Raw genomic sequence first — 72,089 nt, 5'->3', positions numbered from 1 at the left:
TAAAAGTTAATACAGTGGTACCTCTACATACAAATCTAATTGATTCCAGGACCTTGTTTGTAAGTTGAAATTGTCGTATGTCGAGCAGGATTTTTCCATATGAATACATTACATTGCCATTAATTCGTTCCACAGCCCCAAAACCTACACTAAATCCTTAATAAATAGTTCTGGTAGTATTGCAAATAGCAATTACGCAGAGCACAACAAATGAATTATGAATAAAAATCTGAATAATAATAATAGTAATAATAATACTAATACCTGTAATATTGTAACGAATCGGGTTCTAATGTGGCAGATGTATTTTTGCGTGGTGTACCTGAACGCACCGTGTGGCTGACGTGTCAAAGTGAGAGAGGACTTTTTACATTCACTTTTCATGTTCTGTTGTAGGGTTCAGCTGCGGCGGACAGTAGGCACATTGTGTTGCACAAGTTCTATAATAAATGATTAAAACCTGACGAAGCTGGCGATTTCTTTGGCGATGTTATTATAATAATAATTGTCATCTTAACTTATAAAGGCTGGCGAATGGAGGAGGATCGCCGAGATCATAGACCGTCTACGGCCACGCTCATATTTTTCTATCAATTCCATCTTTATTTCAATGGTAAGCCTCACCTTTTTTCCTTTTTTTTAACCAACTGCACTAACATTGTTGGAAACTATGTTGATTTCTCTCACAACAAAATCTGCCCTGCGTCTGTCTTGCGGGAAAACAAAGAAACCACGGCGCTGTCATAAACCATCGTATTTCGAGCATGTCGTCGGATGTAGAAATAAATGGCGATTCAAATTTTACGTTGGATGTCGAAAAGATCGTGTGTCGAAGCGATCGCATGTCGAGGTACCACTGTACACTCATGTAAAGCTGTCGGAACATGAAGGGCAAATGAAGAGGAACCTGGGATGCACACATACACTTACATTAGAGGTTCCTCTTAGCCAACCGGATGCCAGGAATGCGAGGCAATAGCCAATGCCAGAGAATATTTCGTTTGGTAAACTCTGAGAGCTGCAAATACCAGTCATACTGTATTTTTGCCTTTCGTATCCTGAAATTACCTGAAATTTCTGTATGTAGAGACGTTCGTGAGAATAGATACCACTGTACACTGCCTGCGTATTAATAATGTCTTGCATGATTCTCCATGAACCAAAAAGTAAATTGCTAAACTAGGGACAAGCAACCACCTCCATGTGTTTGTTGCCCGGAATATTAGTTCATTTTATCATTTTAATTTTTATCCACCTTATTTTAAGTCCTCGTGTGAAACGTGGTTTGCTAACATTCCAGTGAGCATACTGTGCTTTTCTTTGTGCTTCAGCCAGGCTGGGATGCCACGAAAAACACATCTATTGCTATTGCATTATAATTTCCTTAACTGCACCATATAGTTTTTGAACTACAAAAGAAATAAAAATTGTAGAATGTATGTCTGGTAGCATGACTCATCCCAGTGTCAGTGATGGATCATTTATCATAGATTAAAAATGTCAGCATTAAATTATGCCTTCTAAAATGACAGCAACATTAGTCACCAGGGTTAGGCCTAGCTAAACAGAGCCCGCTTAGATGCAGCCTTCTCATTCTCCATATCGATCGCTGTTCCCTCCATTACTAACACGCAGGCTATCTGCATGACACGGGCACACCGCGCATGTTGATGATGGGCTTGTCTGCTGGTATCATGAGGTTGAGAAACAACGTGAGCGAGAGAGTAAGAGCAAGCGAAGGTGGGGAAAAACACAAGAGAAAAGAGGAGATAAAGAGGGACTGTACGTCAAGACTCTCCAGAGAGCGAACGTATAATGAAGTGGTGGATAGGTTTAATACGAACAACAGAAGGGGCCACTGCCGTAGTCAAGTGCTGTTAATATCTCCTCCTTTCCTTAAGCAAATCAAGTTATCTGGCACTGCCTGTGTTTCGATAAGAAGTGGATGAGGTCCGTTGAGAACAGCTTGATTTAGATGTTGTTTAAAGCAAATATCCACATAGCACAAGTGGCTGTATGATGTCAATCTTGTACGTCTGCTTGTTTTTTCACTCAATGGAGTGAACACGAACCGGTGATAAAACCATGTCATCTAGGTAAATCCCTCATCTCTGTGCCCTTGTTTCAAATGCCTATAACATACTGAAAGACAATGCTTGCAATAATGACTGAATGTGCATGGTGGACACAACCTTCACTCAAATTGAAATGCATCAAATCCACTCTTAATTCCACAGTTCGATCTTAGCAAATTGCCCTGTGCTCTGAAAATTTAAACAAAGGCGCCAGCTCTATTTTTAAAGACGTTTTTCCTTTTTCTCTGCCTTGGACGGAATTAGGTGTAATTTTTTATTCCTAGTGATTATACTGGATCATCACAGGAATAAGTAAATGTTTTAAATCATCAAACTTTTAAAAGCTGAAAGCTAACCTCTTCAGGAAATCATTTTGGCATACTATTTTTCATCAAAGGAATCTCATGTTAAAAGGTTGAGACGCTGCATGTGTCACGGTGGCATTCCACTGGCTTCCACTACCATGACAATAGATCCAATCTTCCTGTAAATGATGACAGGCTTTTCTAAAAGGAAGCGGTAATACAATGAACAACCAGTAGGGCATTGAGAAAGTCTATTCAGTGTTGGAACTTTCAATTTGACACTCACGTGACAACGTTCAACGTCAAATCGGCTGCTGTTTCTGGGCCGCCCCGGAAACAACAGCCGAAGCCTGCCGGGGCTCGCCCTGAATGAGGGGATGCCAGGTGGAGCTCCACCGGCAGTTACACAAGGCCAAGAATGATGTGTCAAGGTCATGGAGTCTGAACTTGGGCAGCCGGTATAACTTCACTAGCCGAAGTCATAACACAACATTGGATGACAGCTGCAGTTAGAGTTGGAATCGGGGGCTATTTCCATCCTACTGCTCGACTCACCCTCCACCAGTTGACTACTGCTCGCTCACAGCTTCTCCTTGTCACGATAACCTACCCTCCTTTTTTTTTGTTTTTTTGTTTTTTTTAAACCTGTCCTGTTCAGCTGTTTGGCACGGAGAATGGAATTCTGAGTGCCCGGTTGGTCAGAACAGTTTTAATGTTTAACATTGAGAGTATGGCATACTCCCATTGTGATCATTCAACATACCTCGTTTATTATGACAAAGCAGCGAACAGCAAGGGGTTATGGGGGAACAGAAGAAAAGAAACAAGAGAAAAAGAAAAGAAACACAAACAAACAACAACAAGAAATACATTGAACGTCTACACTAACTACTAACATGTTGGTGCTATCGTCAGCTAGATGTATTTCCGGTTGACACCATGTGGGGGGCCTGTTGACCAGGGAAAGAAGGGGAAGGGGGTGGAGGAGTCTATAAATGAAGTGATTGACAGGGGTAGAGTGTACACAAACCAGCTCTGTTATCTAGAACCCAGTTATCGTGTGAATCCCTCGTGAGTGTAAGCCCGTTGGCGACCGACCCTACGCCCCCCCCCCCCCCACCACCACCAATCCTGGCACCGGGACCCCCCACCCGAGCGCGTCCCATCACATCCAGCTGCACGCAAGCCCCACCAAGCACGCGACAGCCACACAGACGAGTGGAGACCCCATGCGGGCGCCAGGGCCACAGCCCCAACCCAGCCAGCCCGGGGAGGGAGGGCCCTCCTCCCGCAGCCCAGCAAAGGAGCCATCCCCCCGTGATCCAGGGTGGTCCTCCGGGCCACCCGCGCACCCATCAACCGGCCTTCAGGGATGGCAAGAGGGGAGGCACCACCACGTCCCAACTCTCCCCGGAGAAATTAATGAGTATGTAAGTGCAAGGATATTTACATTGCTGAAGTGAGAAGTGTGTGAGTTAAGAGGCAGGCTCCCGTGGGCGTGGCTCCGTCCACCGGAACCACCGGCCGCAAGAGAAGCGCCAGGGCCCAGATCAACCCCCGCCCCAGACCACCCACGGTGCACCCGCAACCGCCCACCCCTCCCCCCGCCGCCCGAGCACCCACCCACCCCGCACCCAGAGCAGAAGCTACGCCAAACACCGGAGACCAGGGGAAATCCACCTCACCGGCATGGGACAGCAAGCCCCACCCAAGGCCCCAAGAGGCCCCGCCGACGACCCCGCCGGCAAGAGGGCAGTGGCAGCCGCCGCGGTCCAGAGAGGCGGACAGGGCCGGAGACAGACTGAGGGGTCGGAGGCGCAACCCCCCCGACCCACACCCGGGCCAGGAGGGGTGCGCGGTATGACACCAAGGGGCACCTCCCAGGCACCCGGTACAAGGAGACGCGGCTCTGGCCAGGCCGACCCGGGAGGGAATTATGGTGGCCGCATACACCACCCAGCCCCCACCCCACTCCACCCCACCCCAGCCGGCCGGGGAAGGCCCCGGCCCAGCACCCGCGCGGCACCCCCACTCGCCCGCGAGACCAGCGCGCGCCCGACTGGATCCATTCACGACCCGACGCAATCAGGCAAGCCCCAGCCAAAAATCCTAGGGCCAGGAACGGCGACGGGACGGGACGGCACAGGGCAGGACGCCAACAAACTCCACCTGTGAAGCTGACAGAAGAAGAGGTTTATCAAACACACTTAGATGTATGCCAAGGACCAGTGAAGTGTATTATTTAGGTATAGTTTCTTAATTGTTCTGAGTCTGGTAATTAATATATAGGGTGTCCCAAAGAAATTGCATACGTTCCCCAGCAGCTGGCAACTGAATTGTCTATGGCTTTCTTTGTATATTAAACCCATTGACAGACTAAACTTTGAAGGAAAAAATATTCTTTATTACATGCTGTTGGGAGTGTATAAAGCAGTTCAGGTTTAAACATGTCTAGTTTTCAGCAGCAAAAGGATGCATACAACTTCCCTGGACACCCCGCATATATCAATTTGTGCATTTTTACTATTTTTGTGGCATTCCTTCGCAGGCAAGAGGGAATCCTTATTCTATGTTCATCATTCTTGTGACTGTTTCCCATTGTTGTTCATATTTGTCCATTTTATTTGTCTGTTTGGCAGATATTTTCTCTAATGTTATATATTCAATGATTAGATTCAGCCATTGGTTCATGCTAATGTTTTGTTTGTTATTCCAATTCAACAATATTGTTTTTTAGCTATCGTTAAACTTGCTCGTACTGGACGGGCTTGATGGTTTGAGATATTCATTGTATTCAGATCGCCGAGTTGGAGACAATGGAATCCTGCAGTTCAATAGGAGAGAGATTTTTGTGACCAAAATTCTTGTACTGGTTTACATTGCCAAAGAGCATGAAAGTATGTGTCTGAAGTATCTTCGTTGCAGCTTGTACATTTATCTGACTGGGAGCACCCCATTTTGTACATTTTAGATTGAGTCATATGCCTTCTGTGCAGTATTTTCAACTGTATAAGTTGAAGGTTCTTATTCTTTGTCATTGTAAATGTATGTTTACAGATGTTGGAACAATAGGTATTATCTAATGTTACCCAAAGTTTGTTGTTCCATTTTTTAATTGGTAGACAAGTAGAGGTGCTACATGAGAAAGCTTTATATATGTAATTTTGAAAGCATTTTTTGTTTTTGTTGCGGATGGATGTTTATTATTTTATTTACAAAAGGGGGTGGGTCTAACGTACCCGCTAGTGATGGGAATTTTATTCTGATGGCTGCCCTGATTTTATTGTATTGAAGGAAATTGACCCCTTTGATAATGATTATGATGCCAAAATGTTAGGTGTTTCCATTATTTTGTTCAACCCATGTAGGAGGTGCTTCGCTGGCCCTTGTCTGGCCCAGCAACAACTTGGTGCCCAATAAGCACCAGTTTTCGGGCCCTTGGGCCAATGCTTGGTTGACAGAAAGAACAAGTGCTTACCCAAGCACTAACCTGGAATGAGCACGAACACCATATGTAACCTAAAAACCAGAGTAACTGATCCTGAAGTTTCTACTTTAAATTCGGAACCAGAAGTCCTTGACAGAGATTAGTCCACCCTCACTGGTGTTTTTCTCAATTTCAGATAGGACATACAGCCCTTTGTACAGTGTTGTGGTTTCCGACGAAGGTGACAACAAGCCAAACTCACGTTTGGCCAAATTGATTATGTGCTCTATGACCTGCCCAAATATTTGTCGAATGTGTGTTAGAAGGTCCTTCCAGGATGCACAGGCCACAAGAATATCAAGAATGGCAATTACCATTTCTGACAGTTTGAAAAAGCTACAAAGGAAGCTCGAGTGCATAATCCTTTCCAGTATCTAAAGGAGTCCCCAGCAGGACCATTGCTCTAGTCGTTATTGAGGTTGTTTTTAGCTGCTATATACTGTATAACACAGTACAGATACCATTGACATTCTTCTCTTCCCTAACCTTTTGCAGTATGGTCACTGTCAGGTTACCATTGTCATTCGACATTACGGTCATAATTGGGTTGCAAATGTGGTAATGTTGTTGTTGACAAGTCAGCAGCAAGTAAAATTTTGAGTCGTATGTTCATAAAAAGTTGGTACAGACTCCATATCTAGAACCAAGAGTTGCAACTATAATAACGTTGAGAGTTTTATGTTATGGGTCACTTTTCAGATTTCACTTAACAGAGCACAGTCGATGAATCCATTCATTGTCTATATTTCGTTGCCACTCTGTTATGATAAAATGGTATGTCAGGAGTATTGTCACTGTGACTTTAGATGGTACATCTAAAAGCATCAGATTGCAGTTTGAAAAGGCCTTTAAAGAGTATTCAGTAAAGGAGGGATATAACTCAAGACGGACTGCACGCATGGGTCAATGTATGGATCCAGTGGCTTGGAGCTCGTAGGAGATCAGATAAGTTTCACTTGGTTGAACACTTTCTCTAAGCTCTTGTCAAATGATGGAGATGGAAAGACAAGAAGCCCTTGAGAGAAAGAAACCTGGTGAAATCATAATTGGATTGTGAATGAGAACGTTCCAGTGTGCTCAAAGGTTGCCATCACCTCCAATGACAGGACGATTATATTGTTTCAATTTTTTTATTTCGATTTAAGTTGTAGTCAGAGGTTATCAAAGAATAAGAAGGTGGCACCATCTGCTTCCCATCCTTTAACTCCTTGCTTTATTACAAATCAGATACATCATTTTTTCTGCTGTGTAGATTTCAAATGCCCCTACCCCCATGTGTATCGACCACGCTCCTCCTGGAGATCAATAATGAGCCTTCAAAGGCAGGATCAAAAACTGTAATTACTCACAATGCAACAAAATCCTTGGCAATAACAACTTATTTCATCCACTACATAAAGTATAGACATACACACAGGAGTAGAAAACTTTGATATTTTACCATAGCCACAAAACAGCAGTTTAAAGGGATTCCCAGTTGCGATACAATTTTACTGAATCGTGTCTTAGTAGCAAAACAACTTTGTATGGTGTTTCCTTCATCTGTATTTGTCCTTCGCGTTTTAACTCACCTTCAACAGAATTGACATCTATATGGAAAAATTAGACAAAGGGCGCTCTGATGACCAAATCCAGTCTGAACCACAATTGGAAAAAATGAATTATTTTCTGGCATGAGACAAAAGGTGAGCTATAAAACTTCTCATGATACATAAGGTGAAAAAGGATAACAAACAAGTGGGTGAGATTTGCTGCCTTTCAGCAACCCTCTTAAGTGGTAATGGGATAACCCTGGACACGTCAAGAGCCTATCAAACTGCCCCTCACATTCGACCCCTGGGTGAGACAGGAAGGGCCTGCTTTGTTTGTAGCAATTGGGTCCTGTGTGCAGGGCCGTAATGAAGTGACCTGAAATAATGGAAAGCCCTGGGCCCCACACAGATGATTTTTGCTGGGATAAGAGCAGGGATCCTGATTCAGAGTCACAGTTCATTTCATTTTTCGCCTCTGATGAGATCTCCTTTGTTATCTGATAAAATTGAACAGCCATTACCGGCAGAGGCTCAGGCTGGCCAAGCGGTAAGGCGCTGCCGACTGCTCCTAACAGAAATCCTATACACTCCACTTTGTCAGCAGTTTTGAATTTATTGGTGCTGGAGGTTGAGCCACATGATGGGAATAATCTTGGCCCAACCAAGATTGACACTTTATTTCAGAAATCAATATTTACAATTTACTTCTTTCAAAGTTCATTCTAGAAGAAGATTCCATATTATCCTTTCTAAATAAGCTGATCATATCTCTCCCTACTCCTGGAATGGCCTTTCCAAAATGTGAATTTTTTGGTTTGGGGAGAAAAAAAAATCAATGTCACTATTGTTGGCTTTAATCTGCCCTTTGATGACAATAAATCTTTATCTTTTTATAGGCAAACGGCTGCGGACCAGTGACACCATTTCCACCCAGAACAAAGCCCCTCGCCCCAAGTGGATGCCAGTAGATACATGGAGTCCTAATGTGGCTGGACACGCCACAGACGGGTCATTAATCAGACACTGTGACAGCCACCTCTTCCCCAACCCAGCCCCAACTTCAGACCCGAGACAAGCCCACTCAACTCCTTCCCCATAGGAGGCCACGCAGTGAGCAGAAAGACAACAGTAGAAGAGGAGTGAATGGGCACTGGGAGAACAGGGTCGAAAGCAATGAGTAGGGACAAAGCCAGGGTATAAAAGGAATCCCGAAGAAAGGATGAGAAGGATTTACTGATGAGATATCTAAGAATCAGTGATGCTATAAGGAAGACTGTAGTGGACTGAATCTGAGCCATACGAGTTGATAACCAGCAGATCATTAATGATGGATACTGTAATTCAAACCATGAGACTATTGCAGTTCAATGAATTAGCAAATCATTTTCCAAAGATGATTTTGGGAAGTTCTGACACTCTTCAAACACCTGCTATTTGCTTTATGTGCAAACAAACACAATAAGTACACTTCTGTTGTGAATTAAGACTGTTTTCCAAACACATGATTTTTTAATGATCTTTTGACTTAGGTGATGTAGGCAACACATTCATATTACTGTGTAATGTGCTAGCATGTTATTGTGAAATTCAACCCAGATGATGATAGATGATATACTGTACATTTTCAGGACTTTTGCCCGATCTCTCTGAGGCCCTCCATGTTCCTGGATATGTCTGTGGGTGTTTCAAGCAATAGCAGATCCAGCATGAGTCAGGTGGAGCAATGACAGGTCCAAGCAATTTCCATTTAGTCACCACTTATACCAGTCTGGAGCACTGCCTTGTTGTCAGATCGTCTCTTTCGACTCAGCTTTCAATTTCACATCTCACATTCCTATCTTCTTGGTCTTGATTTTTATTTATATATTTTTTAACCTTATTTTTGCTTCGAGTGGGCGAGTATGTTGTCTTCCGGGCTGAGGAGGTTGTTGTCGCTTGGGGCTATATAGTGTATTTGGAAATTTGTCTTTACACAGTATAAAATATTGCACCTGTCTTGACCTGCCTGCCGATTGTGGTGCATTTTGAAGCATTCTAAGGGGGTCAAATTGAGCTCAAAGGGGCTACGGAAAAAAGAATAACTATAATAATAATAATAAAAATGGAAAATGAATGAATGAATGAATGAATGAATGAATGAGGAACCACAATAGGTTACCTAAAAAAAATAAACATTGTCACCTGCATGTCCATACTGTTCAGTTATGGATTTGTACTAAGTCAAATAAAATAAAATCAACCTTTATTTGTGTAGACCAAATCACAACAACAGTTATCTCAAGGAGAAAACAAAACATGTTTTAAGGTGCAGTAGCCCTACGCTGGATTTCGACATACTTGAGCATTGTAGCATTTTTTTTTTTTTTTTTTGCCCCCCAGGTAAGACTAATACCCACCCACACCTGGCATCCAGGTAACACCACTGATTCCACCTCAAGTGTGTCATATCAAGATGCTGATTAGACAGCATGACTGGACAGGTGTGCCTTAGGCAGGCCATAATAATTATATGCAAACACATATACATACACATTGTATGGCCCTCATGGAATAACATTTAAATTATGTGGGTTTTTTTTTGCTCTCTCAGTGAAAAAGGTTCCCGACTCCTGATGTAACCTGTGTCTGATGGCAGAGAAAAGAGCCATTCGGTCAGCCCTGAAGCCACTAACTTCGAGTCATATATTTTTCTAGCCTCTCCACTGATGCTGTCAAGATATTTATAAGACATGTTTTGGCAAAAAAAAAAAAAAAACAATGAACAAGAGAGTGTTCTATATATGTAAATCATAATGGACACTGCTGCTTGTTTTCATGTAGCGCAGACCTAGAACATTTTCGTATATTGTATTGCATTTTTCTACAGGATGTTTTTTACACTTGCTTTGCTCTTGAAGTGATATATAAACAGAGTTGAGTTGTGCTGAGTTGAGTTGCATTAGGATGATGCAGACAAAACTCGCTGTAATTGCATTTTAACGGCAATTGTTTAAGGCTAATTTCTTTTCAGTACTTTATTTTTTATACATAAAATCCTTTTTGACCAAAAGATTTTTTTTATATAATTAAAAAAAATAGCCTTTCTGGATTTCACATAACGTGAATAGGGTACTTAATTTGTATTGAAAAAAAAAATAGTAATAAAAAAATAACGTCTGCCTTTAGAGACTTAACATAAATGCATATTTTAAAATATAAAATCAATGCACCCTGTGTGCTTGAGTATATCGGATTGTGTTTCTTCATATTTGATGTGTTATTTTTGAAGGTGGATAACAATAAATCATGATAACAGCCTAAATCTACTTAAGAATGATAAGAACATGCAAACTTTACAGAGGATGTGTGTTTTTCATAATGATTTTGTTTGCTATATCTCTTCTCTAATTTTAAAAAGAACTGTTCAGTTCATAGTTAATAATTTTAAATTTTAAATGAAACTTTGTGGTTAAAAAAATGAACTTTTATTATTATACTTAATAATAATTATATATTTACATATAAACATACTTTTATTAAGCATATAATTTATTGTACACTATATATTAAAGGGGAACTGAAGAGCTTTTCGGATTTCGCTCTTGAGTGTTTTACTCAGTTGAATTGTATTAATGCATCATTCGCTGTCTCAAAAAGTCACATTAAAAAATAATAATAATAATTGACCGCGTAGTTTTTGAGTTATGGCCATAGCAACACCATAACAACGAGGGACGCGCCGTCCTGCCGACCGCTACCTCGTGACGTAACTTCCAGGAAGCCTCGCCACCACTCTGAACACGGAAATATAGCACCACGCTATCCTCGCCATATATTGCAAACATTTTCTGGGTTTTACTCCCGGGATTCGTCATGCCATCTCGATGTGTAGCGATGAATTGCTCACAGGAAGACTCGAGACTCTAGGAGTCGTCCAAAAAAACTTTCTCCTGCAAAAGGTTTGGACCGTTTTTGTGAGCATGCATACAGGTCCCTAATCGGCTCATTGTTTTCATCATTTCAGCCACAACAGCTTTGAAAACCTACAACAATGCAACCTTGGTTTTACAAATACGTAAGTATAGATCCTTAATGGCTTTTATGATTCTAAAACGTAATGCACTTCTGTTGATAAACGAGGGGGACTCCTACTGCCTGTTTGTTTGAAGTGCGACATTTTTTTTTGTTGCTGTTGCCCTGTCATAAGTAGATAGGTTTGCTGACAGGTCTACTCATGTGATTTTATGACTATATCAATAGGTATTATGTAAATTCAAATGTTCCCAGCACCAAATAGGTCCTTGGCTTGTTGTTTTTTGGCCTGTCACAGGGTAAATATAAAGCCTATATATTAAACAATCCTCTGCAGGCCCAAATGCATCAAATACATCTCAATAAAACTGCTTTGTGCTGCTTTGACTGGGGCATTATTATTTGATCACCAAGAAATTATTATTAAATTAAAATTAGGATTCATCCAATATTTTCATGCTGCTGTGATTTTTTTTTTTTCTCCAGGAAGCCAAACATAAAAAATTAAGCGGCGGAAACCCTCAACACGATGAAAAAAGTGTTGCAAGTCAGTCGCCACCCAGTTTCCCAAAATCAAGAGAGAGTGGGTCGAGTCATATGATGACCCAAGTGATGCGGTGTCCAGCGATGACGACTGAAGATATCCTATGAGGCCTGCCAGATCCTGAATTTCTTCCGTCTGCGACATCAGATGATGATGACTTAGGAGAAATAAATGTAGCAAATTTTGATGAGATGAATTTATAAACTAGTCATATATACAGTACACATTTTTAAAAGAAAAATATACCTTCACATTTTAATGATAATGCATTATCTTTGTATAGAGAACACTTAATGCTACAGAAAAGAGTAAATACAAATTTCCCACTGCCACTTTCATTTTTCAATGTTGCGCTAGTCCGTTGCTATCCTAACTTTGTGTTGCTTACTAAATTTATGTTCTTTGATGTGTGCCATTGTGTGTTTGGTATAACTTAGCTTATACAGTTGGGAGAACAAGTATTTGATACACTGCCAATGGGTTCTCCCATTGGCAATGTATCAAATACTTGTTCTCCCCACTGTATGTTGTGTCACAATCTGACAGCGAAAGCTGATGCTGATTCAACATAAATCTGGTATCATTTATTATTGTGGCCTATTGAATTTTTTTCAGAATGTAATATAATTACAATATATACCAATAGAATACATTAAACAGTCAACAAAATGTGTCAATGTTGTTTAAAATGTATGGTTTTATTTTTTAAATGTAATTCATGCCCCTGTCAGTGCTTCAGCCTCCTCAAGTTTGGCTCTCACGTCTGGGATTGCCTGATGACACAGGTATACTCTTGGAAGGGTAATTACTTGACGGTTTACAGCAACACCTGGAAAATAAAATAATTTTGTCATTTATGTGGCCGGGTGAATTGATTGGACCAACACAAGTAATTTTATTTTTTTATGTGGGCTTTATTCCCGACTGCACATCAAGTTAAAATAAATTTGTACAGCATTAATAGGACAAATTGTGAGATTGATTCAACACAAAATAAATAGACAACAACAGTGGCTGGCTGAACAAAAAACAAATACTTCTTTAGTCACTCACCACTCCACTAGAGATCCCCAAAGCTAACAAAAATAGTGCACATCACTTGAACGATTCACCTACCACACTTCTAATGTGCCGCGCTCGCCCGTACGCACACGACAAGCAACAAACTCTCCCCTCTAAACAGCGTGGAACAAAATAATATTGTTTAATTTCCCTTTATGGGTAGAAATACAGTTTTTCATGGTTATGCATTGAACACCACTTACGCTGCACCGCCGTTTCAATTATTGCGTAGCGCGGTCATCCTTGGGCGCATGTCGAACACCATCACTGCGCAAACATCATCAAAATAAAACATCCATAACAACAGATCGTTTCTAACACTTAACAGTTCACTGGTTTACCTGTATTACACTGTATTTTGTTTCAACGCGAGGCTTCTCAGTGTACCGATTGACAACTGTCTTCCAGCACCGCTCCTCTCAACTGCGTGTATTCGCGCTTTCTTTCCTTGTTCCACTTCCGCATTAACTCCAAACCCCGCGCTGCCAACTCCTACGTGACCGCGCAATTCTTAAAGCGGCAGCGCAACATTTTGGGCGCAGGCAACTCCCACTAGTTAACATTACGCAGTTCACCCGGTTACATTCTCCCCTGCTGAAAGTCAACGTCCTCGGTGACTTACTACTTCCCAACTTGACCAGACATAACTGCAGTATCGAGGGCCGCGCTGGCCAGAATCTGGGGTAATAAATCTGGATTACAACACACAGCATTACATGCGGATACAGGTAAATTGAAAGGGTTTCTGTGTTTCCCTGCCGTTTCCCTCTTACTTCTACGTAGAGTAGGAATGCACGTTCCCAAAACCTCAGCCCCCCCACTTTGCGGCTTCGGAGGAGGTGCCGGACTCCGTCCGTGCTCAAGCATGCTGACATCCCAAGTGACGTGGGGGACTGGCGGTGACACAGTTTCAGGTGACTCTGTTGGTCCTGCACATCCATACTCAACTGGAGCACACTTCCCCCACAGAATCTCTCGGCAGCACACCATAATCATGTCTCCGGTTTGGTTGCTCCGTATCAGGCGGACTGCTGACTTCTTTCACCAACACAAAATCAACATCTTCCGCCTCACTCTCTGGCTCAGGAACGGAAACAGGTCTCATGACAGGTCTAGAGCGACCTCTTTTCTGCTCTGGTAATGGGCCTCCCAACGGCCTGAGGTTGGACCTATGGACTCTCTTTACTTGTCCACCATCCAGGGGTTCCACCGTGTAAGTCGTTCCCTGAACATCCATAACTTTATACACCGTGTCTGCCCATGAGTCTTGGATCTTATTTCTTCCCGGAGGCCTAAAGCGGAGGTACACAAACTCCCCCAACTTCACAGGTGGACAATATACCTTCGGTTGCTGGGCTAGCCTTTCTGCAGCTTTGCGCTCAGTCATCTCCCTGGCCCTTGCATGGGCATCCCGAAGCCTCTCCTGGTGTGTATGTAACCAGTCAGGTATGTCGTCCTTAATTTGTTGTTGGCCTAGCAGGGCATCAATGGGAAGGTGAGGGCGAACTCCAAACAGCAAGTAGTAGGGTGAATGCCCCGTTGTCGAGTGGGGGGTTACATTGTAGGCGTACACCAGCTCAGATAGGTGTTCTGGCCAACGACGTTTTTTCTCAGGGGGAAGTGTTCGCAACAGGTCATGTAAGGTTCTATTAAACCTTTCACAGTGCGGGTTACCTTGAGGGTGGTGGGCCGTTGTTCGCGTTTTCTTCACTCCGTACAGCTTGCATAACTCCGCAACGACTGCACTTTCGAAATTCCTGCCCTGGTCTGAATGCAAGCGTTCGGGTACACCATACTTGAGGAACCATTCTTTGAGGATGACTTTTGCAGTGGTATCTGCCTTTTGGTCACGAACTGCGAAAGCTTGACTGAACTTCGTGAATACATCTGTTATAACTAGCACATTCTCACGTCCGTCTGTTGCACGTTCAAGAACTGTAAAATCCACTGCAACCACCTCAAGAGGGCGGGTAGCCAAGAATGGAGTTTGAGGAGCCCGGATCTTTGGCTGTGGCATTTTTGTTAAGACACACCTCTGACAGGTCTTTACCCACTGTTCCACATCTTCATACATGCCTCCCCAGAAACATCTTTGCCTCAGTAGGCCTAGCGTTCGCTCTATGCCCTGATGTCCCATCTGATCATGAACACTTTTGAGCACTGGTTCCTTGAGGCAGGCAGGCAACAACAATTGGTGGCATTTCCCTAGGTTCAGATCATCTATCACTCGGTACAAAAGTCCATCTTCTTCTCTGAGACGTGACCACTGCTTCAAGAGAGAACGCACCGTCTTAGGAAGACCTAATCTCTCATGATATTCAGGTTTCTTCTTTCTGCACCAAAACTTGTGCAATATTTTTAGGTCTGGATCTGCAGCTTGAAACTCTCTGAGTGTTACATTAGAATACCCCGGCAAGGTGGGGGTATTATCAAGCACATTGACTGTCTCACCTGTCTCTGATCCCTGTAACTGTCTGACATTTCCAAGCTCAACCCCAGCAGCAACTAAATCTGGTCCCAAACCTGTCCCAGTCTTTATCAAGCTGCATATCGCTACACAACCATCATATTCCTTGTCCTCACTGTGTGGCTCCGGTTCAGCCGCAGATGGCCGACGGGACAATGCATCAGCCGCATAATTGCATCTGCCGGGACGATACTTTACGTCAAAATCAAACACTGCTAGCTGAGCCACCCACCGCTGTTGAATTGCCCCCAGATCTGCAGTCTGAAGGTGACACAAGGGATTATTATCTGTAATGATAGTGAACTTGGAACCCAACAAGTAACTTCGAAACTTTTCAGTTACCGCCCATTTTAGAGCTAGCAGTTCAAGCTTCATACTGCTGTAATTCTGGTCGTTTTTCTCAGCACCCCTAAGTCTGCGACTTGCATAGGCTATCACCTTTTTCTGCCCTTCCTTTTCCTGATAAAGAACGGCTCCCAGACCTAAATTACTTGCATCTGTCTCAAGGATGAAAGGCAGTGTAAAGTCTGCATAGCCTAGCGTGGGTGCGCTGGTGAGCCTTCTTTTCAGAGCCTCAAAGGCCTGTTGACAATGGGGTGTCCAAGCTGTCCTGAACACATAATTAGCCCTACCCCTGTTATTTTCTTGGGCACACAGGCTAACAGCATCATGAAGGGGTCCAGCAATCTTTGAAAAACCCTCCACAAATCTCCTGTAATAGCTACAGAAGCCTAAGAAAGACCTGAGCTCCTTTACAGTACTCGGAACAGGCCACTGTATCACAGCACTTATTTTGTCTGGATCTGTACTTATGCCTTCGGCGGTCACTTGGTGACCCAGAAATTTGACCTCAGTTTGCAGGAAGTGACATTTCTCAATTTTTACTTTAAGCCCTGTATCCTGCAATCTCTTCAAAACAGTCTCTAGCCTAATCAGGTGATCGGAAAAAGTAGGTGAAAACACCAGTAGGTCATCTAGATAGATCAATACGATCTGAAACACTAAGTCACTCATTGTAGCCTGCATGAGCCGCTGAAAAGTGGCAGGAGCGTTACACAGCCCGAAAGGCATTCTTTGGTATTCATACAGACCAAAAGGTGTAGTGAACGCAGTTTTGTGCTTATCCTTTTCATGCACTGCCACCTGGTGGTATCCACTTGCAAGATCGATTGTGGAAAAGAACTTTGCACCACTCAGGGCATCCAGACTTTCATCTATGCGCGGAAGTGGGAATGCATCCCGTCTTGTCTTTGAGTTCAGCCTCCTGTAATCAACACAAAGTCTCAAGCTACCATCTGACTTTCGGACCAAAACAATCGGCGAGGCATAGGAGCTTGAACTCTCCTGGATCACACCCTTCTTTAATAACTCTGATATGTGTTCCCTGACCTCTTGATACTGGTTAGGTGGTATGCGGCGGTAAGCTTGTTGGATGGGTGTGTCGTCCACCACTGGGATTTCATGTTTAACTCTGTCTGTAAATCCCAGGTCCTCATCATGCACCGCGAACACATCAGCATACTTCTTCAGGAGCACCCCTAACTCTGTTTGTTGTGTCAGCGTGCCACCAATGTGTAGTCGATCCAGTAAGCCCTGGGCATCATTCTCTGGGTTTTGAGCATCTCTTTGACTCATGGTCACTTCCTCATGGTCAGCAGAAATCCTCTGAAATTTCACTTCATAGGGGTCACCTTTCATACACTGACACTGACTGAGAATGCCTAGTCTAGTTTTTGGATTCAGCCAGATGTCTTCCACAGAAAGGTTGATTACTTGAACGGGAAACACCTGATTGTCCGGAGGGATCACAGTTGGTACTATCATCAACCCTCCAGGTAGCGACGTGTTTCCAGACTCGAGCAGCATACTACTATTGCTATTGGATGACTTTCTGAGGCCTCTCGCGTATAAGGTCGCAACTGACAGAGAGGGCACACGCACTTTGCTTCTTCCAGTTATTCGTGCAGTTGAACATTTCCCCACCAATTCTGCTTCTTGAACTCGTTGGAAAGCCTCTCGCCAGACAGAATCCAACTCCTCCCCCGAAGCAGCATCAAATTGTGTCAATGCTAACTGCCTGCATCGCTTGGTGATGTTCATTCCAATAATCCCGGGGAGTGAAAGGTCTGCCTCACCTCTGTTATCATCCTGGATGATAAGAAACCCACACTCGGGGATAGTGATACCCATGGCCTGGACATCTAACTCCACATAGCCTATGTACGGCAAGGGCAACTTGTTTGCTGCAGTAAGTTTAAGCCATTTAGCGGTGTAGTATAAATCTTCATTCCCGCCATTGAGATATTTTCTGAAAAAACTTTCTGTCAATGTGCTAACATTGCTTCCTGAGTCGAGTACACACCTCAAAGGAACACCACCGATTTGTATATCAACCTCAGGGCATTTACCAACTGCCCGCTTCAGGAAGTGTTCTTTTGTCAAAGTGTTCTCTGAGCCGACAGACTTTCCCTTCATCGCCCGGCTCATAGCGACGGAGGGATCCCGTTTCCCTGAGTTACCTGGTTGGGTGCTGTAGGAGGTTGGTACCCAGGTGTGCTTTGCACAGGGCATTGTCGTGCCATATGCCCCACCCCTTCACACCGCAAACATATTGGTTGACCATCACTTGTATACCTGGGTTGAAATTTCGGCCGACCACTTCTAGTAACCCCCCCAGTACCCGGATTCGGCATGCTCAGTCCTCGTACTGCATTAGTTAACTCATTGATGGCCCTTCCCTGCTGGGCTATCGTTTTAACTATTTCCTGCAGGGCCGTATTCAAATCATTAGGCATATTGCTGTTCTGGCCCTTATTTTCTAAGGTTGGGTCTCGATGGTCACCAACTAGGTTTCTGTTTCTCGCGACATTAGTGCTTTTTGGGGGGTCCTCGAGAGCCCACACTATTGCTTCATTTCTTATATCAAATAAACTACTGTCCGGTTTCTCTCTAACAAGTCGACGCAATTCACGTCTGAGTGTTGCGTCTCGCACTCCCTCAATAAACTGATTTCTTAAAGCTAGCTGGGGATCAGCTACCACATGAGGCGACTGTTGAAGAGCTGAATTGAGCAGTTGTGAGAGGGCATGAGAGAAATCACGCAAGTCTTCCCCATCAAGTTGTCTACGAGCATAGAACGCATGAAGGAGTTGTGGTGTTGTGCGTTTTTCCCTAAACGCTTCTCTCAAGTATAAGAACAAATCACTAGGTTGTTGTGGTTGTTCTCTCATACAAAATTTGACTTCCTCTAACGCTGAGCCCTTTAACAATGAAAGAATAAAGTCTACTTGTTCCTCTCCTTGAAGACCTCGGTTTCTCATTGCCCGCTCAACTTCCTCAATGAACTCATCAACAGTGTTAACATCTTTCCCAATTTCACCACAAAATGGTACAATGTGTTTTTCCCGGGGAATATACACAATTGACCTTGCAGAAGCATTACCCAAACTAGCAATGCTTGACAATACGGTATCATGTTTTTTACTTAAATCTTGAATTTGTGCCTGTAATTCTGCCACCGGATTACCTCCATCATCAGAATATGTAGAACTGGTGTCGTCTTGATGGATGACTCCTTCCATTGCAGACTGAGCTGGCAGGTCGTCCACTGACATCCTGCGTTATTTTTTTTAGTTTATTTAATGCAGTGATATGCAACAGTCACAAAAAGTCAATGCTCCTCCGTCCAGCAGCCTCCCGACAACACGTCTCCTTCAGCAACGCCAACCGCAGGTTGCACACCAAGACGTCACGTCCTTGTCGTCGAGCTTTCTGGTCTCAGGATTGGCCAACTTCTCGCCACTGTTGTTGTCTAGTTAACTACAATCTCAGAATTTAGAGGGAATCCCACTTCTGACACCAAAATTGTGTGGCCGGGTGAATTGATTGGACCAACACAAGTAATTTTATTTTTTTATGTGGGCTTTATTCCCGACTGCACATCAAGTTAAAATAAATTTGTACAGCATTAATAGGACAAATTGTGAGATTGATTCAACACAAAATAAATAGACAACAACAGTGGCTGGCTGAACAAAAAACAAATACTTCTTTAGTCACTCACCACTCCACTAGAGATCCCCAAAGCTAACAAAAATAGTGCACATCACTTGAACGATTCACCTACCACACTTCTAATGTGCCGCGCTCGCCCGTACGCACACGACAAGCAACAAACTCTCCCCTCTAAACAGCGTGGAACAAAATAATATTGTTTAATTTCCCTTTATGGGTAGAAATACAGTTTTTCATGGTTATGCATTGAACACCACTTACGCTGCACCGCCGTTTCAATTATTGCGTAGCGCGGTCATCCTTGGGCGCATGTCGAACACCATCACTGCGCAAACATCATCAAAATAAAACATCCATAACAACAGATCGTTTCTAACACTTAACAGTTCACTGGTTTACCTGTATTACACTGTATTTTGTTTCAACGCGAGGCTTCTCAGTGTACCGATTGACAACTGTCTTCCAGCACCGCTCCTCTCAACTGCGTGTATTCGCGCTTTCTTTCCTTGTTCCACTTCCGCATTAACTCCAAACCCCGCGCTGCCAACTCCTACGTGACCGCGCAATTCTTAAAGCGGCAGCGCAACATTTTGGGCGCAGGCAACTCCCACTAGTTAACATTACGCAGTTCACCCGGTTACATTTATTTTGAAAAATCAATAATATATCATTCATTTAGCCACATTTGGGCTAGCTTTACCATATTTAGATCAGTAGAAGCTGTCGCATTACCTAATATCCAGTTTTAGCTATGTGGAGAGCGTGGAAAAATATACAACCATGTAATCGCATTCTAATAAAAAAATCACGATGCTGGACTTACCACTCACTCTCCCGTTCGTGAAGTGTCGAGCTGTCAATTGGCATCATGACGCCATCTGCTGTGTCAAGTAAATCGCCGTCATCTGACGCCTCAGGTTAAAACATGTAGGGATTAATTGTAGTTCATCTTTCCTGGGAGCCTTTGCCATCGGTAGCGTTACGAAAGAGCAATCCTGAATGGTTACCTTTGGTGGAAATATCACTGACATCGTTGTTGCTGCTATGCTAGCTGTGGGTAGTCTTCTGTTGCCTACGTCACACGTCCGGGTTGGCGAAGGGAACATTAACAGAGTGCAAAAAAACTAAAAAAACGCAAATTATCCTTGCAATTACGTGTTGATAATGTCATGGTTGTTTTGACGAACTCGTCCAAAGTCTATATTCGTAAAATTACACCAAAATCCGGAAAGGTCTTCAGTTGCCCTTTAATAATATGTATAATATTAAATGTATATACTGTATATATTAACATCATTATTTAGTTTGATTATTTATATTAGGTTGGGTGAGTTATCGTTACTTCGCCAGCACGTTAGATTGTCCGCTCACATGTTATATTTGGCTAACTATTGTTAGCCCGGTAGCGCAGTAGCAGGCCTTTTAGCGAATGTATGCAAACCTCTCTACTAAATGTGAGTTGTATTTGATTTGTTTACATGGTTATGTTCTCAATAGTTTTGTGTTTATTTAATGTCCTTTTAAACTTTTTTTTCTGTATTTTGTACGGTTCTCAGGGCTTTTGTAAAAACAATAAATGCCCGTTCTCAAATTAAAAATCTTGCATCGTGATTTCGACTGCAGGGGAGTAACACATGCAGTAAACAAACCCAAATATGCATTGGATTGCACTACTGGTTCCATTTTACAGTTTGGAACAGCAGTGGTACTTAGTTCTGCCTTGTAATTTCCTGTCCCCTGAACATTGTAATATATAGAATACACTTTCAAATGTATTGCTAGACTTTTCAACTGTTTTTTTTTTTTTTGTTTTTTTTTTTTTTTGACTGATCTTGCATCAAAGGCATCCAAATGTTTCTGAAGACACCATCTCATACTGTATTTGATTTACCAAAACAGAGTCAGAACAATGCCAGTACATTAATGTCATTAGTATTGAATATTATTTTAGGATTTATTAAATCTGTATTTCAATTCTTTGCTTCTTTATACCTGCAGGCTGCAGATATACCAAGTCTCCTGGAGGTTCCGAGAGTCTCACTGATATTAATAGTGACTCCCTGATGCCCGTGAGTTGGATAGGATACCCCAGGATTTTGCGACTATGCTAGGGAGTGTTTTTCTAATTTGATCTTATTTACAATGCAAGAAAGAGCGTGAAAGCAAAAAAGCAACTCGGCTCGATTTGACAGAGAGCGTGGTGATTGGTTTAATCAGCATGCTCAATTTAATTTCCCGTCACCAAGGTTCTCACTCAGGGCAGCCCGCGAGATCGCAGGATGGTAAATGGTAAAATGGACAGTACTTATATAGCGCATTTATCTGCACTTTACATTAGCACACATTTACCCGTTCACACACACATTCTCACACCAATGGGGCTGCTGCCATGCAAGGCGCTGTCAACCCAATGGAGGCAAATCAGGGTTCAGTGCCTTGCCCAAGGGCACTTCGACAGTGGGCAGTCGTAGTCGGGAATTGAACCGCTGACCCTTCGGTCTAAGGACAACTCCTGCTACCAACTGCGCCACGGCCGCCCCACAATGGAGGCAAATCCTCCAGGATGAAACCAAAATTCAAAACTCACTTTACACCAACTATACTAAAGTTTAGTTCCTGTCTAGTTAAGGTTAAAAATGATGACACCGCGGCGAGGTACACTGTGCGCAACAGTGACTTTAGCATTGCTCATCGCAGACTTAATGATTGTAAAAGAAATGTTAAGGTAGGCTAAGCTTAACACGCCATCACCTGCATTTTATTTCTGTAGGTTAAAGACTGTCACAAAATTACACAAAATGTGGGCTAATTTAATTAAAAATTGAACTTGAGTTAATTAATAATTACTTAAAAATTAATGTATTAAGTAGTGCTGTTAAGCGATTAAAATATTTGATCAGGATTAATCGCACAAATGTCATAGTTAACTCGCGATTAATCGCACATTAATCACAACTGTTTTTCTATTATAAATGTCCCTTGAATTATTTTAATACTCTTACCAACATGGAAAAGTGGATAGGCTTGCTTTGTGCATTTTTTTTTTATTGAAAACAATATGTAGTGTTATATTTCGCAGTACCATTCTCACTTTGAGCAGTCATTCACATTTCAAGCAATATCTCACACAAGTTCAGACACGTACCTGCAATAATATAAAGAAGCTTTTCAGTTTTGTTGGTCACATACAGCTCCCTCCCTCCCTCACTCACTCACTCACTCACTCACTCACTCACTCACTCACTCACTCACTCACTCACTCACTCACTCACTCACTCACTCACTCACTCACTCACTCACTCACTCACTCACTCACTCACTCACTCACTCACTCACAGATAGTATATGGGGAGAGAGGAGGGATATGTCTGTGTCTCTCTCTCACACCCACACACCCACACACACATTAACATTACTGTTCTGAAACATATCTACTTTGATTATTAAATTATCAGAGAGGCACATGACATGGACAAACTATGAGTTACCTGCACTGCTCCAACGCAGCTTTGAGCTTTCTCATTTTCTCCAGCTCGGTAGCTGTTGGCATGGCGACATTGGTTGGGTGTAGGGCCAGCACATCTCTCAGATGTCCCGTATTTCGCTGGACGTGCTTGATCATTTCAAGGGCACTATTCCATCTAGTTGACACTTCCTGCGTGAGTGACTCTTTCTTCTGATGGTGTGCGATCTGTTGCTGCTCTAGCTCCACGGCATTTGCTGGGCTGTGTTTGAAATGTCCAACTTTTCGGCATTTTGCCAATGCGCTGTCAAACGGGCTGTTGTGTAAAGAAACTGTGACTGCTCGGTGCACACTGTGTGCGATGCACGGCAAGTGTTCAAAAGGAAGCTGTCTGGCCGCATCAATCAAGTTGCCTGCACTATCAGTTGTCAGTGAGACCACTTTGTGTTCAATGTTCCAGTCTTTGGCTACTTGCATGAAATGCGCTACAACAACGTTGCTGAAGTGCCTCTCTTCAATCTTCATAACAGTCAAACCATGCGACTGAAGTTCCCACAGTGGGTTGAAATAATGTGCTGTGACCCCGAGGTAGTTATCATTACTGAGGGACGTCCAGTAATCTCCAGTGAGCGCGACTGTGTTTGTCTGCTCCAACGTGTGCTGTACCTTGGACTTCTCCGTTAACTTTCCGTTCAGAACTGTTTTTGTTTGCATTTCGTTTAATTCAAACAGCCTACTCTTTCACAGCGAATGAGCAGGCAAGATCAAGCACATGCGCGGGACGTGCCTATTGTTTTGTTTCCGGGTTACAACTTTTTTTCTCAACTTGCAACCGGTGGCCAAAGTTGATAAAAACTACAAGTCCACTTGGTCACAATGAACGTTAATCTCGCGATAAAAAAAATGACGCCGTTAAAATTGATTTTCGTTAACGCATTAATAACGCGTTATTTTTGACGGCAATAGTATTAAGATATAAATTAATTAATTAATTATTAAATTGAGAAACCTTAAGTATGTTTGTATGGGAGGTGGTAGGGGGGTTGCATGGGGTTGATAAACATCTCCTTGAAATGAGTTTTTGGAACTTGGGATGGGACGTTGCAAAAGTTGTGCACAAACATCCGAACATCAGGCCATTCGAAAGAGGCATATAGCAAGAGCAATTGTTATCGCCCACTCTTTGCCTTTGGCTTCTTCTTCTCTTTCTTGGCGGCAAGTTAAGTGCTTGTATTAGGCAATGCTGCCCCTTTTCAGTGTATTCACATGCCCTGAGATCTGACATGATTTCTACACGATCATTGATTGACTAATGCGCAAGAACTCCACTCAATTTGTTGAGAAGTAATAGGCATGTACCTTCCTGATTCAACAATGTTGGATGATGACGCGTTGGATTACATGTCCATAGTATCCAAGAGCATTCTTGAAGTTGACTCTTGCTAACCCTACAAAAGTCGAGCGATGTTGGATAATGTAGACCAGGGGTGGGAAAACTATTCCACAAATGGCCAAAGTGGGTGCGGTCTTTTGTTGCAACCCATCAAGAGGACACGTTATCACCAATCTGATGTTTTACGAGTGCAATCAATTGATTGCAGTCAGGTGCTTCTTGTTTCCCAGGACCTCTCGTTGGTTAAACTGCCTGTTGCTGGAGCAGGACCTACTGCAGCATCTGAGGATCGGTTTGCCCACCCCTGGTGTAGACCATGCTTCATTCATCTTACACGGCAATAGCAGGTCAGATGCAGGCCCGGAGTGGCTAGTTGGGAGGATCGGGACGAATCCAGGTGGGCCGGCTGGCCAGGAGGGCTGATCTGGGTTTTACACGATTTTAATACTATTATAATTTTTTGTTTGGTATTTATTCATGACAGTGAGTATTACTTTCATGCTGTTACCACTGTCCCTGTGGACAGTCTTTAAATATATACATATATATATTTTTTATATATATACTAGTCCCTGCTAATTTTTTGAGATAGGATTTTTGTTTTTTCTCTACATTTTTTGCCAAAATCATCAATATTAAAACAATAAAAGGCTTGAACTACTTAAGTTGTGTGTAATGAATCTAAAATATATGAAAGTCTAATGTTTATATGTACATTACAGAAAATAATTAACTTTATCACAATATGTAATTATATATATAAAATAATAATTTTTTATGCTAAAGGACTAGTATATTACTAGTAGTAGACAAGTATATTATATCTTTTTTTCCAGACGCATCCTGAGGTGTGCAGGCAAAAAATAAAACATGCAGCTCCGCCCGCTAATCGGAGTCTGTTTTGAGCCATATTACAGTGGGGAGAACAAGTATTTGATACACAGTCAATGGGAAAACCCATTGGCAGTGTATCAAATACTTGTTCTCCCCAGTATTTTCTTGTTCTCTGGCAGTATTGACTGCCAATGGGTTTTCCCATTGACTGTGTATCAAATACTTGTTCTCACCACTGTAACTACTAGCTCGGTGATCGGATCATAGATTTAAAGAGCAAGGTTGGAGCCAAAAAATAAGTATTAAAAAGAGAAAAGCAATCTTAAAAGAAGCTGAAAAAAATGCAAAAATAATAATGTTTTTAAATACAACGACTTAAAACGACAGAGGACTACAACGAAAGTGGTAAGAATGCAACTTGCAACATATGATACGACAATAACACGCTAACTATGGAAACTGTGGCTTGTAGCACCTCACAAGGGAGATGTAGCAGCAAACACCAACCGTGATGATTATGGGTACACGTCAGGTGCAGAGCAGACAGATAGGATTGCCATGTTCAGTGAGTGAATATTAGAATTAATATCATCAATTACGTCAGCGTCGTCAAAGTGCCATAAGATTGACTTGAATTGATCAGAATGCTTACAAGAAAAGACTAAGCCTTGTGTTTTAATGGAGGACATTCAATGTTAGCTAGCTGTTTGGCAGTGTACAAGTACACATATTGTAATGGGCAGTACACTTATATATTTTTTGGATTTTTTAAGAGCTAAAAAGTAACAATAATCCAGAAATATAATGGCATTTCCAAAACAAACAGAAATATACACATTTTATCCTCCGCAACACTCCCAGAAAAAGAGGAAGGGAAAATACAGTACAGTAACAAGTTTGGAACTTTTGTTCAAATCGTTTTGTTGTTGTTGTTGTTGTTTTTTGGTATCGGATCGGGACTCTTTATCGCAGATTCTCAAAAAGGTGACTCGGACTTTGGTGCAAAAACATGCAATCAGGACATCCCTATTTTAAATAATATGAAGTGGGCCGGTCTGAGGCATGAAATTCCCTGGCTGAAAATGAGTCCCACTCCGGTACTGGTCAGATGTCACATTAAACTACCAAAACCTGTATCTCATATCAAGATGGCAAACAATTCCAGTCAACTTCATTCTAATTCCAAGGACTCCCTGGTTTACTGGTCACTGTTTTATTGAGCAAAAGAAAAGCGGTAAGAAGAGACATTAACATTGATCATCACATGTGAACCCTCAGAGGTACAACCAGATGCAGTTAAAGGAGAAATAACCAATCACAACTTGGGCTTCACTGAAAACGTTAACATGATTTGCAGCTAAGTTAGAGCCCAGTGTGCATGTGTGTTATCCAATTTTCAGTGTTCTTTGAGATTGAACTGATGTTCCAAATGATCTTATGGGCACAACTAATGCAGTTTCAATTGATCACAGGTTTGAAGAAAGACCATTTTCTCATTGTCTGCTGGGTGCCTGAGGACAGCATGGGCGAAATGTATAAATGTAGGACACATTTTACAGAATATGAGTACAAGGATGAGCTTTTGTAAATGCTCAAATGAGAGTGTACGCTTCCCTCCTTTCACAGAAGGCCCCTCTTCCTAGTATATAAACCCCACTTCTCCGTAAACCCCAGCAGATCAAATAAAATACTGCACTCCTCTGTATTGACTGAGTGAAATGAAATAATCTATGATGCATGAACAAGCTCTAAACGAAATAATAATGTCCTTTGCGGTGAAAAACGAATTGCCGGTACAGTAATTGAACAGATTTATTTCCACCCTCTAGAAAATAGGAGGAGAGTGAGGCAGCAGTAGTCTGCTGAAAACTGCCCCGCTATTTTATTTAATCTCATATTGGAGGAATTATTGGCTGGTAATCTATTGTTAAACACCATTTAGGGTGATGGATTGAGAGACCGTGCAGCTCCCCTCCACACGTAATCAATTCATATCTCATTAGCACGTATTATTTATGATTCTCATAATATCCCAGTGGGGACAAGGCTGGGGAAAAGTTGGCCCCACCGGAGGCCTCAGCTGTTGCTCAAATGAAATGTGGCACACTGTATCTGATGACTCAATCAAATATAAAATATAAATATCATTGGGATACAACTATTGACTTTTTTTCTGCCCGCTCCATGAAATAATACAGATGACTGATTGATGATCATTGCATCCCATACCCCATTTAGCCCTTAAAGAAAAGGGAAAATATTTTGTTTTCCCAACTATAACACAATCACTAAGACAAGTATAAAAATAAATAGAAACTAGAGCTTCGAGCAGCAATAAAGGGCCATTCCAGTTCTGGCCAAATGGGGTACTTTTGCACGTTAAGGTTGTGGCATACTTGGGGCTATTGCCTGTTAAGATTTTCAGTGATTTTCACTCTCATCAATTAAGTGAAATTTTGAAAATATATCACAATTTGGCCTGAGGTTAGATCAGCTATTTTGTCGCACTGAAACAGTTGCCGCACCCCCTAAAAGACACCTTCAATGAGAATTCAAGCTTTTAATGATATTTTATCTAAAACAGCTGGAGATGAAAAATATATGAAAATATGAATTTTATTGGATCAAACCTTTAAGAGGAATTTTATAATATGATTGCATGAAAATGCAGAAAAAGGAAAAAGCAGCATGGAAATGAATGAATTTTAAAATGGCCCACTTTTTATTGAGTTTGGGGTATGTGTCTAAGTCTACGTTCATACCGCAGGTCTCAGTGCACAAGTCCGATTTTTTCACGTTCTCCAACTGGAGTGAGGCATTAACTTAACAGTCTGAACAGGACAAGCCGCATAGAAGTTGACCATTTTAAATCTGATCGAGATCACTTTCGCATATAGTTTTAAATCCGATTTGGGCCACATTTTTTAAAATGTGGCGGCGGTCTGAACTTTGAAGTCTCCTAAATCAGAATTCAATGCAGCAATTACATCAGCAAAAAGTGAAAGAGGCAAGGAGGACGGCAGCGATGGAGCTTGAGGTCGGCTTTTCGGCATGACGCGGGCTTGACCATAGCAATAAAAAATATTTTATGAAAAAAAAGGATAAGCCCGAGCATGCTCGGTTTTCTTTCTGTGCGCTAAATGAGCAATATTTCAATATTGCTTGCATGCCGAGAGTCAGGGCAAACTGCCTGTATGTGTGTGCATAATGTTCGCACAATGCGTGCATGCGTTCTATCAATATAGAAATGTTGAATATAAGAGTAAATGGGAGGGATTATTAATGTCTGTTATTTGTGTCTTCTTTTTGGAAATCAAAATATGGTTACCCTAGAATAATGTAGAGCCAGAATGTGTAGTCATTTGTCTTGATGCCTCTGCTCATGCAGGTTCATTTGCTCAGAGCGTTTTGGATACGAGTTAGTGTGCGTATGGAGAACCGGTTTTCGACACCCAAACTAGGTGAAACATAGTGTTGGGGCAGATTTTCTAGAAAAATTGTAGAAGGTGCTACTGCGCCATATTTATCTTCTTGCATATTTATAATCCTGCACATCGTCCCCCATTTTTGACAGGTTTTACCTGGCCTGACGTGCCAAATTTCAAGAATTTTTGAGCATTTGTCAACCCTCTAACACAGCCATGTTTGTCTTTGCTAACAACTTGTTGCCATGGAAACAGCATTTGGAGAAATTTCAAAAAATCTTTGTTTAAGTATGATACAAGTTTTTTCTGTCCACATTTTAAGTCAGTATGGTTCAGGAGATTTTGATATATTAGTCATATATTTTTCTTTTGCCAGTATGTGACCATGACATTTATTTCTTTTCCAGCCCATAGGTCTTAAATTTTATCAAGTTTTTAAAATTTCGTAAAGATAATACCACCTGGACCAAAGTCCCAACGGCTTTTGTTTGTATGGTGAAACATATGATTTCATGCTGCCACTGTTTGTCTAAAATTCATAAAAATTTGTAGAAAGCATTATTAATGTCTTAAATTTTTTGACAAAATTTCAAGTCAAATTAATTAATGTGCCTGATAACAGTACAATTAAAGGTAAAAAATGACTTTTGTCAGCACAAAGTGGGACTACACATATAAGAAAATACTTGCATACTGATGTCTTTAGGCCCGTGTCCTTATGATACTGATTAAATTTTGTATTTTTGGATGACGTACTCGATAATAATTAACCATTGCCTGTGTCATCCAAGTGCGAAACAACCAGTAGGTAGCATTATGACTATGATACACTTTGTTTTAGTAATGTAGGTGGCGCTAAATACTTTTTTTTTTTTTTTTTTTTTTTAATTTAATCACATATGACGTTAAATTATAAATTTTTTGCCAGGCCCAATGTGTGTATAGTTTGTGAGTTTTCGAGCATATTTAGGCCCTCAAAAACATTTTTTTTTTTGCAGGAAGAAAATAATTTTCTCTGCAGATAGTGGTTATTGCCCGGACATTAATATACATATAAAGTACAAAAATGTTTTATAATCAGATCATTTTACCAATGTATCCCATTGGATGAGGGAACACTGATGGAAACATATCGCAAGGTTCAAATGAACACATTTTTGCTCTTTGAAACAAGGGTACGTCTTATGAAATGTACAACAGTTGTCATACAAAAAATTGAGAATATAGACAGATTCTGACACTTCTGCCACGTGAAAATATTTGTTTTGGAATATTGCTGCTGACCCTTGTAGGTGCTCTACAACACGATGCAAATAAAGTTCAATTGTATTGAATAAAAAATGGACATAAGCCTGTCATTCATCCCATCACTTGATGGGTTGACCAGTTCCATTCCTATGCTGGCGACACAACCTGAATTTCCACATACAGTGGGGCAAATAAGTATTTAGTCAACCACCAATTTTGCAATTTCTCCTACTTGAAAAGATTACAGAGGCCTGTAATTGTCAACATGGGTAAAGCTTGGCCATGAGAGACAGAATGTGGGAAAAAAAACTGAAAATCACATTGTTTGATTTTTTTTTAAAGAATTTAACAAGTATTTGGTCACCTACAAACAAGCAAGATTTATGGCTGTCAATGAGGTCTAACTTCTTCTAACGAGGTCTAACAAGGCTCCCCTCATTACCTGTATTAATGGCACCTCTTTTAACTCATTATCGATATAAAAGACACCTGTCAACAATTCAGTCAGTCACACTCCAAACTCCACTATGGCCAAGACCAAAGAGCTGTCGAAGGACACCAGAGACAAAATTGTAGACCTGCACCAGGCTGGGAAGACTGAATCTGCAATAGGTAAAACGCTTGGTGTAAAGAAATCAACTGTGGGAGCAATTATTAGAAAATGGAAGACATGCAAGACCACTGATAATCTCCCTCAATCTGGGGCTCCATGCAAGATCTCACCCGGTGACGTCAAAATGATAACAAGAACTGTGAGCAAAAATCCCGGAACCACACAGGGGGACCTAGTGAATGACCTACAGAGAGCTGGGACTACAGTAACAAAGACTACTATCAGTAACACAAAGCACGGCCAGGGACTCAAATCCTGCAATGCCAGACGTGTTCCCCTGCTGAAGAAAGTACACGTCCAGGCCCGTCTGCGGTTCGCTAGAGGGCATTTGGATGATCCAGAAGAGGACTGGGAGAATGTGTTATGGTCAGATGAAACCAAAATAGAACTTTTTGGTAGAAACACAGGTTCTCATGTTTGGAGGAGAAAGAATACTGAATTGCATCCAAAGAACACCATACCCACTGTAAAGCATGGGGGTGGAAACATCATGCTTTGGGGCTGTTTTTCTGCAAAGGGACCAGGACGACTGATCTGTGTAAAGGAAAGAATGAATGGGGCCATGTATCGAGAGATTTTGAGCGAAAATCTCTTTCCATCAGCAAGGGCATTGAAGATGAGACGTGACTGGGTCTTCCAGCATGACAATGATCCCAAACACAGCCAGTGCAACAAAGGAGTGGCTTCGTAAGAAGCATTTCAAGGTCCTGCAGTGGCCTAGCCAGTCTCCAGATCTCAACCCCATAGAAAATCTGTGGAGGGAGTTGAAAGTCCGTGTTGCCCAACGACAGCCCCAAAACATCAATGCTCTCGAGAAGATCTGCCTGGAGGAATGGGCCAAAATACCAGCAACAGTGTGAAAAGCTTGTGAAGAGTTACAGAAATTGTTTGGCCTCTGTTATTGCCAACAAAGGGTACATAACAAAGTATTGGGATGAACTTTTAGTATTAACCAAATACTTATTTTCCACCATGATTTGCAAATAAATTATTTATCTTAATGTGATTTTCTGTTTTTTTTTTTTTTCCACATTCTCTCTCTCATGGTTGAGGTTTACCCATGTTGACTATTACAGGCCTCTCTAATATTTTCAAGTGGGTGAACTTGCACAATTAGTGGTTGACTAAATACTTATTTGCCCCACTGTAAGTGGGAATTAACCCTTTAAGTACACATAACAACCCCCTAAATCTCAAAATAACTATCCAAAACCATGTATTATACGTCACAGTAATAAAATAATAAGATGCTGTACTTCATCAATGCTGAGAGGGCGCTGGACATGACACTAACCTGTTTCAGACATACGCTGAACTACGGTAAGTCCCAGGAGACACTGAACTACGGTAAGTCAGAGGATTTAAACAGGTAGCCCTTATGTCTGAAAGCAATTCAGAAAAAAGTGTAATTAAGTCAAAAATACCTTTATTCAACTTTGGATACAAATTTGCACATGCGTGCACAGTCGTAAGCGTAAGTTGTGACGCCAGGAGCTCACAGGCTATCGGTATGTACACTTGCTACACTTACCTTTTGGCAGCTGTTGACTACTGTCGGAGCTTTTTACTGGTGTGATCTGTAAAGTCCCGTTTGGTTTCGCATCGTTACGCTGCCCATGATTGTAAACTTTTATAGCAATTTTTTTATTTTTGCCTCGGCTACCGGTGCTAGATCAGTGAGGTAAGCTGTGCTAGGCATTATGGGATATGTAGTTTTGAAGTGCTGCATTTGAAAATATTGCTGGTTGAATTGTTTGTCTGTTTATTTCGGTTATTGTTTGTGTGTAATCTAGAACAATGAATGAGAATAATAACTGAGTGGGAATAACAATTTGTCAATGAAAACTGTAGTGGTAGTCTTGAGGCTATGGTTTAATTTACATTATTTTACTGGAAAGAGAAATGAGCTTTTTGCCAAAGCTGGATTTTCTAGAGAAGAGGTATTATTTCAAGCATTGCTTCAGATTATTTTTGTACAGTAAGAAATGAAAAGACAGCTATTACTTTGTTCCAGGATTCAAGGTTTCGCCAATACAGAAGAGGCATTTTTTTTTTCATTACTAATTAATTCCAGTTTTATTTGCAATATTATTTTAAGAATAACAAAACCTGTTAGGTAACCTCTGCGAATTTGAATTTGTGCCTTTGGTTACATAGCTATATTTTTTTTAATAAAACTGAATTTTTCTAGCCAGACAGAGAAGGCACACTTTAAATATATTAAAGTGATAAGGCCTCTTTGAGTGAACTTTAAAATTTAAATATCCCGAGGCCGGGCCTAGTTATCTCTTTTTTGGAAATCAAAATATGGTCACCCTAATGCACAGGCACTAAGGAAACTAATCAGATTACTGGATTGCAGAGGTGGGTAGAGTAGCCAAACATTATACTCAAGTCAGAGTAGCTTTACTTCAAAATAATATTACTCAAGAAAAATTAAAAGTAGTCATCAAAAAAATGTATTTAAGTACAAGTAAAAAAAGTATCAAGTGAAAAGAGTGAGCAACTGATTACAATTTTTTTTTTTTTTTTTTTTTTCTCGGTACATAGTTACCAATATAAACTGTTGTTACAATGATACTGTACAATAACCCATTACATAACCACCTTAAGCCAAAGAAATTTGAAAAAAAAAAAAAAAGAGAGAGAGAGAGAGAGAGAACTCCTGCGAGAGAAAAAAAAATGACAGAAATGAAGCATGTCAAAAAGGTATAAGTGCCTCTCGTTTGGAAAAAAAATAATTCCTTGTTTAAATAGTGAATAGTTCCTTCATAGTTACTATTATGAAATTAAAAGGATCATATCTCCAGATTTTCGAGGTCAGTCGGTGCCAAACAAAAACTGGGAGAGAGGTTAAAATCCGCGCTTTCGAGTCATGGTGAGGGCACCGCTCTATGTCAAATACTTCATTTTCTACAGCACTTTAAAGACGCCACGTGATTGAATAGGCTGGCGTGATCATAGAACAGCAAGCTTGCATCTGATTGGTATAATGGAGTCATGTGATTATTGTTGTGATGTCTGGTGGTGAAATTGGTTGAACAAATGTTGGGATCGCTTGGAAAAAAAAAAAATCGAATATGAATAATAAATAGGAAAAATGGAACGACTCTTGTGTATTCCAAAGTAGCGGAGTAAGAGTAGGGTTTTTTTCTTCACAAATCTACTCAAGTAAAAGTAAAAAGTATGGCTTAGTAAAACAACTCTTAGAAGTACATTTTTCTCAAAAACTTACTCAAGTAAATGTAACGTAGTACATTACATACACCTCTGCTGGTTTGGAAAAATGAACGCGTTAGATTGCTTGTTACTGAAAGAAAGTAATCAGATTACAGTAACGCGTTACCTTAGTGACAACACTGCCCACACGTAGATCACTGTGCATGCTCAGACAACAGTTCTATGTGTAGCAAAGCTAACAAGCTAGGAGCTCGCAACTGCTAAAGTTTCAAGGCGCCCCACCACTCAAGGGCATCTGTGGGTCTTGGTTTTTGTTCCAAGCGAACAAGCACAGACAGCAATTAGGTTTCTGCTAAAACAAGCAGCACCTGACTGCAATCAACTGATTACACTTGTAAGACACCAGATTGGTGCAAAGGTGTCATCTTGTTTTGTTGGAATGAAATCGTGCACCCACCGCGGCCCTATGTGAAGTACTGTGGAGACCACTAGGTGGGAGCTTAGTCTGAGCACCCCACTGCCAGTGTGGAGATCAGAGTTTGACTCCTGCAAGTGGGTTGCATCAGGAAGGTATCACTTGAAGAGTCTTTTTCACTGTCGCGACCCCTAACAGGATGGAGCCAAAAGGGTGTGGGAATCATGTCTTTTGTTGCTGTGCCTCTCTGTCTGTGAATGACTCTAACGCAGAGATGGGCAAACTATTCACAAAAGGGCCGCAGTGGGTGCAGGTTCCCGTTCCAACCCATCGAGAGGAAACCTTCTAATGGATAAATAAAGTGAATTGAGTTTTTGAGTTGATTATTACACGTGTCAAAACATGGATTTAGAATCACAATATTCCCTTTTCCCAGCTTTCATTGCATCAACTAACCACTGACAACCGACAGTAAACTGAATAAAACATAAAACATTTTCTGTATATAAAAATGTCAATGAATGCCTTTAGGGCTTTAAAACACATAGGCATGTATATTGTTTGTGTTTTATTTGTCTGATAATAACAGTTTGAGGGTTGATGTGGTTCTTACAAGTAACGTTGATGCAATAAAGAGAAAAGACGGCTTTGAGGAAATGTGCTGATGGGCTGCAAAAGCATGATTACACAGGATGTTCCAATGGTCATGTAATTCATGTATATTTCGTATAACATGGATTTACAAAAACACACACACACAAAACAAAAATTAAATGAAAAAGGCTACTGAAAAAAAATGTGTGTGTGCGAGTGTGTGCTCGCTGAATGAGATTTGCTGCGATGTTCTAAAAATGAAATAAGCACATGGATTTTTTTTTTTTTTCCCCTGCAACACACTTGAGAGGTCTTACGACTGAGATCTGTGATCAATATCCTGGACAGGAGCATGCTGAGCTGCATGAGCTTTTCCTCTGTTCACTGAGCCAGCACTGAAAAGGAAAAGTGTCATATTGTGATCTTTATCCAGTAATCGTCCTGACACAGAGTCAAGTGATATATATGTCCGCTCGTTTGCTCCGAGGCTCGATGGCTGTCCACAGAGTGTGGCGCAGCTAACGTCTCAGCTGCTGAGCCTTGGCAATAGCTGGCAAAAGAGAAAGCTCAAGAGCCAGAAGAATAATGAGAAAAGCCCATTATAAACGAGTTGTGTTCACTTGTAACAAATCAGTCAAGAAATGGACGAATACTGATAATAAGTTTCAGGAGAGGTCAATGTTTATTTCCTGCATCCAATTGAAACAAGATGTTCAGAAAGGTCGATGCATGGCCTATTTGAAGGACCGAAAACAAGCCTTGCCCATTTACTGTATAAGGAAACTGTTCAGAGCCAGCTCTTTAAAAACTCTTTGAATATTTGCATGCAATGTGTTGTCTTCATATGCTTTTAACAAGACAAGTATTTACTGTATATGTAGTCACAATATCATGTTTGCTAACAAAATAATTGTTAAGTGGTGAATACCATTTCAATTGCAAGAGGAGGCTGGGAGCAAACTAATCACCCCTCCCAACCTACCAACCCACACCTTCTTTTTCTCAATTTGGCAAAGTGTAAATATGCCCTGAACAGCCTGATGGCACAGTTGACTGGCAACATAGTACACCAAAAGTTATTTTCCATATGTAAAGCAGAAAAGTAGACTTAATTTGCATAATAAGTTACTCATATGAAAAGTGAAAGTAACAAACATAATTGTGCTATTGTTTTACAGTTTATAGACAGTTTTCCGAGGTACTTCAGCTTTATTTCCGGATGTCTGCAAGTAACTCTCGTTTCAGAATTTCTCCATCCCAAAAAACAGTGGAGCTGAAGTAACATTACTCATCAAAGTCCCTTAAAAAAGACAATTTGGAAATGGTGTTAAATGGTGTTATACTTATATAGCGCTTTTCCACCTTTCAAGGCGCTCAATACCGCATCCATCTGCCATCATCACGACAGGGGAGGACAACATACTTGGAACCAAGCTCGTGCCACCACAAAGATTTTTGATGTTTTTGTAGCCATGTTGCCGTTGTGTTACGGAAGGTATGTTCTTCCTATTTTTTCATGCGTCCAGTGTTCAAAAAATACTAAACGACTTGTTGCCTTTGATATTGTTAGTACGATGACGATTGTAATAAATGGTACATGGTGTTAAACTTATATAGCGCTTTTCCACCTTTCAAGGCGCTTTACACTATCTTGCCATCTACCTACTGGTGACACAGCACCAGGAGCAACGTGAGGTTCAGTGTCTTGCTCAAGGACACTTAGACAAGTTCATCAGGGCGGAGAATTGAACCCACAACCTCTGGATTGGGAGACAACAACTACTGTATACCACTGAGCCACGCCACCCCGTACTGCACAAATGCCGTGACATCGCCATCGTAACATGGAAGTGGGTCATTATAGCAATGCCTTTGCATACAATCCATGTTATTTCTGCTTGTTTTCCCCGGTGATGTTTCAAAAAAAAAAAAACATTCCGAGAAAACACTGCTGCTATGGAGCTTGTAGAAACAACTCTAGACATTGCGACATATGACTGATTTTTTCTTCATACGTTTCCCGAAACCAAACACTTGGAGGAAAAAATGTGAAGAATGGATCAACTTGTGTGGATGTGCAAAAGAGCAGTTTAACGCCAGCAAGGTGAAGCCATTCACATTTCATATGCAGTAAACATTTCGTTGGGGGCCATGGTCCTACAGAAGATGAAGAGGTAAGCCATTTTGATATTTTTACTTATTTTTCAAGCGTGGCGTTTTGCTGTGCTGCTTCTGTCTGACAATGAACCTGAAAAAAAAAAAATCTAATGGTATCTGACTGCCACCGTTGTTACCTTTTCTGTTGTAAAAAACAACTTTAGTAAGGGGGAAGTGTAAATAAATTATAGAATTAAGATTTGTTATTGATGAAAAAATTAAAAGTGTTCGTTGGCTGTCACTGAGTAGCATTTACGATCGCTACACAAAAATAGCAATGTAAATTGCCCCCAAGAACGGTCAGAGATGTAAGACAACCAGAGGATATAATATATATAAGAAAGATAGGGCATTTGGTGGTAAAGGATAGATTGTTGAAACAGGAGAATGTCCTTGTCAGTGGGTAAGGCAATGCACACAGGGAAAAGGTGTCGATAAAAAAGCTACATCTGGATCACGTTGGCTCTTTTTCCCATCTTTTTCAGCCCTCGACACTCAAGCCATCTCTTTAACAGAACATTTGTATGTTCTTCCACATCTTTACCAGTGAATATGGCACCAGGGATATCATTTTCGGACAGAATTGGTAGGTTTAGCTCAATAAACATCTCGTTCGTACACTATTTCAATGCATTTACTCTTAAGGACAAACGGGAGGTTGACCCGCCTAGCAATAATTGCTAACGTCATGAATATTAATGAGAAAAAGTGATGTATTGATTGCGGTACGCCATTATGACGATATTTCATATTATTCACTATAACTACTGTATCTGCTTCTAGCCTCTTGGTAATTAGTACGTGTAGATGGTACAATTATGTCAACGCATAAATGTGAGTGTTACAAGTTTTTTGTTCGTTTGCTTACAGGTGGAAAACGCTGTTAGGCAAGGGAAGACAAGTTGATGTGCCTCACATTCACAACAACACTAACTGTACGTTGATGAACATATACCGAGACTGTGCATTTTACTTTGATGATGGAAGGCACGACTCCCGGGGTCGGCCGAGGGGCAGGGGCTAGGACAGACGGTGGCTCGCCTCATGGCAGACCATCAGCTCGACCCCGAGATCCAACAACAAGCTTTTTAACTGCAGCAACTTTAAGAGACGCTATTGGAGCTGGAATTACCGAGGACAGCGGGAGAAAGTCCGTCAGCAAGCCACCGATGGTCTCCGTAATGTCGGGTGAAAGTTTGGCGAGGCTCAGGAGCAGCGCTGACTGATATTACATTCTCGTATGCAATTTTTCTCATAATTTAATAAATTGTGATTTATTGACCTGTTTTGCGCATGCACCAATCGTTTTAAATAAAACAAGAAACAGAATCATGTTGTCCAAATGTTTAATTGCGGTCAATATCTGCAATAGAAAATAATTTACTATTTTTGTTTATACGTACATACCTTGTAGTATTTCCTTGTAACAACAAAATCCGTGTCAGCCATTCTGCATTCGGCAAATGCAATATTATTCGTAATTGCACCTCATTTTGGTGACTCAAGTGGCCGGCGTATTAATCTACACCTCACGTCAACAAAGCCTGACTGGTTGTTATAATTTTGTCCACGAATGATCAACGAAGTGATAAGAGTTCATGCACAGAACGTCTCGGAGTCTCATCTACGTCGTGCTAAATCCATTTTGGGAGTTTCTGTGGGTTCATGTGCTTTGTTTTTTTTTTTGTTTTAACTTTGTCAAAACACTGCTAACTTCAACCGCAACTCATGAGGTTTTTTTCTAAACCAGAAGTCCGAAGCAGAAATTTTCCAAGATGGCCCATGTTTCGCTCAGGGAATTTGTTTATATGCCACGTGGGCTCTGACTTGGTTGTGGTAAATATCAATTGTTCATTGTGATAAATCTTCCAATCAACTAGTATTTTATTTTAAAATATTGTCAAAAAGGTATTTTCTGGCTCGCCGCTACAATATTCAAGCAACAAATATCAGGGTTAGATTTTTTAGTTTTACCATACCATATAGCCTACTCAAGGATTATATTTCATCCAATATTGTATGAAAATGCCTGCCTGTCCAAGTTTTTCTCCATACTGCATTCTTCTGTACTCCATTTAATTTAATGGAGACTCTGCAAATAAAAAATATAACTAAATTAGTTTTAGTCTTTAAGCCAAATTTACACTTATTCTATTTGAAGTCAGGGTGTTCAATGCTTTTTAGTCAAGCAGAGGATAGCTGTTGGGGGAAGGGGACCATGTGTATGTAAAAGATGAGTTTTTCCAAATCAAATAACCCCTCTGCAAAACAAAAAAACGAAACAAAACAAGATGTTGTTTTTTTTTTTTTTTTTTCAGATTTTCCGAGATAAGTGGACCAAGAAAATGTCGTAATTAGCAAATCTAAAATTGACAACAACTTTACCCCCTTTTGATTCAACTCTTTCTCTTGATGAAGTCGCATCACAAATATGTCATTATCGACCCAATCTGTAAGCTTTCATTTGGTACAATTACATGCCTTCAACAAACGACTTTCAAAGCAAAGTCCACCAAAAAGACTGGTGGTTTCAGTCTTAATAAGGCATGTGAAAATAGTGGAAGACTAAACAGCTTCAGAACACGTTAGCTACATGAAGTGGTACCACACCATTGACTGTTGAATGGGTGAAAAGTCATTTTGATCACAATACAATGAATCAACATGACGACAAATATATAGAGGTATACAAATCTACAATTAAAGGATCATCAGAGTCTCAAAAAGTCAGTGACATAGAGACATGATATGATATGATATGATATGATATGATATGATATGATATGATATGATATGATATGATATGATATATGTATTTGACTGGTTTACTCTTTCTCCCACATTCTAAAAAATGCTACACAAAGATCACAAATATTCAAGTCAAATCTAGGAATTAAAAACAAGCAAACTCGTATGCAACTTTTGTCTTATATCATAATGTGTTTGTCACCAAATACTGTACAAATATTGTCGTCTGCTAGGGCAAACTGTTTCTATATTTCATTATACAAAGCTGACATCTACTGGCCAAATAGCGTACATACGGTACAGAAATGAGCAGATATAAAATTAAAACTGAAGAAATAAATACTTTACACAGTAATTGCAATAAAATTATACATTCACAAAGCATTGAACATTACCATACATTTTTTATGGTACTGAGTTTCATTTTGTTAAAGAGTAACGCCGAGACACTGATTATTTTTTCTTATGCCAAAATATCAAGGCGTATTCCTTTTGTGCATTACACAATTTAAAGTTACAGTGCATTGTATTGTACTGTTGCTTGCTATTAGTCTTACATTTGAGAAGCATCTGCTGAGTAATTCATAAAGCCACATTACTCCTTATGCATTTTTAATTGACTAGAAATTGCCTCCATGCCATGACATATACCAATTTAATGAATGTTTACAAACCAATTATTAATAGAATGGACAATCAATAAAAACCACAAAAGATTCCACCACACTGTCTCGGTAACTGCAGTATTATGCAATTCTATCCCACTGTATAGATCTTTGTTATACTGTTTCTTGAATAGTGATCAGTACTGTGTGTACTATACACCACTGTATACATGGACATTTTTTCCATTATCTTCTCAAATGTAAAGGTGCCTGCTACCTCACATGGCAAACATACAGAAATGCACTGCCTAGAGCTACAAAAACAAACTTTTTTTTATTCTTTTTTTTTTTTTACAATTGTAACACATTTTCTAATTGCTGACTTGAGGGAAAAAATGTGGGGAGACTGATGGCATAGGGTATCTCTTATTCGTCAGAATAAAAGAAAGGAAAGTACTGGTGTTTCAACATTCGCCATAGATACGACGCCTCGCATGGGGAAACATTTGTACATTTAATGATTTTATGAGGAAAATGTGGGTGATGCAACAGTCACAACCCCCCAATAGTGCATTTCTCCTGTTTGTTAGTCTCTTGTTGATTTCTACAGCTGGCAAAAAAAAAAGAAAAATTAATCTATGAAAAATAAATACATGAATAGAAATATTTGTCTGTATTCCGTTCTACGATTTATTGTGCAGTAAGGCAATGACATGAGTCAGATTTAGAAATGTATGAGTCAATCAAAGTGATGTGTTTACCAGTAAATTAGAAATGTGATGTTAAGTGTTCAAAAACAAAAGGGGTGGGGAATAAAAAGTAGTTTACAGTATATGAAAGGTTGGATTTATGTTACAGACGAAATCTCAATTAAATGAATAAACTGTATACTCAATTATTTGTAGGAATTACAAATACATCAGTGCAATCCCAGAAGAAATTCCACCAGCCACCCCTAATGGTGTAAAGAAAAATGGATTCTAAGTATCTGTCCTCCTGTACAAATAAGATTTAGTAAGATTCATCTCATAAAACACCGGTCTGTAAAACTTAAGGAATTTGTCCTAGGTCTTATCTTTACTAAAATATTTTTTCATAGAGCTTCCTTGATTGACTTTTGAGAAGGATGCCTCATTTCTACAAGACACCTGTCTCTTATCTCCTTCTTATCTGTCAGGATCGAAGCATGCAGACTCTTGAATTACCTGCCTATACAATGTCATCTATTTGTCCCCCAAGATGGCGTAACCCAACCTTGAAATCAGAGCCACCTAAACTGAATAAATGAAACCCTAATCAAAAATGCTGCACTCCTTTAGATGGGCGTCAAAGAAGAAGGATGAGCCATCCTGATTTGATTTTGTTTCCAAACCACATGATGCATTCAGACAATTAAAATTTCAGCAAGTCTTTCGCTGATAGCCATTGAGTGAGTGCTGTTGGGCCGAGATGTGGTTTTAGATTTCTCGCGGTTCTGCTGACACTCTGAGGACAGGTTATTTATTTTGGCCTGCTTCCACCCTTCCAAGAAAGCAGTGTTTCGACTAAGCATGTGTCTGTTGCCAGAGTAAAATACTTAAAGGACAAGTGAGGAGAGGGAGGTGACAATGACGTCTGGCACTTTCTGTATGGTTACTGACCATAATATTAGGTGCACCTGTACAACATATATTTAAGGCTATGAACTACAAAGCACAATTGAATAATTAAAAAGGTAAACACATAATTCCTAAACTGTTCACCTGATTTAGATGAAAATACAAAGGCGAATGTGTGACTTAAGAGCTAGGGCGTAGGTTTGGTCCCAACATTGGTAGGGACGATATAACAGCAAAACCTGCATGTACACTTTTTGCCCGGGGATGGGACATTAATAAGACCAAAAAGATGATTGAACGGGAGTCAGGGCTACATTTGTCAAAAATATTAATCTAATTAATTGATAGGCAAAATGACCTATGCAAAATGAATCTCTATTTTGTTATATTTTCATGTGTATAGGTTCAGGTGATACAAAGTTCGATTCAAACTTTTGTTTTCAAAAACTACTAAAGAAACATTTTGAAGTGCAAGTCCCTTTGTAAAAAAAAATAAAAAACGGGGAGCTATCCAAAAAATGGGCCAATTTCTGGGGGACACTGGAGCACCCCTAGACTCAAACTAAAGTATGTAATATGAAAGTGATTTTGGAAAAAAATAAAGGAAAAAAAATCTGCGCTATCCAAGGACCGATCTAGCTGAGGCATACTAGACTACCCCAAGACTCAAACCAAAGTAATCTGATGAAATTCTTATGTGTGATTTCATTTCACAGATTTCTTTTTTCATATCAGTTCATGTTCATGTCAGTATCCTCCTAAAGTGGACCCATTCATGGGTAGCTCCACATTTTTAATAAAGGGATTTGCACTCTGAAGCAACCCCGTTGCATTACCGTAATGTACATAATGCAAACAATCATCAAAATGATGGAAAGCTAGCTTGACTTCATTGTTCGTTGTGGAGGCTGGCCTGACCGCAGTAGTTTTGCAGGTTAACAAGTTTACACAATTTAATGTGATACTAACTCTGATGCAAGTAAGAATTTCAGTCGCAAAATTGGTAATGTTTCCCCCACCTCCACAACATTGACGTCTTTTTACTTTACTTACAGTGGCTATCGCTGACCGAGAAAAAAACTTTAATATCCCTCCTCTTTGAAGGGGCGGCATGTTGTCGACATGAATCTGTCAGGGTTGTTTGAGTGTGAGTGTGCGTGTGTCTGTGTGGCGTGGGGTCAAGTCATCATTAGCCAATCAAACATGCGTTGGAAGGGGAAAAAATGGACCAGCACGTTCATCAAGTAAAAAGGGATAAATGTAATTCTGAGCATAATGAAAATAATTCACTTAATAATGGTAGTGCCTATTCTATTCTTACTACATATGGGGAAGACAATCTAAATTACCTAGCTAACTGGACTCATCATATAATGCAAATAAGGTTGCTTAAATGTTGGTGGGGACAATTTGAGCATTCTGAAAAGTTAGTGTTATGTCCCTACTGTCCCTATGCAAACCTACGCCCTTTCTTGAAAGCAAATCCTGTTTGTTTAAATTAGAAATATGTTGTAGTGAGTGTTTAGAGGGAAAAAGATAAGAATTGTGTCTAAGTGCTAATATTTAAGGACTTGATTCAAAATCAAATTTAAGAGATTAAAAGTGTTCACTCTCAAACAAAATGTTTGCTGGTTGAATGACAATCCACTCACATTATGACTTGAATTATATATTTAATTGTGCGGTACTTGTGACATTTAAACCTTTTGACTGAACAAATTCAAAATAGCGTGAGCACGCTTTAATTTGCATGTCAGACAGAGTGTGCCCCTGCATGTCAATGGCTGCTCAAATGGTCAAAGAGGCTTGTGTGAACTCACTTGTGAAAGTTTTCACTGCCAAATATGGCATGGCTGTGTACAGATAAAAGAAAATGAAGCACAATGTGATTAAGATGAAGTCATCAAGTATAATCTGCTGCACAGCAACTCTGCAGAGGGGATACTGCTGTCTTGGCCAATGGACAAGCAGATAGGGAAGTGCAGCAGTCCATGACACCCCTTTACCCACGGGGGTTCATCCAGGACAAGAGTGACAACAGAGATGAGGTCATCAAAAAAAGCCTTGGCATGATGTGCTTGAGAGCAATGCCCAGCTGGAGGAGAATTGCCGATTTAGTGAGCAGTGAAGCCGAACAATTCCACTACAGGCAGTGCATAATTCCCAGCACACAGAGAAGAGACATGAGTTGGAAAAAAATAAATATATGGTTCCAACATAAATAATGAAACCCAAATGACATTCTATACCTTCTGGCTCACTTTGCAGGGCTATTTTGTTTTTCTTATTACACTCCATTGGTTTTGTTTCTCATTGAATTTTAATCTTTGAGAAGCAAACCCCACTCTTCAAAAGCAAGTCAACATGAAATAATTAAATGGGCACTCCTCAAGGACTAAATACTACTTTCTTTAAAGGATTTCTGCAATTACATCTGTTTATGGCGTTCATTCTCCCTATGGCTAAGTAAAAGTAATTGAAATTACATCAGTATTGTGCTTTTTAAGTACACTTTTTTATGCATTTTTTAAAAATCTTTAAACTCATCTACTTATATTTTTCTATTTCTTATTCTAATATGTGACTGTAAATATTAGTTCGAAGAGGGATCAAAAAGTAAGACCAAGCAGTTTCAAATTAGTTATGAACAATGAGTTACTTTTAGATACAATACTGCCATCAAGTGGATGCTTGTCTACACTACAACCTTTTTAAATACAATACGGATTCATGCAGTTATCATCAAAAACTATTCCTGTTCAATGTCGCTGTGGTGCTGTGGCCTACCTCAACTTTCATCGGGCAAAAGATAGACTTCACTCCAAACTGATCGCAGGGTACATATAAACTGTGCCTTAATTTGAGGCCGGCACCCTTCTAGGCCGCCTGTTTGACGGAGGATCCGCCTCCCTGTTCATCAAATAGAAAGGTCGAGACTTTGGTCTTGGTTGCATCATGTAAAAATGAAATGATGTTTCTTTTACATTTGATAAAATATCACTGAAAGATATTATAAACTTTTGAAGCAATAGCATAACATCAAACCTTTTTATAGTGTCAAGATAGCAATGACTAAGCACAAACAGTGACATTATAACCAAATTTGGGGGTTTTGGTTTAATATATGACGTTGGCATTCGCGGAAATTACAAGGGGGGCGGGGGTATGGCCCCCCCTCCCGGTGACCGAAAATGTAATTTCATGTAGTTGACTTTCCAATACAGTGTTACCTCTACATACGAAGTTAATTCGCTCCAGGGCCTTGTTTGTAAGTCGAAATGGTCACATGTCGAGAAAGAATTTCCCATAAGAATACATTATAATTCCATTAATTCGTTCCACAGCCCAAAGACCGACACTAAATCCATAATAAATAATGCTGCTACTATTACAAAGGGCAATTACACATAGGAAAACAAATAAGTTATAAATAAAAATCGGAATGATAATATAATAATGATAATAATTCCTGTAATAATGTAATGAATCAGGTTTTAATGTGCCGGACGCTTTTTGCTGTACCTGAACGCACCACGTGGCTGACATGACAGAGAGAGGGAGCAATGCGCTTGAGAGTTTACTTTTACTTTTAATGTTTTCCTGAGAACACATTCAACTGGGTAGGCGTTTTGTGTTGGATAAGTTCTGAAATAAATGATAAAAACGTGACGAAGCTGGCACTTTCTATGGCGATGTTACCACAATAATAATTGTCAACTTAACTTAAAGACTGGCGAACAGTCTTCGGAGGAGGACCGTGGAGATGTGTTGTTGAGCCAGTTCACGGATGCCCATGCCACGCTCATATTCTTCTATAATTTGCGTCTTTATTTCAAAGGTAAATGTCACTTTTTTCCTTGTTTCACCACCTGTACCAACCTTTCTGAAACCTGTGTTGATTTCTCTCACAAGAAAATCCGCCGTGCGTCCGTCTGCTGTGCTGTCATGTCGTCGTATTTCGAGCATGTCGTCAGATGTACAAGCAAATGGCGAGTCAAATTTTACGTTCGATCTCGAAAAGATCATGTTTCAAAGCGATCGTATGTCGAGGTACCACTGTATATGAATTTAAGCCTTTGCCAGTAAAATGTTGTCTATAAATGTTGTAAAGCAATAAAACAAACAACAAAAATAAATGAAATGACCCCGAAAAACACTTTTATAATGGGTCAAAATTATTTTTCAAACTGATCATGTCACTAGCACCTTACAGACGGTCATTTGCTTAGTACAAAAAAACAAACAAACAAACAAAAAAAAACACCTGAGACAAAAAATTGCTCATTTTCAACTTTTTGTGATAGTAAATGTTCCTGGCCAGAATATTCGGTCAAAAAGGATGCGGCGTGTACTTCCCCACTGCTTAACACAGAAAAATGTACGTGCTCACGCACACACACACACACACACACACATACGTGTTTTCATGATATATCAGGACGTGTCACAGAAACGTGAAAAATGGGTACATGCCTTTCCCGTGGTCCTACAGGCTCCAAAAAAAAATCGTATGTACAAAAAAAAATTAGGAACACAACCATCTATTCAGATTTAAGCTAGGGCTTAATTTATTTTTGATTTATGACAGGAATACGACATATGAGGACATTAACTTGTTTTTGTGAAATATGACGACCATCACCTCACACTCTTTGCTATTTCATGTTTTTGTGAAATTTGAAACCCATGACACACAAAATTGTCAAATATATGTGACATATAAAGACCAACTCATCTTGATTTCAGTATTTTTTCTCAAACGCCCCTAAGTATAAAATCTGATTAACAAGGGTTATGTGCTCTAATCAAATGACCTCAGACAGAAAAATTGGTCTTCACATGTTCATTCCACATGGGAAAAACTGGCAAAAAAGGGTGTTGAAGCTTGTGGCAAAGCATCTTCGATCTTTACTTCACCTTCAAGTACAGTATATGTGGCATAGACTGTAAAGACCAACTCATCTTGATTTCAGAATTATTTTCCTCAAACACCCAAAGTATAAATGTGATTAACAATAGTTATATGCTCTAGTCAAATGACCTCTGACAGAAAAATATGATATTCACACGTTAATTCTGCATAGGTAAACTGGAGGTGTTCAGGTAGAAAAAAGTTGAAAACGGGATCTCAATCTACTGTTCTTCAGGTATCTCTATTTTTGCTTTTATGGTCAAATGTGAATTGCACACTGGAGACAGTAATGATGATCAAAATCTCAAATTATTTCAAAATGTATAACAATGATTAGAATGACTATTTAATGCCATTTATATCTTTATTAAGGACATTTGTTTTTCCATTTATGTCTGAACCAACTTATTAAATTTTCTTGTCAGATCTGGTTTATACAAAGCAAGCTGAGCAAAGTGTACTAATTGCTGACAAGTCTGACACATGTCATTTAAAGTGTGTACAGGTCATAATAACATCGCTTGTAAAGGTAAAATTTAAACTCAAAATCTAATATCCCTAACTTTTTGGGAGTATATATTTTTTTTAACAGTAATAAACATTGAAACGTAACACATTGAAAATCAACCCCAGCCTCACCCTCCGCACATGTTTTTTGAGCTTATTTTATCTGATATTGAACTGTACCTGTATGGTGGACCAAAGCTGCCAAACTTAAAAGGGAAAAAATACAATCGAAAAAAATAGTGACTATAAATGAAAAAACAAGAAATGAGATCTAAAAATACCCAAATATATATGGAAATAAATACATAATTAAATACAAGTAAAAAAACAATATAAGAAAAAAAAATGAAATAAGATTTAAAAAAACAAAACAAAACAAAAAAGGTCCTCCATATACAGTACCTGGGCCAGATCAAATGATTAAGCTCTAATTATTCATCTTTCTCTTTAAGGTTACTATTCTGTTGTGAATGTAGTATTTAATAGCAACCCAGTCTCTCTCTTTCAGAGCTGCTGGCTCAGCTTGGAGGCAAGCCTCACAGCTCTTTTTACCTGGTACTTTCAGGTTGCTTATGAAATCCAACATGTGCCGCTCAACAGCTTTCACTTCACCCTCTGTCCACTTACTTCTCGCCTTTCCACCTATGAAAAATTAAAACAAAAGAAATTTTCTTTATAGTGATATAATGGATTTACCATTATGAAAAATGCGTGCTAGGATTGAAAATTCATTCATCCATTAATTTTCCGAGCCTCTCATCCACACAAAACTCGCAAGAGTGCTGAAGCCTAACCCAGCTAACTACAGGCAGCAGGTGGGCTACACCCTGAATCAGTTGCCAGGCAAACCCAGGGCACAAGGGGACAACCATGCTTGCACACACTAATACCTAGGGACAATTTTGAGCATCCAGTCAGTCAACAATGCATATTTTGGGGATATGGGAAAAAAACGGAGTAACCGAAGAAAAACAGAAAAGCTCTTTAACCTTGCTTCTTCTTGCTGGAGCACCTTGACCGTGGTTGGGGTGAACTCGGTTGAAGTGCTGTCCTTTGCTGGGAATCTGAAATTAATATATATATCAATAGAATATGCAATTACTATTAAAAAAATAATGGGCTTTTACTTGTTTTTGGTATTTGGTGCCCTTTATACAGTCCTGATCAAAATCTTAAGACCAGTGAAAAATATGGCAAGAATTTGCATTTTGCACTGCTGTATCTTAGGTTCTAAGTAGTGTTTCAAAATGCAAAACGGAGAAATGAGAGCAAGAGACAGTAGCCACGTTTACATGCTGACTTTTATTCATACCGATTCAAATCATTCCGAATGGAAATTTCAGATCAGCTGTTTACATGTTACTTCATCTATTCCGATCCAGCGTTTACATGTGTCTGCCTTTATTCCGAAAGTACGTTTGACAACTGCCGTCTGACATGCGCAGATTAATCAAAACAAAGCGTCACATTGCAAAACATGGAGATTGATCGTCAGAGTGCTGCTGTTTTAACTTTTACCCACTTGTTGTGTTTGTGGGGTCGTATCCGCTTCTGCTGTTTTGCTCTTTTGCCTTGTAGTAGCCGGTTTTCAGCGTTTTCCACCGGTTTCTAATCTGGTCAACGCTCCGGTCTATTCCGGCTTCGGGTAACCTCTCGTGAACTTTTTTAAATAGTTTACTGTTCCTCGTTTTACGCCCGTCTAAGCGAGCAATTATATTCAATTCTTTTAAAGTTTGAATTAAATACAAACTTTCCGCCGGACTCCAATTAGGTGCGCTGTGCTTGGAAGCCATGTTGCAAGTGACGTTACTTACGTCACCAAGTGACATCACCACGTCAGTACGGAGCATGTGCAGAAAGAACGCAACCAGACACCATTCCGCTTCCCTGTTTACATGATATAATTTTACTTCTAATCGGTTTGGGAAAAGGAATATTCCACCCCTGTGAAACGGAATGAAATTCCATTCAGTTTGGGCCTGTTCATTCCGAATGAGGTGTTTATATGGAACACATTTATTTGGTTTGAACCTCTAAACCGATTGTAATTGGAATATTTGGCTCCATGTAAACGTGGCTAATGTTTTGAGCAGGCAATTTATTGAAAAGAACAATATAACTGAAATAGGCTGTTCATCAGCTGATCAAAAGTTTAAGACCATAGCTAAAAAAAAAAAAACCCTAAAACAGAAATTAAAGTCTCAAAAACAGACTCAGTAATGAGTAGCCCCACCATTATTGTTGATCACTTAAAAAATTTGTGTTGGCATGCTTGATGCGAGTGTTTCCAAAAGGCTTGTAGGAATGTTGCTGCAAGTGGTGAACATGGCTGTCCATTTTTGTAAACTTCCCTCGCCATCCATCCCCAAATGTTCCCAATTGGATTTAGATCAGGGGAACATGCAGAATGATCCAAAAGAGTGATGTTATTCTCCTGAAAAAAATCCTTTGTCAGACAGGCATTGTGAATTGCAGCATTGTCCTGCTGAAAAACCCAGTCATCACCACACAGACGAGGGCCCTCAGTCATGAGGGATGCCTGCTGCAACATCTCCACGTAGCCAGCTGCTGTTTGACACCCCTGCACAACCTGGAGCTCCATTGTTCCATTGAAGGAAAAAGCACCCCTGATCATAATGGCGCCCCCTCCGCTGTGCCATGTTGAAAAAATCTCAGGTGGCATCTTCCTGTCATGCCAGTATCGTTGGAAGCCATCAGGACCATCAAGGTTAATTTTTTTCTCATCAGAGAATAAAACTTTCTTCCAACTTTGAACGTCCCATGTTTGGTGCTCCCTTGCAAAGGCCAAATGGGCAATTTTGTGGCGTTGAAGGAGACGTGGCCTTTGAAAACATTTTTGGTTTTTGAAGCAGTTCCTTTGCAGTTGCCGCCTGATAGTTATTGGGCTGCAGTCAGCACCAGTACTGGCCTTAATTTGGGATAAGGATCGTCCCGTGTCTTGACGGAAAACCCTTCGGATCCTCCGGCTCAGTGCCGTGAGATTTTTTTGGGTCTACCACTTGATTTTTTTGTTCCATAAATCTCAGGATCTTTTAAGAAATGCAAAATGACTGTCTTACTGCGTCCAACCTCAAGAGCGATGGTATGCTGTGAGAGGCCTTGTCTATGCAGCTCAACAATCCTGCCATGTTCGAAGGCAGTGAATTTTTTTGCATATCCCATCAAGAGGTCTTGACAGTGTGATTACTTGACAGAAAATGACATGAAATCCAAATTTTTGCACAGATTTTGGCTTGTAAAGGATGTGGTCTTAAACTTTTGATCAACTGATGAAAAGCCTATTTCAGTTAAATTGTTCTTTTCAACAAATTGCCTGCTCAAAACATTTGGTCTCTTGTTCCCATTTCTTCTTATTGCATTTTGAAACGCTACTTAGAACCTTCTTAAGATACAACAGTACAAAATGCTAATTCTTGCGATTTTGTAACTGGTCTTAAGATTTTGATCAGAAGTATATGTTATTAATTTTTGTTCTTCCAAGTGGTTGAGAGAGAATTCTTATGACTTTGAAAACAAGTGAACTTTTCTCGTTGTCTTTAAAAACATTTTACCTGTAAAACCCAACATGAAAGCCTGTGTTATCTGCCATTTGAACAGCAGTCACAAAAACACAACTTAACATCTGCTAAGAAAACTAGAAAAATCCAGTTCAAAAGTTCAGTACCCTAAAACCTAAAAATTAAATGATTTGGATGACTGACAATATTTACATGGACTGTGAGGAGAATAGTACCATCCATGTTGTCAAATGATGTCGAAGCAGGTATGTCTTCCATGTCACCAAACAAAGTTGAGGCAGAAGTGTCTTCGATGTTATTGAAAGAAGTTGAGACAGCAGTGCGATCCATGGTGTCCGGCATGGTTGAGGCAGGCACATGGCTTGGGTGTCCAAAGGTCTCAGTTCTTGAGCCTAAAATGTTTATTATATAATTTAATTAGACTTTTTAGCATTTCATTTGTATGTGACATTTACTAGTTTTTTTATTTCTACCCTCTAGACCAGGGGTGGGCAAACTATTACACAAAGGGCCGCAGTGGGTGCGGGTTTCCGTTCCAACCCATCAAGAGGAAACCTTTTTACCAATCTAGTGTCTTGCAAGCGCAATCACTTGATCGCAGTCAGGTGCTTCTTGTTTCAGCAGAAACCTCATTGGTTAAACTGTCCTTTCTGGATCAGTTGGAACAAAGACCAGGACCCACTACGGCTCTTGATGCCCACCCTTGATCTAGACTTACTGGTTACAATATCTTCATCTTCAATATTTTCAGATTTGATTTGCACCATTTTACAGCTGATGTCTACCGTTATCTCATTATGATTTAAATATAGTTGTTCCTAAAGCCTAATATTAAGATGTCTCTTTACTCTTATAACCTTAACATCTAAACAAAGATTATGAGGGCCAGGTTACCTTTTTGTTCACGAAGGTCAGTGGTCATTTCTTTGCTCGAATCATAATCATCATCATCATCACTAGTGGGTATGTCATCTGGGTTGATATAGAACATACTCAGGACAAAGCATTTACATTCATGGCAAAACACAAAAATGCAAATATTGAGTCTTTATAAACAAAATTTTTAAAAAAAAATCACCTTCAGGATTGATCTCAATATCATCCAGCCCTTTTCCCTGAAAGTCAGAGAGTTGTCCTTTCTCCATTGCCATCAACAGTTTGCTGACTTTTGCAAGCTGCAGGGTACTGTCTGGGAGGCGGTAAAATTCTCGGTGGACACGGATGTCGTGTCCGAGAAAGGTGGCAAGTTGATCCATTTCATTTTCTTTTAGGTTCAGTACTGTAGACAAGGTGGCAACTTGCTTCCTAAGTTTTGTGGAAGTGAGTGCTTCTGGGTGTTTTGCACCACATTGGTTTGCAAACTTGTGGAGGCAATCACAGCCTCTGTAATGTGAAAGTACAATTGGACGGGCAAACAGGTACACATTTTTTGTGTCGACTTGACAATCATTTCTCTTGTTCACAAGGAACTCCATTGCAGAAATCATACTCGGGGTGAGAAGCACAGGTACCATTCTTGACCTTTTACCACGGATCTCAACTCTGTCAAAGTGCTTTGCAAGCTTTCTTTCTAACTCGGAAAGACACATCATAATGTCCGGATTCAACTCTGCGCGATTCCGGGATGTGAAAGACTGGAGGTCCATTTTTGAAACTTCCCCTTGCCTTTTTCTGTTAAAAAGTATAACTTGTGTCAAAGTCACCTTAGCAAGATTTCCATAGGTTATGCTGTTGGGTTTTTCCTCCAAGTCCTTCATACACTTAGCTGACTCAGTAGCAAGAAAGTTGTGCAGCAGTGAAACATCTTGTGTAAATGGTAAAACCTGTGGTTTATTCCACTTCGCTTGTTGAAGTGTACCCAATGCGGAAGCAGAAATGGTTTCATTCCAATTGTTCTCATATAGAGTAACAAACTGCTTGGCTGACTCTGCAATACTACTACAATTTGCAATAATGGCACTGCACTGCACAATGCCTGCAACTTTGGCCAAACTGTGTCCTAATTTCAGAGCCAAGGATGGAGTTTTATAAGAGTTGCTTTCCAAATCATAACCTGCAACAGCCCTCACTGCTTGGATGACATGGGGGAAGTTACCCGGCATAACAAGGTCTTCTGTGGTTTTCAACGGGGTTATAGCTCTTGCTGTTATCAATAATCTTGCCATCTCTCTCATTTTTTGGCGAATGTAGTCATTTCTTCTCTCTTGTGGTTTTCTGGCATTGTATAATGACTCACCAAGGGAAAGGATGTGTCTTTCACTCCTTACTACAGAGGAAATGTTGTCCTGGTTCATTTCACAAGCAATCTTCCAAACGGCTTCACTGACTTGTTCAGGTCTCGGTAAGACCAGCTGAATTCGTTTTTGCCCAGCCGAAGGTCCCACCTCAAAAGACTTCTGAGGGCAGTTTTTCACATGCCTCCAAAGGCTAGCTCTTGCATATAGTCCTTGACAAAACCTGCAGTGACGGTAGCCATCAGACTGTGTTGTCTTTTTGGGTCTTCGACAAGCAACCATTTCCCCAGCACCACAGTTGATCACTCTGGCATTATGAGTAAAATTTCCCTTCTTCTTAAGAAAGCGTAACAAATCTCTTCTTTCTCGGGACCTTTTATCGTAACTTAAAGCCTTTGCAGCATCAGGCTGTGTACTGTGGGCAGATTCAAGGTGTCTTGCCAACTTAGAAATGGGCTTTTTACAATAAAAACAATGCTGTTTTTTGTTGTATTTGCTTTGTTTTGATGTCCTTGGCAATGGTGCGACCGTTATGGGCTGGCTAATGTATGATGTGTTCCCTGAACAATTAGCATTGCAACTTGTCACTGAAGTGCAATGATTGCTGCTTCTCGGTGATGAACCTAAACTTGTAACTATCGCTGAACTGGAGATTTCCCCACACTGTTCTGCATCCATCTCCAATGGCACATTCTTAATCACATTTTGGGGAGCAAGAAATTCTGTAATGCTCAGATCCTTACTGCAAACACTTCCATCTGAGGAATTCCCACTTGAGTCTGGAATATAGTCGATGTCTTCATAATCTGTACAATCTGAATACGGATCAGGAGAGCTCTGAAAGAAAATAGTTTTTCTTTCTGTTTTCTTCCTCTTTTTCAATTTACATTAATATATATTTTGGATATCTATCAACACCCACTACTGCAATTCCATAACACTTGAGCATTCAAACTTTTACAGATAACATTGAAAGTAATATTTTGATTCTGATACAATTGTTTCTTTTTCCATAATTGACCATATAATCATCAAAGAACCCGACATTCTGGACTAATGTATATTAATGCTTTGTAATTACCTGTTGAGAAGATATGGTAGCGTTCTCAAGAAGTTCGTGGTCCCTAGAAGGTTGAATGAGGATATTGATGCTTGTTATCTAAAGCAAACAAATACAGTATTAGAAATATTATACAACATACACAATACGAGGAACTTGACGATGGTTGAAAAGTCCATGTTCCTCTCATCTTAATAATCTTTACTTGTCAAAAAAAAGCTCTAAACCAACATTAAATGTGAATTGATTAAATGTAATCGCCTGTTGGAATTACACATGGTTGCTACAATAAAAGACATTTCAATGTCAAAAAACTTCTGTACTACGGCGTCAAATTCAATTGTAAAGAATAAATATTTAAGCGAACATTATCCACTGAAGGCTCTAAGGTCATTATGCTAGAATAAAGAAATTATTTATGCTGTATCACGCTGAAGACCAACAATACAGGACATGGTAGCAGACACTCACAGTGTTTGGTTGAGACAATATGAGGACATGAGTTAGGCTCAGACAAAAGATGTTTCTAAAAACACACTAGTTTTCCCACTCAAACAATATCAGGACGTGACGAAGGGTAATAATTAGAATCCATTTTCCTGACGTCTAAATCTTGTTTTGATGTCAAACAAAGCTGTAAACCAACACGCAATTGTGAATTGATCAAATATAATCACCTGTTGGAATTCTCTCTTGCTCGCTTCTTCATTTTCACTTTGTTGAGTCAGGATCTCAACACATGGTAGCTATAATAAACAAAAATACAGTGTCAGATAACGTTTATACTATGGTGCTAGACTCAGTTATAAAGTAATAAGTAAATATGATAGAGTGAACATGGTTTACAGAAGGATCTGAGGTCATTATGCTAGATTATAGAAACTGTTTACGCTGCACCAACAAAATAGGGACATGGTAACACACACTCGTTCTTGGATGAGACAATATAAGGACATCAATTTGGTTCAGAAAAGAGATTTTTCCTGAAACACACTAAAGCTTTTCACACTAAAACAATATCAGGACGTGACGAAGGGTAATAATTAGAATCCATTTTCCTGACGTCTAAACCTTGTTTTGATGTCAAACAAAGCTGTAAACCAACACGCAATTGTGAATTGATCAAATATAATCACCTGTTGGAATTCTCTCTTGCTCGCTTCTTCATTTTCACTTTGTTGAGTCAGGATCTCAACACATGGTAGCTATAATAAACAAAAATACAGTGTCCGATAACGTTTATACTATGGTGCTAGACTCAGTTATAAAGTAATAAGTAAATATGATAGAGTGAACATGGTTAACAGAAGGATCTGAGGTCATTATGCTAGATTATAGAAACTGTTTACGCTGTACCAACAAAATAGGGACATGGTAACACACACTCGTTCTTGGATGAGACAATATAAGGACATCAATTTGGTTCAGAAAAGAGATTTTTCCTGAAACACACTAAAGATTTTCACACTAAAACAATATCAGGACGTGACGAAGGGTAATAATTAGAATCCATTTTCCTGACGTCTAAATCTTGTTTTGATGTCAAACAAAGCTGTAAACCAACACGCAATTGTGAATTGATCAAATATAATCACCTGTTGGAATTCTCTCTTGCTGGCTTCTTCATTTTCACTTGGTTGAGTCAGGATCTCAACACATGGTAGCTATAATAAACAAAAACACAGTGTCAGATAAAATTTTAAACTATGGTGCTAGACTCAGTTATAAAGTAATAAGTAAATATGATAGAGTGAACATGGTTTACAAAAGGATCTGATGTCATTATGCTAGATTATAGAAACTGTTTACGCTGTACCAACAAAATAGGGACATGGTAACACACTCGTTCTTGGATGAGACAATATAAGGACATCAATTTGGTTCAGACAAGAGATTTTTCCTGAAACACACTAAAGCTTTTCACACTAAAACAATATCAGGACGTGACGAAGGGTAATAATTAGAATCCATTTTCCTGACGTCTAAATCTCGTTTTGATGTCAAACAAAGCTGTAAACCAACACGCAATTGTGAATTGATCAAATATAATCACCTGTTGGAATTCTCTCTTGCTCGCTTCTTCATTTTCACTTGGTTGAGTAAGGATCTCAACACATGGTAGCTATAATAAACAAAAACACAGTGTCAAATAACATTTATACTATGGTGCTAGACTCAGTTATAAAGTAATAAGTAAATATGATAGAGTGAACATGGTTTACAAAAGGATCTGAGGTCATTATGCTAGATTATAGAAACTGTTTACGCTGTACCAACAAAATAGGGACATGGTAACACACACTCGTTCTTGGATGAGACAATATAAGGACATCGATTTGGTTCAGACAAGAGATTTTTCCTGAAACACACTAAAGCTTTTCACACTAAAACAATATCAGGACGTGACGAAGGGTAATAATTAGAATCCATTTTCCTGACGTCTAAATCTTGTTTTGATGTCAAACAAAGCTGTAAACCAGCACGCAATTGTGAATTGATCAAATATAATCACCTGTTGGAATTCTCTCTTGCTCGCTTCTTCATTTTCACTTGGTTGAGTAAGGATCTCAACACATGGTAGCTATAATAAACAAAAACACAGTGTCAAATAACATTTATACTATGGTGCTAGACTCAGTTATAAAGTAATAAGTAAATATGATAGAGTGAACATGGTTTACAAAAGGATCTGAGGTCATTATGCTAGATTATAGAAACTGTTTACGCTGTACCAACAAAATAGGGACATAGTAACACACACTCGTTCATGGATGAGACAATAGAAGGACATTGATTTGGTTCAGACAAGAGATTTTTTCTGGAACACACTAAAGTTTTTCCACACTAAAACAATATCAGGACATGACGAAGGGTAATAATTAAAATCAATTTTCTGACGTCTAAATATTGTTTTGATGTCAAACAAAGTTGTAAACCAACACACAATTGTGACTTGATCAAATGTAATCACCTGTTGGAATTCATTCTGGCTCGCTTCTTCATTTTCACTTGGTTGAGTCAGGATCTCAACACTTGGTAGCTATAATAACCAAAAATACAGTGTTAGATAACATCTATACTATGGTGCTACACTCAGTTATAAAGTTCTAAGTAAATATGATAGTGAACATCATGTACTGAAAGATCTAAAGTCATTATGGTAGACTATTGATTGATTGATTGATTGATTTTATTTCGAGCAATAACAACAAAAAACAAAAAACAACAAGTATGGAAAAAATAAAATACAATAAAAAATTAAACAGTCATGATGAATGTAACAAAAATTATAACAATACATACACGTGTAGCTCGAAAAGGAGTGGGAAGAAGCCGAGCTTTTTGAGTCCCACCCCCATTTCACTCCAAAAATTCCATAGGAATGCAGTCACTTCCCTACAACAGCTGTACTAATCATAATGACTACATTGATAATAATAATAATAATAATAGTTGCAGTAATCATAATAACACCGATATATATATACGCATAATATATATATATATATATATATATATATACATATATATATGTACATATATATACACATACACACATATACATACACATCACTAATAATACATGAGTAACTATTACATATGTACAAAATATTATCCATAAAACATGTAATATTTCTGCATACACCCAAGACTATTAAAGACCTCTTTCTGTATATCGTGACCAGACCTGATGTTTATACAGCAATTTGAATTTCTGAATACTTTGACATTGCTTATAATGTAATCCCAAACTGTTCCAGAGTTTTACCCCACATACAGACACGCAGAATCCTTTAAGAGTAGTACGAAATTTTGGTTGTGAAAAGTTGGCAAATCTTCTCAAATTATGAGATTGCTGTTGCACTGTAAAAAGACATTGTAGATTGAGGGGCAATAACTTATGAAATGCTTTAAATAAAAATATTGATGTGTTGTATTTCACAAGATCATTAAATTTCAACAGTTTTGATTGAGTAAATAAATCATGAGTGTGATCTAAAAAACCCACTTTATGTATAATCCGAATTGCTCGCTTCTGTAATGTAATTAATGGATATAATGCACTTTTGTAAGTGTTCCCCCATACTTCGACACAATATGAAAAGTATGGGAGTACCAAAGTGCAGTATAAAATCCGAAGTGCATTTAAATCAAGGTATTGTTTTGCTTTATTTATGATTGACAGGCATTTGGAGATTTTGTTTTTCGTGTATCTGATATGGGGTCTCCATGACAGCTTGTTATCAATTATAACGCCGAGAAATTTAGCTTCATTTACATTTTCAATTGGTAGACCTTCAATTATTATTTTCAACTCAGAATTAGCTATTTGATTACCAAATAACATTGCCTTTGTTTTCTTAATATTTAGGGATAATTTATTTATATCCATCCACTTCTTTATGGCTTTTAGTTCCTTATTAACAGTAGTTACTAGCTCGCTGTAATTATCACTACTATAGAATATGTTGGTGTCGTCAGCAAATAAGATAAGTTTTAATGCACTGGATACGTGGAAGATATCATTCATATACACAATGAAAAGTTTTGGTCCCAACACAGACCCTTGAGGGACACCACAGCTAATGTGAAGTGTGCCAGATATGTTCTCGTCCATCTTAACATATTGTACCCTTTCTGATAAATAGCTTTTCACCCAGTCCCCAGCCACACCTCTAATTCCATATTTTTCCAACTTATTTAGTAGAATTGAATGATTTATTGTATCAAACGCCTTTTTAAGGTCAATAAAAACACCGATGGCATGTTTTTTCTTGTCTATAGCAGTCGTGATTTCTTCAAATGCATCAATTATTGCCATTGATGTCGTTCTATTGGCTCTGAAAGCATATTGTCCTTCATGTATTATCTGATGTTTGTCAAGAAACTTTTCAAGTCTGGAATTGAAGAGTTTCTCCAAAATTTTTGAAAACTGGGGCAGCAGAGAAATCGGTCTGTAATTGGAAAAACAATGCTTGTCATCATCTTTGAATAATGGGATTACTTTGGCAATTTTCATCTTTGCCGGAAAACAACCAGATTGAAATGATAAATTGAATATGTATGTTAGGGGTTTTGCAATGTTTAAAATAACTCTTTTAACCAAATTCATATTGATATCATGGCAGTCACTATAGAAATTGTTTATGCAATACTGCCCTAATAACCATTAACACATTGGCATGGTAGCACACACTGTTTGGATAAAAAAAAGTTGGATGTTCAGACAATGAAGACTGAAGACTTCTAAAACACTCTCAAGTCCTTCAGGCTTAAACAATATGAGTAGAGGACGACGGGTGCTAACGTGTGTCCAACTTCCTCTTGTCTTTATAGTCTTTAGTTGTGAAACAAAGCTCTATACCACCACGGAAATGTGAACGGATCAAATGTAATTACCTTTTGGTATGATGCAGATGATCTCAGACTCACTTCTTCGTTTTGTATTGGTTGATTTTGTGTCTGCAATAAAACAAAAAACAGTATCAGAATAGTTTAGTACCATAGCACCTGACTATTCTATTATGTGATGTTCACACTTGTGTTTGTGAAAATTATTCACAGAATAGTTTGGGTTATACGGACATCCATTAGTTTTACAATAAGATATCAAACACGCAAATTGTTCTTGCTAAAATAAAAAGAGAGCAATGTGATGGAAATTAACTCCATTTCATTTTCTTAACTTCTCATTGTTTTTTTTTTCTTGTGTGTGGTTTTTTTTCTTCGTTGTTTTGTTTCAGACAAAGCTGCCAAAAAACACACATGTGAACTGGGCAAAAGTAATCACCTGAGGAAATGATGCATATATCTGACTCTGTTCTTGGTCTCCTGTGGCCTATACTACGAAGCCGGTTTTCTGGCTTAGCAGGGTAACTTCGAGAGTAACTTTATCACGTGCGACGTAAGTTTGCGGCTATGCGAGACTACGAAAGGTGGATATGTTGGAACCGAGAAGTGTTGCCATGGCAACACACGCCACACGCCAAACCTGGTCGTGTCAGAGTTAGATCTTGCTTAACATCAGGATTCCAATTAACCACGCTCTATTTAAACAGCACTCCTCCGCGCACGTGTCCTCCTGACAATGACAGCGTACTTGGACGACCCATACGACATTGGCGCGCGGATTGTGAGGGGCTCTCTCCGGAGGGCACGGGTATTTCGGGACCGCCAGAATGCGCTGGCGTACCCGGAAGATGTTCTCCATGAAAGATAAAGATTTTCAGCTGAGGGAATTCTTTACCTGTGCCAACTGATCTAGGCAGACGTCACTAATGTAACCCGCCGAGTCAGGCCCTCACAACCGCGCAGATTGTGTGTGCCTGTCCGTGCGCTCTTTCGCCAGGGACAATATATGTATTCCATCGGTGATGCTGAATATCTGCGTAAGAACACTGTATGCCGTGCGATTCGGAGTGGGGTATGGAAACATTGAGAAAACTTGCGTTTTTTTCTGCCAACTCGAGGAGATTAAATTAAATGTCAAATCCACTGATAGGACAGACGCACAAATATAAAATATATAAATGTGTATTGAATATGCATCTTACAGTCTTGTTTAACTGTGAAAAATCGTTACAAAAGACGGGCTTTTATTTACGCAACAACGCATGGCATCCCCGCATTTCCTTCTTCTTCTGAGTCCTCACAAATATAACATAATTTTTTTTTTTTTTTGTCGGGCTCGGGCCTGCAAATCAAGTTTATTGATCGGACTCGGGTCGGGTCGGGCTGGATTTTTTAGGCCCAAACTAAAAAAAAGAACATACGTATTCGTACAGTCAAGGGGACTAAACATATAATCATCCTGTTTCGTGTGGTGATGCGTGACAATTATTTCTTACTGTTAATGTACCAAATCTTATTTTATTGTCCTGACAGCAGGCTTTATTTCTTTTCATGGACATAAGTAAACTGGCATATTGATGCATTCACAAATCACACGATCTGTAAATTCGCTGTCAACAGACCCGTTGCGCTCTACTCGCCGAAGCGGTGTTGGATTTCGCGTTGAGGGTGGATTTTAATTCCTCATAATTCCGCATGATCATCGCGCATTCCTCCTCCGTGAAGTAAGGTGCCCGTGCCATCGTCACAAGTAGTGTTTGACTCTGGTCACCGCCCCCTGTTATGTGAACGCGCAGTAACTCTGACTGGGTTGACACAGGTTCGACTAATCAACCTCATAATCAGCGTCGTAGCACCGATTGACCACAAACTAGACAACCAGGTTTTGTCAACTCCGGTTACCCGATGGTAAACTGGATTACTTCTGGGGAGGTTGAACGCGGTTCGTAGTATAGGCCACAGAAGGCTGAGTAAGGGTCTTAACACTCGGTATCTGTCACAATACAGTATCAGAAATATTCAGTCAGAAAGCATCTGATTAACTCTTAAATTATTGGTGATTCTTGTTTCGTTTACTGAAGGATCTGGGCTCATGCCAGACATTAAAAACATATAACTGTACACCTGTAAAATCCATGTATGTGAACTTATCTTTATCAAGGATGTACTTTTAAAATCGGATCGCCAAAAGAGAGCGAGAGATGTTTTTTTTTTTTTTTTTTAAATAATCTAACAATTAATCAGTTTCGTTGTCTATAATTGATTAGCAGTATTTCCTTACCATTGCTCGCCATGGCCACTGACATTCACCATAGTCATAGGTTATTTCATTCCCTGCTTGGATGTTTTCAAGAGCAAACAAGCAAAGATGTGGTTTACCCTTTATGGTCAACTTTTTCATTCTGCAGTTTGGGCCTTTATTAGCATCATTCGCCAATCGGCCCATTGAGTCATCTTCACGTGAGGCATCAATGCTGAAATTGAACACATCGCAAATGTTTTTTCTGTTTAAACCTTAATGTTAAGAACAAATTTATATTTATAAAGTCCTTTACTTACCACCACGTGCTACCATTCCATTCAAAATCAAAGAGGAAAGAATTTTGTTTTTCTGTGTACTTTTTCTGCCTCTTCTCCCGTTCATACTGTGAGATTAACTCCCCACGGTACTCCAACACAAAGGATCCCTTTTCAATTAGTTCATTGGTAAATACACCACGTCCTAATAGGGAAAAAAATCCTTATTAGTGTAATGTAAAACAACCTAAATTAAGTTGAAACTTAAACTTGAAACCATGAAAGACAATGTGGAAAAAAAACCCAGAAAATGACATTGTTTGATTTTTAAAGAATTTATTTCCAAATTACAGTGGAAAATAAGTATTTGGTCACTTAGAAACAAGCAAGATTTCTGGCTGTCAAAGAGGTCTAACTTCTTCTAACGAGGTCTAACGAGGCTCCACTCGTTACCTGTATTAATGGCACCTGTTTTAACTCATGCATCCATCCATCTATCCATCCATCATCTTCCGCTTGCTCCGGGGTCGGGTCGCGGGGGTTTTAACTCATTATCGTTACAAAATACACCTGTCCACAACTTCAGTCAGTCACACTCCAAACTCCACTATGGCCAAGACCAAAGAGCTGTCGAAGGACACCAGAGACAAAATGGTAATCCTGCACCAGGCTGGGAAGACTGAATCTGCAATAGGTTAAACTAACCCGTAAAGAAATCAACTATGGGAGCAATGATTAAAACATACAAGACCACTGATAATCTCCCTCGATCTGGGGCTCCATGCAAGATCTCACCCCGTGACGTCAAAATGATAACAAGAACGGTGAGCAAAAATCCCAGAACCACCTGGGGGGACCTAGAGAATGACCTACAGAGAGCTGGAACCACAGTAACAAAGGCTACTATCAGTAACACAATGCGCTGCCAGGGACTCAAATCCTGCACTGCCAGACGTGTCCCCCTGCTGAAGAATGTACACGTCCAAGGCCGTCTGCGGTTCGCTAGAGAGCATTTGGATGTTCCAGAAGAGGACTAGGAGAATGTGTTATGGTCAGATGAAACCAAAATAGAATTTTTTGGTAGAAACACAGGTTGTCGTGTTTGGAGGACAAAGAACACTGATTTGCATCCGAAGAACACCATACCCACTGTGAAGCATGTGGGTGGAAACATCATGCTTTGGGGCTGTTTTTGTGCAAAGGGACCAGGACGACTGATCTGTGATCAATGATCCCAAAACACACAGCCAGGGGAACAAAGGAGTGGCTGTGTAAGAAGCATTTCAAGTTCCTGGAGTGGCCTAGCCAGTCTCCAGATATCAACCCCATAGAAAATCTGTAGATGGAGTTGAAAGTCCGTGTAGCCCAACGACAGCCCCAAAACATCACTGCTCTAGAGGAGATCTGCATGGAGGAATGGGCCAAAATACCAGCAACAGTGTGTGAAAAGCTTGTGAAGAGTTACAGAAAAGGTTTGGCCTCCGTTATTGCCAACAAAGGGTACATAACAAAGTATTGAGATTAACTTTTGGTATTGACCAAATACTTATTTTCCACCATGATTTGCAAATAAATTATTTAAAAATCAAACAATGTGATTTTCTGTCCCCCCCCCCCCCCCCCCCCCCACACACACACACACACACACATTCTGTCTCTCATGGTTGAGGGTTACCCATATTGACAATTACAGGCCTCTCTAATATTTTCAAGTGGGAGAACTTGCACAATTAGTGGTTGACTAAACACTTATTTGCCCCACTGTAATTATAAAAATTCTAAGTTTTTAAATTTATGTTAAAGACTGCCTCTTTTTTCCTCCTCAAGTTCTTAACTGACTATTGTTTGGTCAATTAATCAATTAAGCAATATTACCCAAACACTTTTTTATGGGCACAGATGATTTGATACGCATTTTATACATTTCAAATGCATGTTATTTTATCCCCAAAATTCATGAAGAGCAACGGCTGGAATGGCTGGAATTTTGCCAATGTATCCTGTTGATACTGTAATTTGTGACTTTTCCAGCCCCAATAATACGTTTTCAAATAAATGGATTAGTGACAATGCCAGTCAGTCACTCATCCAGATGTTATCAACTTATTTCCTTCCTATGTTTTTTTGTGAATGTGATTTCATTAATGATGACATTGTTTTAGATATTTAATTTGGATAAATGCTTATACGGTATGTTTGATTAAAATTATTATTATAATCATGAATATGTACATATAAGTGAAAAATAGTTTTTTAATGATAAAAAAATTCGCAATTTTCCAATTCGATCACCTCATTTAGTAAATAATACCTCATAAAAGATACTTATAAGTGATCTCCATGCATTAAACACAGGAACAATACTTTATGTATTTCAGTACATACCTTTATAGTCATTGATCCACTGGACTTTTAAGCAAGGCCTGTCAACTCCAGATAAAATAAACCGAGTAGCCTCAGATTCAGGACTGAGCCTGGCTCTTCTTTTCATCATGCTCATCACCATGAAAATATCTACAAACATTTATAAAAATTACAGATTTCAATAAATTTGGTGCGAAGGCCAAAAGACAAGGGAACATGTTTCAATCTGTTAACAGCAAAACATTACATAAAGTATTACCTAATAAAGTACCAACAAATCAAACAACTGCCATACTTCAATTACCAAAGTATTTTACTTCCACTACACGTAATGAGTAATTGATATACATATGCATTAGCTGTATTTATGTTGGAAAATATCAGCTATGATATATATTAGTTAATATATATTATAGCTGATATTTCTGGTAAATATATAGTATTATCTACTGTTAATTCCAATACATCTTTTTCCTGCAATAAATTTTGGTGACCAGTTAAATGACATTGCAGCTTAAACACAGCAGGTCTATGAGACATTTGTATGGTGAGCTAGCTAGCACATACTGTAGCTATCTAATTATTTCCAGCTAGCACGGGTGGGAAATGTTGAAAAAAACAGTTACTTTTAACACCAACTTCTACTCTCTGTTACTTCTGATACATGTAAAGCAATGACTTACCATTTATTGGGCAGACATTCCACAGTTTGAGTCCAAACTCCAGAGCATGTTATTTGGCCTCAATTTAGCAGGCTAGCTGGCTAATTAGCCAACCTAGTGTCAGCTGCTGTGCGTGTAATATTGAAGAACACTGCATAAAGAAGCTTTTACTCCTGAAGTGGATGTAGGCTTGGTTAGCCTAATAACTATCTTACCCTACTAGATGTATTGTCACTCAAAACTAGAATCTGGTTGTGTCTTTTTCAGAGAATTTACTATGGTGTGACTGCAGGCCTATCTTAATCCCGCCTCACCTGTTGTAATGTGTTTGTGAGTCAAAGAAAAGTGAAATATGAGGACCTGTGCAGTGACGTCACTGAAAGTGTGTGAAAAGTGTGTTAAAGTACAGAAGATGGCCACTAGGTGTTAAAATAAAAAGTGAGTCGATTGTTAAACACACTTTCACACTGAATTTCCCAAAATTATGACATTTTAGGACATGCGTTTTTTTTTGTGTGGGAGCATTCTGGGAGGCCTCCCGGTGTCGTAGACGGCGTGGAAAAATGAGGACCCGAAAAATGTCCTTATTTTTCCACAGGTCCTGAGAGTGAAGGTGTGTTATCATAAAATTGTCCTGATTTGTCATGAAAACAAACGCACACACACACACACACACACACACACACAGCTGGGATGCCTGAATGTACGAGCATGGGCTAAGCCACTGTCCGAGCAAATATCTTGTAAGTTAATTTTATTGCTGACACTGTGTTTCGGGGTCAACAACATTTTTGCCCCAGCCACAAAAGTCAAACTCCGACTATGGGAGATGGACGTTCAAAAAACTAAAAACCTAAAGTAAAAACCTATGTGAATACTTTGATTTATAAGTCATGTTGCCAGTAAATACCGCCATTTAAGATGATTTCAGCCAGCTGAGCCAGCAGCACAAAAAAACTATACTGCGACACGGCTATTAGTGGAGTGTGTTAGCGTTGCGTCCTCCAAAATCAGCTCAAATGGGCTTACAATGAGGGTCAGAGGAGCATCCCCTGAGTTTTAATGGATTGGGAAAGGTCTTCATGAAGTTTTATGACGTACTGTAGCTGGCCACGTCACATTCACACCATCAGGAAGCACTTGCACAGAGGTACCATCAGGAAGCACTTGCACAGAGGTGGGTAGAGTAGCCAAAATTTTTACTCAAGTAAGAGTAGCATTAGTTCCAAATCATGTTACTCAAGTAAAAGTAAAAGTTGTCATCCAAAAATGTACAAAAGTACAAGAAAAGAAGTATTTGTTGAAAAGAATACTCAAATAATGAGTATCATTGTGAGTAACAAACAGCTTAGAATGTCAGATTTTTCTTAATATAATATTCATTCATTCATTTTCCATGCCGCTTTTTCCTCACGAGAGTCGCGGAGGTGCTGGAGCCTATCCCAGCTGACTACGGGCAGTAGGCAGGGGACACCCTGAACTGGTTGCCAGCCAATCACAGGGCACAAGGAGACATACAACCATTCACGCACACACTCATACCTACGGACAATTTAGAGTGTTCAATCAGCCTACCATGCATGTTTTTGGGATGTGGGAGGAAACCGGAGTTCTCGGAGGAAACCCACGCAGGCACGGGGAGAACATGCAAACTCCACACAGGAAGGCCGAAGCCCGGGATTGAACCCTTGATCTCAGAACTGTGAGGCAGATGTGCTTACCACTCAGCCACCGTGCCGCCAAATATAATATAATATAATATAATATAATATAATATAATATAATATAATATAATATTCATTCATTCATTTTCCATGCCGCTTTTCCTCACGAGGGTCGCGGAGGTACTGGAGCCTATCCCAGCGAACTACGGGCAGTAGGCAGGGGACACCCTGAACTGGTTGCCAGCCAATCGCAGGGCACAAGGAGACATACAACCATTCACGCACACACTCATACCTACGGACAATTTAGAGTGTTCAATCAGCCTACCATGCATGTTTTTGGGATGTGGGAGGAAACCGGAGTTCCCGGAGGAAACCCACGCAGGCACGGGGAGAACATGCAAACTCCACACAGGAAGGCCGAAGCCCGGGATTGAACCCTTGATCTCAGAACTGTGAGGCAGACGTGCTAACCACTCAGCCACCGTGCCGCTTAATATAATATTATATTATATTATATTATTAATATATTTATATATATATAATAATATATATATTATTATATTATATATATTATTTTTTCAGCCAACTTAATCTATAAGAACAGTTATAATTATGCTGTATAATAACCTATTACATTACCATTATAGGCCAAAAAGATGACACAAAAAGTGGCAAATTCAGACCAGAACAACACTTGAAACATCACCTGTCCTTTAATCTTATAACATTAGTAACCATTTTATCTTGTGCCTTATTGAGATAATGTCAACCATTAGTTTTTTGGGACCACATTACCATGCTGATACACTATTTTGAACCACTTTGGAATTGTTTTGATTCCCTTTTCCCCGCTTACGCACTGTTGATTTATCAAATTTTGACTAAATTTAAATATAATTTTCTTGTAGGAAAAAACCCATCACCTGTCCAAAGATCCTGAGCGCCCTCTAGTGGAGAAAAACATTGTTACCTTTGATTGGTATAATGCAGTGCTTCTCAATTATTTTCTGTCACGCCCCCCCAAGGAAGACGTAAATGTTTTGCGCCCGCCCAAACTCTCTGCCGCCACTGTAAATAGTATCATTTGTCTATAAAATTACTATTATAAATACGCATCTGCCTAACATTGTGTCCTTTTTTTCTAATAAAGGAAAAAAGTAACATAGATCAACTTATAATAAAGTATAACTTTATTAATATTGTTTTGTTTGTAACAGAGAAGACTTGACGTGCATCAATTTGCCTGAATTTTAAAAAAAGTCACATCCAAACTATAAAAAATACACTCACATTTACATTTTTGTACATTTTTGACCATTTGATACAGGAAAAAAATGTAGTAAAATCAGTAAATAATAACAAATTAAAATTGATTAGAAACATTCACTCATGAGGACAATATGCCAAAAAATTTGACCGAAAAAAAGAAAACTGAATTAAAGAAGAAAAAAAAAAGAGTGTCCTTGGACAGGACAGTTTTTATTTTTGCTGCTCACAGTATTTACCTCCTTTGCAATGGTGTGGAGTTATTTTGCAATGAGCATGCTAACAATGCTCACTGGATTACTGATATAACACTGACAAAGCAGGACGATTGTTGGCAATATTCGGCACGTTTTCACTGAAAAACAATCAAGCGGCTTATCAATGAGATTGGGGTCTAATGTCTTTAAGTGGCGTCTTAATTGATTTGCCTTCTGGCTGTCCGCTATAATTATTTTTAGACACAGTAAACAGTGGTCTTTCCTCATCACCCACTGTATTAAAAGTCAAAGCTAAAAGGCAAACGGCACGAAAAAAGCGCATTCTCGGCGGCCGAGGTAGAACCGTAGGTGAGGGCGGTCGCCGTGACGATCCCAAGCCGAAAATGGCACTTCTCGGGCGGCGACGTGAGAACCGGACAAGACAGTGGGTCGCTGCGTGAGTGAGCCCGGTCGGAAAACGGCTTTCGAAAACGGCGGTGGCACACTGCTCTTCATATCTGTTTTCTGTGTGTGCTGAGTGCTCTTCCTTAGTTCAAAAATACTGCGCGCACTCTGAAAATGAGAGCGCCACTGCCACCTACTTAGTGGATGTGCAAGTACACTTTATTACAGTACGGCAAAAAACAAAACAAAAAAAAGCATGTTCCCCGAGGTCACATGCGCGCCCCCTGGCATCGCTCTGCGCCCCCCCCGGGGGACGAACCCCACTATTTGAGAAGTACTGGTATAATGGAGCATGTGGTTATTGTTGGGACGTCTCTTTGGTGAAAATGAGAGAGCCTCTGGCAGCATCTCTGGCAAAAATAAAGTCAATATGTAGAATAAAAAGGAAAATTGTGATGACTCTAGTGTAGTCCAAAATAGCGGAGTAGGAGTAGTGTTTGTTCTTCACAAATCTGCTCAAGTAATAGTAAACAATATTGCGTTGTAATACTCTAAGAAGTACTTTTTTTTTGTTTGTTTTTTTCAAAAAATTACTCAAGTAAATGTAACGGCGTAAATGTATCGCGTTACAACCCACTTCTGCACTTGCATGTGCACACTATCGTCAAATCTTGAGTGTTTCATAAATATTATTGCCTGCTGTGAGGACATGTATCTTTTCATGGATTCGTGTCACATTGGCAACATTTGTCAGCCCTTGGTGTAAACCAAAGTGGGGTGATATTTCCCTAGGTTTGTGTAAATGTATTTCTATGTATCCGCAATCGTGGTTAAAGTGTTCAGATCGACGGTAAGCGGATAGGACGTAGGAAACACTACAGCAATCCTGGATATAGGAAACAAAATAAAGAAGTTATCTTAGCAGTGAAATGTGCATTTGAATACAGAGAAGATGGCAAATGGCACAGGAGCTAAATATTTACTGGTCGAGACCAATTTTTATTTTATCGGTGGTGAAGAATTCAAATGTCATTCACAGAAAGGATGCACACACTGCAGGAATTATGATTCAGTGAAAAGCCGACTTTCTGCTAAAACGGCAGAGGCTGGCTATTTTAGGTCAGGTGAGCTGATCTGGAACTGAAGGAAGTTCCTCTGGGTGTGAGCTTGTTATCACAGGGTCAAGAGGAGAAACAGCTGAAGTGGATATTTTGCAAAATTGTTATTTTACTTAATATGACTTTGTTAACATTACATATTATTGTATAGCCATTCAAGGCATGGTACACATTGTGCCAAGTAAACAGTCATGTCTTGATTCTATATCTTACATAGTATATGGTGTACCATTTCTTTAAAACAAAGCTAGTGTTCCAACTATAAAAAAGAAACGAGGAAAGACAATGGAGAAATTGTTTATGAATGACAATAAAACAGACTAGAGTACAATGATGACTCAACTATGAACTAACTTTAAATTAGTTATTTACCGGGTTAAACTTTTTTGACCACAATTGATGGCAAAACTATTGTTTTAAATTATGAAATAAAAATACACTAAAATGTGTTTTGACAGAACAACCAATAAAATTTATTTGGTTTGGCACTCATCACAACAAGACCATGGAATTGTGATAAATGGAACATGGACTGACATTGATTAAACTTGGATAGTGAAATGTGCTGTAGAACCAAATGGAGCATATGTCTCAGTATCGGTGAAATCTGACCGGATGTGATCACTTCACCTCCTGCCCACATGCAGTCACTAACCCAGACAAAACCACTGGTGGAACTTTGTGTGTGCCTGTGAATTGAGGGGATATACTTAGATGTCAGCATGTAGCACCAAAGGTCGTAAACAAGATCTGGTGTGTTTTCCAATTCTGAAGTTTAGTGGTTTCTGTCAGCAGTGTAAAGTTGTGTTTGAAAAAAAGAAGAAAAAAATATTTCTTTGAAAATAATAAACGTGACCCGTGTGTCACCAGTGCATATATTTTCAGTTCATTCCAGAATTGAAGAATAGTTGTGGCATCAACATTATGTAAAACAGACCATTAAATTGAGAAATTTCCACCATAAAAATAAGTTTATAATTAATCATTGGCAAACTTTTTTCTGAGAAATTGATTTTGGCATACCTGCTGTCACGCAACCCTAATACAAATATTCATATTTCTCTTTTACACTTAAAAGAAGGTACATTTGATTTGAATAGTGACCTAATTTCGATATATCTCTTATTATAATAAAACACATGAACAAATTATCTTATCATAATAAAACACATGAACAAATTAATCAGTAAACGTCTTTAATGGTTTTTCTTGCCATCGGAGGAATACAGTGATCCCTCACTACTTCGCGCTTCGAACTTTGCACCCTCAGTCCATTGCGGATTTTTTCAGTTAAAAAAAAATAATACGGATGAGCTGTCTCAAGCTGATCGCGTAGACTCACTCTCCCTGCTCCTTGTTGTTCAGGCAATGCAATGGAGCTTCTTATTAAAGTTAACGATGATTGATAGACGCCTTATGTTTGATCTTGCCACAGTTCCCTGGAAGCCTCAGCATCAAAGTGCCGCGTGTGTCAATCATCGTTTAACTGGTTAAACAGTTGCTGTTTACTCATTGTGTGTAAGTGAGGAAATGGAGCAGATTTGAGTGGACTCACGCAATGAAGCATTTAACTCATTTGCTCCTAAAAACGTATGTATACGTTCTATTTTTAATTGTTTCAATGTCCCAAAAACGTATTTATGCGTCTTTTATGTTTTTTTTCGCAAGAGACATCTGTAGGTTCTGATGCAAGTTTGCTCCAAAGCACAACGCTCAAAATCCATTTTAAAGCAATAAAACTGGCCACTGGAGGGCAGTAGCACATTTGGTAAGAACTCATATCGGACCATTAAACGAAATGAATGAAGAGAAATAGTCAGGAAATGGAATTTGGAATATGTAAGAAGCGTGAGTAAACTGTGGAGAACGATGTGAAACACAACACATGCCCCACACAAGTTCCCTTGTTGAATTCTGTTATGAGGTAGTGGTCACTACAATAGAAAGATTAAAAAAAAAATCTATCTTGATGAGACAGAAAGGCGGTGATGAGGGAAAAATTTACCCCGTCTGCCGATACAGCCACAGCCACCACAGCGTCATCTCTCAGTTCAATAGTTTAGTTATGTGAAAATAAATCGTTACTTTGCTATCAAAAGCTCTATTTGTCTTGTTGTTTGTTATTTTGTAGAAGGAAAACATTATTCCGATGTTTGGGATGTCACAAAGCAAAAAATAGCTGTGTTAAAGTCAAAGTTACTGTATGTTTGAAATGTATGCTTTTACAAAAAGCTCAATTTCTCTGTTTTTTCATCAGAAATTGGAAAATTGCTCAAACTAAGCTATTTTCTAATGCTGATATCTAAAGAATGGAAAAAGATATGAACTTACTTTTTTTCCTGCTGAAAGAAGAGAGTCTGATCTTTCTTTTAGTAGGTTCCATGTTTATATTATAGACCCTACCCACCGACGTCACAAAATCACGTGCTTGCTGTATGGTTCCGCCCACTTGTCCGTCATTTTGTGTCTGTATTATCAATGGTCTCAATTGATCGAGCAATTTATAATGCATTTCATGG

At 39.6% G+C, this 72,089-nt stretch overlaps 1 protein-coding gene and 4 long non-coding RNA genes across 5 annotated transcripts; all 5 read right to left on the bottom strand.

Annotated features, from left to right (window-relative positions):
* Positions 1-12,944: 12,944 nt before the first annotated feature.
* Positions 12,945-13,400, bottom strand: LOC130914611 (uncharacterized). The gene is made up of 3 exons (XR_009062972.1): positions 13,358-13,400; positions 13,220-13,283; positions 12,945-13,129 (listed from the first exon to the last, which is right to left on the bottom strand). It is a non-coding gene; the product is annotated as an uncharacterized LOC130914611 (long non-coding RNA).
* Positions 13,401-18,535: 5,135 nt separating this feature from the next.
* Positions 18,536-19,939, bottom strand: LOC130914610 (uncharacterized). Its single transcript, XR_009062971.1, has 3 exons — positions 19,897-19,939; positions 19,759-19,822; positions 18,536-19,668 (listed from the first exon to the last, which is right to left on the bottom strand). It is a non-coding gene; the product is annotated as an uncharacterized LOC130914610 (long non-coding RNA).
* A 27,102-nt stretch (positions 19,940-47,041) lies between these two features.
* Positions 47,042-53,314, bottom strand: LOC130914601 (uncharacterized). Its single transcript, XM_057833959.1, has 5 exons — positions 51,807-53,314; positions 51,623-51,700; positions 50,944-51,120; positions 48,179-48,253; positions 47,042-47,831 (listed from the first exon to the last, which is right to left on the bottom strand). The coding sequence occupies exons 1-5, from the start codon at positions 53,242-53,244 to the stop codon at positions 47,617-47,619; spliced, it is 1,983 nt and encodes a 660-aa protein (XP_057689942.1). The 5' UTR covers positions 53,245-53,314; the 3' UTR covers positions 47,042-47,616.
* Positions 53,315-53,494: 180 nt separating this feature from the next.
* Positions 53,495-54,751, bottom strand: LOC130914609 (uncharacterized). Its single transcript, XR_009062970.1, has 3 exons — positions 54,700-54,751; positions 54,044-54,121; positions 53,495-53,799 (listed from the first exon to the last, which is right to left on the bottom strand). It is a non-coding gene; the product is annotated as an uncharacterized LOC130914609 (long non-coding RNA).
* Positions 54,752-61,707: 6,956 nt separating this feature from the next.
* LOC130914606 (uncharacterized) lies at positions 61,708-64,365 on the bottom strand. Its single transcript, XR_009062967.1, has 3 exons — positions 64,277-64,365; positions 61,934-62,096; positions 61,708-61,848 (listed from the first exon to the last, which is right to left on the bottom strand). It is a non-coding gene; the product is annotated as an uncharacterized LOC130914606 (long non-coding RNA).
* Positions 64,366-72,089: the final 7,724 nt, after the last annotated feature.

Source organism: Corythoichthys intestinalis, chromosome 4 (genome assembly GCF_030265065.1).
Source record: "Corythoichthys intestinalis isolate RoL2023-P3 chromosome 4, ASM3026506v1, whole genome shotgun sequence".
In the NCBI taxonomy this organism is placed as follows: domain Eukaryota; kingdom Metazoa; phylum Chordata; class Actinopteri; order Syngnathiformes; family Syngnathidae; genus Corythoichthys; species Corythoichthys intestinalis.
Note: the sequence above shows the minus strand (reverse complement) of the source record. Positions and strands in the feature narration are given on the sequence as shown.

What these genes read in the sequence shown, in the direction of transcription:
- LOC130914601 (XM_057833959.1), bottom strand. Translation starts at nt 53,244, where the DNA reads ATGGTTGCTTGTCGAAGACCCAAAAAGACAACACAGTCTGATGGCTAC. An exon ending in TATTGAGATCAATCCTGAAG is followed by an intron (nt 51,701 to 51,806) that starts GTGATTTTTTTT and finishes ATATCAACCCAG; the next exon opens with ATGACATACCCACTAGTGAT. An exon ending in ATCATTTGACAACATGGATG is followed by an intron (nt 48,254 to 50,943) that starts GTACTATTCTCC and finishes TATTAATTTCAG; the next exon opens with ATTCCCAGCAAAGGACAGCA.